This window comes from Prionailurus viverrinus, chromosome D4 (genome assembly GCF_022837055.1).
Source record: "Prionailurus viverrinus isolate Anna chromosome D4, UM_Priviv_1.0, whole genome shotgun sequence".
Taxonomy (NCBI): Eukaryota; Metazoa; Chordata; class Mammalia; order Carnivora; family Felidae; genus Prionailurus; species Prionailurus viverrinus.
In genome coordinates this window covers 20672697-20744785 of record NC_062573.1, presented here as the reverse complement: position 1 = coordinate 20744785, position 72089 = coordinate 20672697, and the positions used below count along the sequence as shown (strand labels likewise).

At 36.6% G+C, this 72089-nt stretch overlaps 1 protein-coding gene across 3 annotated transcripts; it reads left to right on the top strand.

Annotated features, from left to right (window-relative positions):
* Positions 1-13073: 13073 nt before the first annotated feature.
* TMEM38B (transmembrane protein 38B) lies at positions 13074-67045 on the top strand. Of its 3 annotated transcripts, none has more exons than XM_047831017.1 (7): positions 13074-13096; positions 25412-25559; positions 27568-27724; positions 40452-40636; positions 41447-41534; positions 45222-45339; positions 65994-67045. In XM_047831017.1, exons 2-7 carry the CDS (start codon positions 25550-25552, stop codon positions 66204-66206), a joined length of 771 nt encoding a protein of 256 aa, XP_047686973.1. In that variant the 5' UTR covers positions 13074-13096; positions 25412-25549; the 3' UTR covers positions 66207-67045. The 3 variants fall into 3 exon arrangements, with proteins under 3 accessions (XP_047686973.1, XP_047686970.1, XP_047686972.1); XM_047831016.1 differs by lacking the exon at positions 13074-13096 and adding an exon at positions 14803-14940; XM_047831014.1 differs by lacking the exons at positions 13074-13096; positions 25412-25559 and adding an exon at positions 14705-14940.
* Positions 67046-72089: the final 5044 nt, after the last annotated feature.

The window sequence follows — 72089 nt, the reverse complement described above, 5'->3', positions numbered from 1 at the left end:
ATCCTCTCACTCCATGATACACTAGAGGGCAGTGTCTAAGAGATGCTGCTATTGAGGCAAGCATACTAAAAACAAAACTAAGAACAGGAAAGGAGTCCAAACTCCTTTGGGTATTTTGCCTAGGATCAGTTTCTATGGTAGCATAATGGAAATTGGTAAATGCACATGCAACATAAGAATCAAAATCCACTGTCACACCTGGGATCAGAGTCAGAGAAAGTTAACAACTAGAAAAGCTCAGAGGAATAGGATCAGCAAGATAGCAGAAATAGGAAGTTCCAGCCATCATTTCTTGCATGGAAACACTGATTTAACAACCATCCCTTGGTGAGAATATTGTCATTAGAGCTCTGAAATCCAGGTGAGAGGTTATAGCACCCCAGTGGAGCACAGAAATGAGAAAAGGTGCAATGAAAAGGTAAGAACAGTTTCACTTTATATACGTAACCCCATCCCCAAGCACAGTGCAATGCTGAAAAAGGTCTCTTTGACTTGTGAGTCCTCCATGGGGGAAAGAGAGCAAAGTGAGCAATCAACTTCCTCTGCCTTTCAGGGTGCTACTTGTGAGTTCTCCTGTCAGGCTTCACCCAGAACACTGAGAGAATCAGCAAAGCTAGATCCCTGGGGAGCAGTTAAGAACAAAGAAAAGAGGTGGGGGCTTTGACCAACAAGGACACAGATCTCAACAGCTGGCCTGCAAACTGCAGTAGCAGACTACCCTTGACCCCCTGGGATCAGGCCCACCTGCCAGTACACCTTGGTAGCAGGCACACACTTCTTGTGGACTCTGTCACCTGGCACACCTGGGAACCCCACCAATGAGCCCATACATAATCTCTGGCTGAGCTGACTGGTGGAAGGCTTTCCTTGACAAAGCCAGTGTGTAAAGACTGGAAAAGGTAACTGCTTTTTCAACTGTACAGGCACCAATGCAAGACTACAAAGATCATGAAGATAGCAAAACAAATACTACAGAGAAACAAAATAAAGTGCCAGTAACTGACTCCAAAGAAATGAAGATCTATGGATTGCTTGACAAAGAATTCAAAATAATCATCTTAAAGAATCCTAGTGAGCACAAGAGAACACAGATAGACAATAAATAAAATCTAGAAAACAATACAGGAACAAAATGAGAAGTTCAACAAAGAGATAGAAATCATTAAAAAAAAACAAACAGAAATTCTAGAGCTGAAGAAGAATACAAAGACTGAACTGAAAATTTCAATAGAGAGCTTCATTAGCAGACTCAAGCAGAAGAAAGAATCAGCACACTTCAAGACATGTCATTTGAAATTTTCCAAAAAAAGATTGCAAAAGAATGAAGAAATCCTGTGGCATATCTTTAGAACATGAATATATGCATTGTGGAAGTTTCAGAAGGAAAATAGAGGGAAAAGGGCAGAAAGATTATTTAAAGAAATATGGCCAAAAACTTCCCATTCATCAGTGGATAAATGGATAACAAAATGGATAAATGGTATATGTGTTCAATGGAATATTATTCAGCCTTAAAAAAGAAAAATCTTGCCATTTGCAGCAGCATGGATGAACCTTGAGGACATTATGCTAATTGAAACAAACCAGGTACAGAAGACAGATACCACATGATATTGCTAACATAAGGAATCTATAATTAGTTAAAATCATAGAAGCAGAGAGTAGAATAGTGTTGCCAGGGGCTGGAGGGAGGGGGAAATAGGGAGGTGTTAGTTAAGGAAGACAAAATTCCACTTAGACAAGATGAATAAGTCCTAGAGACCTACTGAACAGCTTCGAGCCAATAGTTAACAATATAGTATTACATACTTAAAAATTTGCTAAGAGAGTAGATCTTATCTTACTACACATAAACACAAAATAATAATAAATAAAGAGAATGGGAGGAAGCTTTTGGAGATGATGGATATGTCTATGGCATAGCTTATAGTAATCATTTCATGGGTGTATGCTTATCACCAAACTCATCAAGTTGAATATGTTAAACATGTATAGCTTTTTGCATGTCAATCATGCCTGAGTAAGGTGTTTTGTGTTTTTTGTGCTTTTTTTTAAATATGAAAGATCAAATCGTTATTAGATCTAGTGGTTTGGTGTACTGGGGCTCCTTTTAAAGATACAGAGTCCTATCCCTGCTTTCATTATTCATAAAGATTCAATTCTCTGGACTGGTATGTGATACTAGCTTCCTCTCATTGTTCTTTCCTGCAACTCTGCACCAGTTCTCCAGTCCAAATAGTGGCTAGTCTTTGGACTTTGTGGGGAGGTGGTAGTGGAAGGATGTCATATGTTTGAGGTATTGCAGATTTGGCAGCAAGTTTTCAGTTTCACTCTTTGGCTATTTTCCCAGTTTCCAGGCCCCATCCAGTAAATGCTGCAATTTCCCTGAGAGTAGTGGGAATCCTTGATCTCTCTGCCCTACTGCAAGATACAAAAGATTATCTGCTTTCAGAGCTTAGTCTTTGGTAGATGAATATGTCATGGAGCAGGGGTCACATGTGGTACCAATAGACATAGCAGTGGGCCTTTGAGAATATGATGCTCGTGTGTGTGTGTGTGTGTGTGTGTGTGTGTGTGTGGAGTGCTTGGCCCATGCTTCTGTGGATGGATATATAAACAGGAGCAAGAGAAATAGATTGCTATATAAAATAGTCTATTGAATAGTGGCTGATTTGCCTGCAGGACAACTGCTTTTCTACTTTAAACAAATTGTTTCATCAGTTCATGGACTTGTACTTGGGCCTCTATGAGACAGCTGTTACAAATTCCGGACTTGTCGACCAGACTCCTGGTCAAGTTCCAAGTCTGTTCTTTTAGTTGGAAGCAGAACACACTGTGAATTAAGATCTGGGAGAATATCTCCTATTCAGTGGCCTAATTTGCTGCAATGTGATTGGCTAACAGCCTCCTGAGTGAAATCCCCTGCTTCATAGCCAGAGATAGCAGGTAAACACTGTGATGTCCAAAATGGAGTTATGACTCAAGTGCATTAACTAAACAGCTATTTCCCAGACTTTCTTAACCTCTTGAGTTTGGGTTAGGAGTTGATCTTCCAAGAGCTCTCATAGTACCTTGTGTTTCCTGCTGTTATAGTAGTCATCATGCTATACAGTCTGTTCATTTGTCTGTGCACCATCTACAGCAAGGCTCCCAAGAGCCTGGAAGTATTCTTCATCTACACACAAAGTTGAATAGATACACGAACCAGCCTATTGGAATTTTCTCACAAATATCTCACAAGAGTCTAACGTAGGCAGAGATGGTGGTGGTCATTTTATAGGATTATTGAACCATTCGCTATTCTTCTGAATGGCAGTCTTTAGGGGAGTTGATGTATTCTCATCCCCACTCTCACTGGTTCTCATGATCTAGCAGCCTGGTGGAGAATAGATGTTTAATGAATTTGAGCCTGACTTCAGGTACCCTTTCCACTCAGCTCTTAAGTTCTAAGTGCCCACTAAAATTGTTATATATGGAGCCCAAAGTATATGTTTGTTCAAGCAACACCATAAGAATCTTACCCCTACTTAGCTGAAAATACTTCCCTTTCAGGAAGGAAAAGAGAGCTCTTGTAGCATCCAGAGGCATACTTCAGGGCCCCACAGTGGACTTGGTATCTGACCCTTCCCCCTACTTTTTAAGTATCTCTGCTCCTGAATATATATTTAAAAAGTAGATGTTATAAAGAGTGAACCATTCAAGGCCCAAGATTTTTGGCACCTGAAGATTAACTCCAAGATAATTATTAACTTCATCTTCTCTGGAGGGAATTCTTTAGGAAACAGACTTCAGGAGAGTATGAATTAAGAAAATTGCATGCAATTAGCTATTTTTTTGTCAGGGTTCCAGAAGAAACCTCTGACTCAGCTGGTAACATAATAGTGCCTTTGACTGAATTCGGATAGACTTATACCTTGGCTCATCATGCTACTCCTACAGAGATTGGACTTCTTCTGGAGAATAGAAAACACAGTCAGGGCCAGCCTGTGGCCCCAAGGTGCCTTGTAAGTTTGTTAGAAAATATCATTCTTCCTCTTTAATTGAAAAAAATTTTTGAGGTGTAAAATACACATTGAAAGTGCACAAATCTTAAAAGTGTAACTCTATTTTCAGTAAAGTGAACATACCGATATAATAAAAAATTAGAACTCCAGAACGCTCCTTCTCCTGCCTCCAGGAGAAACTACTCATCCTGACTTTTAACTCCACAGATTAGTTTTGCCTGTTTTTGATCTCCATTAATTTTATTATTTTTTAATTAAACAATTTTTTTTAATTTATTTATATTTTGAGAGACAGTTAGAGAGAGCATGTGCAGAGGAGGGGCAGAGAGAGAATCCAAAGCAAGCTCTGCACTGTCAGTGCAGAGCCCCATGTGGGGCTTGAACTCACGAACCATGAGGTCATGACCTGAGCTGAAACCAAGAGTCAGATGCTTAACAGACTGAACCTCTCAGGTGCCCCTGAACTCCATTTAAATGGAACCATGCAGAATATACAATTTTTTAAACCTTTGGCTTCTTTCTGTCAACATTATGTTTGATATTCATGATCCACTGATGTTAATGCAAGTAGTAGTATTCCATTCATTTTCCTTGCTGTACAGAATGTTTGTGTGTGTGTGTGTGTGTGTGTATGTGTGTGTGTATGTATATATATATATATATAATATATATATATATATGTGGCAAGTGTGTATCTGAATTTATTCATCCATATTTTCTTTAAAAAATATTTTTAATGTTTATTTATTTTTCAGAGACAGAGAGAAACAGAGCACAAGTCAGGGAGGGGCAGAGAGAGAGGAGACACAGAATCCCATGCAGGATCCAGGCTCTGAGCTGTCAGCACAGAGCCCAACATGGGGCTCGAACTCAAGAAACATGAGATCCCTGATGGTGATTAACCAACTGAGGCACCCAGGTGCCCCATCCATATTACTTTTGATACACATTTGTGTTGTTTTCAGTTTTATGCTATTTTAAATAATGCTGCTATGAATATTTGTGAATGGAATTTGTAGGTCTGAGGATGTCAGTTTTCCAAGGTGGTTGTGTCATGTTAGATTCTTACCAACAGTGTTTGTGAGTCCAAGTGGCTTTATATTCTCACCAGTGCTTGGTGTTGTCTGTCTTTTAAATTTTGGCAATTTTAATAAGCAGTTTTAATTTGATTTTCCATGATGACTGTTGAAGTTGAGCACCTCTTCATATATTTATTATTTGGTTAGCCTCCTTTGTAAATTATCTGTTCAAGTTTTTCCTTGGTTTTGTCCTGAACTTAGAAAAAAAACTAGTTGACTTCTATTAATTTATATGAATTCTTTATATTTTGAGGGTAAGATTTTTCTGTTGGAGATAAATATATATAGTAAGCATCTTCTGTCACTTTGTGTTTGCCTTTTTATTCTCTTAATGGTATATTTTGATAATTGGAAGTTCTTAATTTTAATATAATCCAGTTTATCAAATTTTTCTTTCGTAGTTCGAGCTTTTATTGAGGAGGTGTGTTTAGGAAAGGAAATCCTTTTTGGTCCAACTCTTCACCCATGTGGGAGAAATCCTTGTGTGGCTCCTGCCAAGTGTTAGCATCAGTAGGGTTACAATGGTTGGTCATCTATACTTTGTCCCTGAGGTGTTTCTTGCTTCATTGGCTTAATGTTTTTCACCTGACATTTCTGTTCTGGTAATGTTTGACTTTGTTCCTGCTTATGTCAGCTGACTAATCCTCACCTGGCCCTCAGGTTGGATTTCTTAGTCTCAGCTATGATCTGACTGACCACACTTGCCAATTATCCACTCTATTACCTAGTCTCAATGTCCCTAAATCTAATTTTATCCCCAGCCTCTCTCCCGGTTATGGATATGCAGCAACTGTTGGCCTAGTTGTTCTACCTCTGTGTGGTAGGGAATGTTCCCAGCCCTTCTTTAGAATATGCCCTGGTTAACCCCGACTTTTTTCTTTTTTCTTTTTTTACTTTGGCACCTCAAAGTTAGGTGAGTTTATAGGATTGGAAGTCCTGTTAAAGAGTTTTCTGACTTGAACTGGTAGACTCCAATGTAGATGGCTTCTAGCTGAGAAAATGTGATAAGAGAACCCAAGAAAACCTCAAAAACATGACTTTAGTCAAAGCAATAGCATTGCCTTCATATATTCAGAAATGCATTATTGTTATTACTATTTGGGCACACGTTATTATTACTAGGTACAATGCTAAAGAGAAGGAAATAAGCATAAAAAACAAAGCACAAAACCAAAAGGAAGCAAATAAAGGAGGAATGCCTATTTTTTTTTGTCGTTGTTGGAATGCTAGAGAGAACTTCACTGAAATTTCTAAGTCTGTTACCTAAGGATTCTTTTTTATTGCACACAGATGATTTTGTTCATTATTTAGGTTAATATACTAGATCACAAATTTGAGAGTGTTTTTATGTGGTAGGTATTTTTCAAATAAATTAGGTCCCAACTGAATTATATACATGATAAGAAAAAGTTATTAAAGTCCTCATAATGCTGGTTAAGTAAATTCTGAATAATAACTGACATTTATTGAGGGCTTTCTATGCACTAGGCACTGTTCTTTGCATGTATTAATATATTTAATTCTCACAAAACCCCATGAGGTCCACAGTATTATTTTGACCATATTAGAAATGAGAAAACCAATGCACAGAGAAACTTGCCTAAGGTCATTGAGCTAACAAGGGTCAGAGCCAGGATTTGACTCAGGATATCTGGTTTCAGCACCTGCAATCTTAACTACTACGCCTCTGCCTTTGCCTCTGCCTCTAAACTTAGTAGAATCTATATAACTTCAGTAGTAAAGAAAGCAGTAGGAAAGAATGTCTAAGTTCCTTCCAAGAGATCTGAATATCATAAAAGAAGACTAATAGCTAAGATTTATCAAGTAGGTACCCATGTGTTGGGTACTACACTAAGCAAATTATATGCATGTTTTCATAGTTTTGAAAACAACACTGTGAAGTAAGTACTGCTAAGCCTAAATTATAGATGAAGGCACAGGATTAGAGAGATTTAGCATGCTTTCTATAAGGTTACACAATAAGTAGTCAGATTTGGGAGACTGTGTGTTTTATGTTACCACTATGCTATACTGTCTCCCAAGATGAAAAAGTTTCCCAGGTGAACTCCTTGGTATAAAACCAAAAATGCAATTTGATATGCTGCTACTATCTGGCTAAGCTTGATAGAGAAGTAGCTAAAGAGGTGGAGGGAAAGACTTTGCTATTATGATTTGATAGGGCCCATTTGAAAGAGGAGATACATATTGAGTGAATGAACATTATAAATAATCTGATAATCCAACTGAGTGTAGTAGAGACAGGAAGAGATTTATATTGGATTTTCCATGCTGGATTTCTAGTTTCATGAACTGCTTGCAGGGCAAAAAAAAAAATACATTTCCATGTTTAAATCACTTTGGGACATTATTCCCTTCTTAGATCATCATAATGCCTATATTAAGTTGTGCTGTTATTAAAAATATTCTCTTACCTTTTCTTTTTTTTTTTTCAGACTAAGGAAACTTGTTACTAATTTTTCCATGCAAAACTGCATAGAGTATGGATAATATATACTAATATATCTTCACATTTTACAGATTTTACATCTAACATGACTTACACAGATTTACAGATATTTAAAGAACATTCAGTGATTAAAGCAGTACCTGGAATACATATTCTGTCCACAGAAACATATAAAATTTCACTAATTGACATGGACTTTAAAAATAGACCTGGGAGATATGTAATGTAGATACATGCTGTATGAAAGCTAGACATCTTTGGGCTCAAGCAATGGAATATGGATTTATTGTCAATTGACATATAAGGGCAGCATTACATTGGATTGATTTGCCTCAGTGATTGTTACTGGACAGAGACCACCTGCAACTGCCTTTACCCTCTCCATTTGTACTTATGGACCCTCCTCATCATTTATTCCCTGTTTGGACACATTCATTCCCTGTTTGAACACATTTCAGAATCTCTAGGTAGGATTCCTTTGGTTTGCTCAAATGTCAGGTGCACATTATGTTCTCATTGCTAATGTTTTGGTTTAATCAACCCATCTACACAGATCACTTACAGTTTGTGATTTCCTAGCTTTAGCTACATGAATTTTCTTTCAAACCTCACTCATTGACCTCATTTTCTAATCTCTCTCTTTTGCCTGTCTTCTGGTATAACAAGATGTTAATTGGGACTTTTCATCTTGGAATTCCAACTAACGCCCCTAAGACAAAAGATGTTACTTTCATATTCTAAAAAGAGGAGGTAGACAATGTAGCCAGGACTTAATTAATGATAATAACTGGTCCAGAGACTTTCACTCCCAACACGCCAAGATGTCAACAATTTGAAAGGAAATTCATAGAAGGGAATTCAGAGGATTAGAGTGCTTGCTTTACTACTCTTCTATGAGAAAAGAGATGCATTGCTCTCCTGCAAGCCAATTCAGTCTCTATTTAAACAGATAAAGGATTACTTTTTCTCACAAAACAGTAAGTCTGAGATAGCTGATATCTTCAGTTATCTGCTATTTTCTTGACCTTTCTCCCATGGTCACAAGATGGCTGCTCTAGCTCAAGGCAGAAAGAAAGAAGGCCCACCTAAAGGGCATAGGTCACACTTGTATAAGAAGCCACATTGTTTTCATTGATCTGTTTGTTCTTTTACCAGTACTACACTGTCTTGATTACTGTGGTTGTATAGTTAGGTCTTAAGGACAAGCAGTGTCAATCTGCTAACTCTGTTCTTCTTCACTTTGTTTTTAGAAGCACTCCAACAGACTCCCTCTTCAGTTTCATTTGCCAAAATTCTAATACATGGCCACCCGTTGCCTAGAGGCTGTAAAAGCAATATTTAATGGTTTAACTCAATGTGCAGCGTTGGATATACCTGTTGGGTTAGTCATCTGATGGTGTCTGCTGTAACCGTAGATGTTGGGAAACCTTGCCATACAGAGGTCCATGGCATCATTGTGGAGTACCCAAACATACCCCATGAATGAGTCAGCACTGGGAGCCTACCTTAAAAAAATAGCAATAGCCAAAACAAAACCCAAAAGTATAATGAACACTTGTTAACTAGAAGGCCTTTGTTTCTTTTCTATAATTTCCCTACCTTCTGCCTTGACCTTGAAGGGCACAGGAAATGGAAGGGGCAGAAGATGAGGAAAGGTAAAAGACGATACCATACCCTTTTCCGCCAGTGCAAGTTTCTGGGCTAGGCAGACCTGAGCTGATAGAATGGGAAAAGCTCTGAATTAGATGCAAGATTGACAATTCAACTGCAGCAGGCTTTAATTTTTCATTTAATTTTATTTTTTAGTATCTTTAATGATAAGGAAGCAATGGGATCTGCTGAGATAAAGTTAAAGGATGGGAAGGGAAGATCTGACATAGGATCATAGTTGGGGGAGGTCTTGTATGAAGGAAGGTAAATCCACTTCCTGATTGTGTTCCACCGAGTTCAGCCCCTTCAACAAACTGGTTTTGCTAGAAACGACAAACTCCTTTAATCCTGGCTGTTGACCCTGTGCCCTGACTCCTAGTAAGTCTTCCTGACTCTTATCTGGTGGCCTTTTCATCACTGTAGAGATGTTGGGTCTGTTAGCAAAAGGCAACTTTAAGAGACGTATCTCCTGTGGGACAGGAGAAAGCCTAGGAGGAATACTTAGGAGAGACTGCAACAAATCCTGGTCTGTCACTGACTGTCTTTGTGATCTCTCTGTAGCCCTGAGTTTCCTACTCTGTAATAAATGGGCTAAAGAAAATGATTGTAGTAGACACCTCTTGTGATGGTTGCCTAGCTCCCTTTGTTCTCAGGACATTGCCTCTGATACCTAGGGATGCTGTGGGTCCATGTGACCCAGTGTTTCTCCAGAGCTGATTAAGCAGGAGGAGACCTCTGTACCAGCCTGGACAGGCTCTCTCTCCTGCAGTATTGATAGGGGGACACAGAGATGGAACAATGTTGACATTGACTATCACTAGTAACTGAGAGGAACCCACCCCCACCTGCTGCTGCTGGCCCCAGAAATGCCAGCTTCTTGCTCTTCTTGGGGTTTAATGGCTCAACTCTTCCTTGGCTTACATGAGATTCCTGGTAGTTTTTCAGTAAATCCCCCACTTTGTTTAAGCTACCCAAAACTGTTTTCTATGACTTACAGTCTAAGGTAATTTTTTTTAAAGTTTATTTATTTATTTTGAAAGAGAGAGGGGCGGGGAGGGGCAGAGAGAGAGGGAGAGAGAATCCCAAGCAGGTTCTGGGCCATCAGTGCAGAGCCCGATGCGGGGTTCAGATTCATGAACCATGAGAGCATGACCTGAGCCAAAATCAAGAGTCAGACGCTTAACCAACTAAGCCACCCAGGTGTCCCTCTAAGGTATTTTTTTTTAATTTTTTAATGTTTATTTTATTTTTGAGAGAGAGAGAGAGAAACAGAGCATGAGCAGGGGAGGGGCAGAGAGAGACAGAGACACAGAATCCAAAGCAAGCTCCAGGCTCTGAGGTGTCAGCACAGAGCCTGATGCAGGGCTTGAAATCATGTACCATGAGATCATGACCTGAGCTGAAGTCGGCACTTAACCTACTGAGCCACCCAAGCGGCCCCCAATGTATTTTTTTTAAGGGTCCATTCAATTTCTACAATGTTATTATTCCTTGATTTAATGGTACCTGTTAATCCTTCTTTTTTTTTTTTTTTTTTTTTTTTTTGAGAGAGAGAGAGAGAGAGAAGGGAGGGGAGGGGCAGAGGGAGATGGAGAGAGAGAATCTTAAGCAGGCCTCTCTGCCAGCAGGAAGCCTCACCAGGCTCAATCACATGCCTTGAGGTCACGCTCTGAGCCAAAATCAAGAGTTGGACGGTTAGCCTATTGAGCCACCCAGGAGCCCTGGTACCTGTTCATCTTTTTCTTTTTATTTATTTATTTTGAGAGAAATAGAGTGTGCATGGGAGGAGCAGAGAAAGAGAGAGAGAGAGAGAGAGAGAGAGAGAGAGAGAGGGAGAGAAAATCCCAAGCAGGATACCCGCTGTCAGCATAGAGCCCAACTCAGGGCTTCGATTCCACGAACCGTGAGATCATGATCTGAGCCAAAGTCAAGAGTCAAACACTTAACTGACTGAGCCACCTAGGTGCCCTGGTAGCTGTTAATCTTGAACAGAGATGAGTTGTAACCTTGGGCATTGGTAACCACAGATACCTGATAGCTGTGCACTGGTGAGTAACTCCCTTTTTGGCATTCCTTACACTGATGGATACTAGAGATATTCCTTTTAACAACATCAGACTTTTAATTAGGTAAATTTGCATTTGTTACACATGAAGAACATTTTTAGTTTGACAGTTTATATTAAAAGGATAAGTGATATTTACAGAAGAGAATTCAGTGCAAGAAATAGGTGAAGCAAATCATATTTTACAAGTCACCATATCAAAGGTACTATTATTAGAGACACACTGAGTCTAAAAATTGAGTGTATACTTGAATTGGTTTAGCACTTAAATCTCATGCACCAGCATCTTGCTGAACTGACTGAATTGAATCAAGGGTATTTTGAGGGCAATTGATGCTTTGTCGTTAATTCTCCAAGGTAATACTGGATATTAAAAAAGTTGAATTCAAATTAAACATATTTTGTAGTAAATGTCATACATTAATACACTATAATTTGATATGGCATAGTTATCCAATACCTATCAAATAACTTTAAATTTTTTTAATGTTTATTTATTTTTGAGAGAGAGACAGAGCATGAGCAGGCAAGGAGCAGAGAGAGGGAGACAAAGAATCTGAAGCAGGCTCCAGGCTCTGAGCTGTCAGCACAGAGCCTGATGCAGGGCTTGAACTCATGACTTGAGCAGAAGCTGAACACTTAAGCGACTGGGCCACCCAGGTGCCCCAATTATCAAATAACTTTAGAATGACAATATGTAACTGGAGTACCAAAGTTTAGAATTGTAATTAGCCCCTGAAACCTCCTAAGTATGGACTCTATGGTTCTTTAAAAAGTTATTGTTAGGGATTTCCCAAAGTGAAAGGCATGCCACTCAGTGGATAGAAAGCAGTACTGCAGAGAAGGAATAGCTAGGATTACATTTTGGAATTTTGCCAATTTGACCTGAGGGGGGGATGAGTGAGCAAGCCGAGACTAAGGAGGTTTATGTGAGTTGTTCTAGAATTAAACTTGATGATTAATATTAGTGGCATGACCATCATGTTTGTACAAATAGAGACACAGACTGCAAAAAATATATTTGTTTATAACAGTCATTCTGAATGAGGGGCATTTTGACCCCAGCCTTACACTGGGACACTTGGCAATGTCTGGAAACATTTTTGGTTATCATACACAATTTTGTGTGTGTGTGTGTGTGTGTGTGTGTGTGTGTGTGTGTGTGTATTACTGACATCTAGTAGGTAGAGGCCAGGATTGCTGTTCAACATCCTATAAGGCATAAATAAGACAGTCCCCACAACAAAGAATTGTTCAGCCCCAAATGTCAATAGTATTGCTGCTGAGAAACATGCTTTTTAAAAATTAGTTTCACATGTTTTTTAACTCAAACGTTTCAAATGGGTTTAGTCAAAACTCTTCCAGATGTTCACACAATTAGACTAGCCTTACTTTCTAATAGATAAGCAATACCTTACAACACAGATTCATTTTATCTGCAATGATTATATAACTTTGTAAACTGCTTCCAAAAATCAGTAAAAGTTTTAATTTTCACATATAATTTCCCCCAATGTTGCCTTTCCCTGTTACCAACTCAAAGCCTTTTCTCCTTTCATTGCCCATTTCCTTCTATTCTGTATTATTTCATTAGACTAAGTAACTGAAGCACTGACCACAAGCAAATACAGTGAGAATATTTAAAATTTGGATAGAACTTATCTTTTGATAAGATTATAATTTCATTTCCCTTAGATTAATTTTTTTTTCTTTACAGTCTAGGCAGATGGAGACCCAGCTTATTCTTACAGTTTTGAAATGAAACAAGTTTCAGATTACTAGTAGAGTGTGAGATGATTTCTTTCTTTCTGCTGGAATTAGTCTGTTTAGGGTAAGTAAAATGTTTGATTTATCTTCTTTAAAAAAAAAATCTCTGATGCTTTTTTTTTTAAACATTTATTTATTGTTGAGAGGGTGCGAGCAGGGGAGGGGCAGAGAGACAGGGAGACACAGAATGTGAAGCAGGCTCCAGGCACTGAGCTGTCAGCACAGAGCCCGATGCTGGGCTTGAACCCACAGACTGAGATCATGACCTGAGCCGAAGTTGGACGCCTAACCAACTGAGCCACCCAGGTGCCCGAAATCTCTGATGCTTTTTATGTTGTTCTATTGGTATTAATAATTGATTTAATTATACCTCAGAATGATAGTGGCATACACTATGGAGATGTTATAAAGATTACTTCATATGTACTATTTTTTTAAGCCCACGGACAAAACACGTATTTTGTGAAATTTAAGACTGTTGAAATGTAAAAACTTTTGGGAAATAATATCCAGGTTCTTCCCCTAAATTCTTAACACTATAATTCCAAATATAAAGGAATATATAAAAAGTATGGGAAGAATCAGCTGAAACATGAAAGTATAAATAATCACAGGTATTGCTTGTTTTTCTTTAGTTTTGCTAGAGATCTAAAAAACCTTTCTCTATGGAAAGTACTTACTTAGAAAACTACATATAAAAAGTATTTTAGCAAGTCTGTTCTTTCTTGATAAGTAATGAAATGTAGAGATTTACTATAGTTTTCCCACCTTCTGAACACTTAATGTTTAGGAAGGGGCTTCTAACATCCAGCAAAATGCCTGGTACATAGCAGATACCCAAAAAACATTTGTTAAATGAATGAAAATGAGCAGATAAATATTCAGATTTTTAAAAAATCAATTTAAGGCTCCCTTGGTAGTGCACACTCCCATGAGGCTCTCATCTATCTAGCAGCTCATTATGTATTTCTAATTTTCTGGTGCCAGCATGATCTATTGGACACGTCAAATAAAAAATGTGCCAAACTAGGGGCGCCTGGGTGGCACAGTCGGGTAAGCGTCCGACTTCAGCCAGGTCACGATCTCGCGGTCCGTGAGTTCGAGCCCCGCGTCGGGCTCTGGGCTGATGGCTCAGAGCCTGGAGCCTGTTTCTGATTCTGTGTCTCCCTCTCTCTCTGCCCCTCCCCCGCTCATGCACTGTCTCTCTCTGTCCCAAAAATAAATAAATGTAAAAAAAAAAAAAAAAAAGAGAACTTTGTATTAAAAAGGGTGAATAATGTATGTAACTTAAACCCTTAAAAAATTGAACTTAAAAAAATGTCTTGAGGACCCAAGAGTCAAAACTTTACATGAGTTACATTTACCAAAATTATAAAATTTTTAAATAGTTCTTTAGGTTTTCGCTTTAAAAGAATAAATGTGCTAAATGTTAACATGAGTCATGTATTTTTTAATTCATTATGTATGTTACATTCATCTGCCTATTCTGCTGGATCTGGCACACCCCCCAGCACGACGGAGCCAGACCCTTCCCTACTCGGAGAACCAAGCCCTGCCCGGCAGGAGCAGAAGGGAAGCTGCTCGCCCCGCCCACCCGCTCGCTCGCTCGCTAGCTCCCTGGACACGCGGCTCCGCCCCAAAGCGCGTCGGCGCCGGGTCCCAGGGCGCACGCGCAGGCTCCTCCTGGTCGCGCGGGAGGGCGCGCGTCTGCGGCGGCCCCCTTCCCCCCACCCCTCGCCGCGCCCGGCAGGAACCCGTCGCCGGGTTTGCTTCGGCTGCCGGGGTCCGTCGTCGTCATGGACTCTCCGTGGGATGAGCTGACCCTTGCCTTTTCTCGCACGTCTATGTTTCCCTTTTTTGACATCGCTCACTACCTGGTGTCTGTGATGGCGCTGAAGCGTCAGCCGGGTGAGTGCGGGGAGTCTCAGACCGGCCCCCTCAGGGTACCTCTCGCGAAGAGGACGGCTGAACGGCCGAGCTGCCGCTGTCCCAGAGTCCTATAGCCGAGCTGGAGGGGAGGCGAGAGCCGATCCGCCTGACCCCTCGAGCGCAGATGGGGAAACTGAGGCCGGGAAGGGTGGTGACCCCGGTACTCGTCAAAGGAGGCGCGACGTAGGGTCCGCAAGGCCGCGCCGGGGGCGGGTGACAGGGCAGCCGCTGCCGCATTTGGGAGCCCGGGCACTACTTGCGTCCGCCCAGGATGTGCGCGGTCTCTCGGCGGTGCCGCCATCTCCTTGGAAAGTACGGTGTTTAAAAGTCACCTGGGGACGGAGCTCCCTGAAACAGCGTGTGGCACTTGGTCGCTTGGGATAATGAGTAGTTAATGGACTGTTCCGCAGTCATGAACGTTGTATCGACACTTAAAGAGCCTCGGGCAGGCACACCAGTATTCCCCTTAACGCCGCGCTCTGTCATCTTGCTGGACAAAGTGATTGCTGGAAGAGAGTGGATTCCCATTTTCCATCGTGTGAGTGACCTCTTACCAGAGTCATTTCGCATAGTTTCACTCTCTGTAGCCTGGGGGTATTGTCTTAATACAGGATTTTGAGTCTTTTTTGAAGTCTATACGATCAAGGAGCAGTATTTCCTTTCTTGTATTTTACATTCAGGAGATGTTTGCTCCTATATTGCTTTACTCTTGCAGCCATTCTACCGGCCTTTTCGTTTTATGGATCTCTTCTTTCTTTGTGGTCAGGCATTTATCTTCTTTTTCTCCTTTCTGCCTGCTCATGCTGCCTGGTCCTGTAGAGTTCATGAGTGAGGGCTTGAGGTGATGCTGTACCTTCTACCGACTACTGTTGTCTGTGTGTGGTTTTTAAAACTGTTTGGTCTCAGAAATATTCCTCATTTGCCTTGATGTCTGTAGCTCAGTCAGAATCATTGTTCGTTAGAGGTTTTGACCTGGATAAGGTGAATATTGCATTAAATCAGGACAGATAGCCTGCATAAGAAACGGTTTCCTTGATTTGAAAAGAATTATATTATTATGTCACATCCACGAGTTGAAATTTTCTCGTGTAGGCTAAATCACCTTCTCAAAGTGTGGTCCAGGAACCCTGGGGTTCCTCACACTTCCAGATCAAAATCGTTTTCATAACAACACGCAGATGTTCTTTGTCTTTGTTATGCTATTTTTCTCACAAGTGTACAGTGGGGTTTTCCAGAGGCTACATGACCAGCGATACTCTAGCAGATTGAATCCAGAAGCAGATATGAGAGTCCAGCTGTTTTCTATTTGAGGCCAGACATTAAAAGGGATTTGCTAACATATAAAACAGTGTGACTTTTCTCACTAAATGTTTTTTGCTTTGGAAAACAGTTATTTTTCATAAAGAGTACATAATTTATGTTAACATGTACATTTATTATTTTTAAAATGAGTACATAAGTACTGTAGAATTTTCTCAGTTAACAATCCTGTAACTCACATAAATAAAAGCTCTTTGAGGTCTTGAAGAATTTTTTTCAAGTCTTACTTAAAAATTTTTTTATTTATTTGTGAAAGAGAGAGAGTGTGTTGTGTGTGTCTGCATGTGCGCGGGTGGGGGAGGGGGTTGGGGGGAGGGGCAGAGAGAGACACACATAGAATCTGAAGCAGGCTCCAGGCTCTGAGCTGTCAGCACAGAGCCTGACATGGGGCTCAAACTCACGAACCGTAAGATCATGACTTGAGCCGAAGTTGGATGCTTAACTGACTGAGCTACCCAGACACCCCATTAAAAATTTTTTTTAGTGTGTATTTATTTTTGAGAGAGACAGTGCAAGCAGGGGAGGAGCAGAGACAGGGAGACACAGAATCCGAAATAGGCTCCAGGCTCTGAAGTGTCAGCACAGAGCCCAATGCAGGGCTTGAACCCACAAACCATGAGGTCATGACCTGAGCCAAAGTCAGCCGCTTCACTGACTGAGCCAACCAGGCGCCCCTCAAGTCTGACTTTTTAAAGGTTTAAATTACGTATCTTATGCTTTTAAATATAAAATTCTATGATTTTGGATAAGCACAGATATGTACCTACCACCATTGTCAAGATACAGTTTGATCACCCACCCCAGATTCCTTCTTGCTTGTTTGTGGTCAGCTCTCCCTCAGCCATTCACCTGCTCCAAAGTTTATTTTTATTTTTGAGAGAGAGACAGAGCGAATAGGGGAGGGGCAGAGAGAGGGAGAGGGAGGATCCCAAACAGGCCCCGCACTGTCAGCACAGCCCGACACAGGGCTCTAACTCACAAACTGGTGAGACCATGACCTGAGCTGAAATCAAGAGTTGGACCACCCAGGCACCCCCAAAATATTTTATATTCCAGTACCAGTACTTGTAAACAGGTAAAAATGATAGAATTCATACAAAGGAGTGCTTCTATTTAAGCATTTACCAGAAGTGTGTTAGACTGCCTGTATCTTCCGCATTATTCACTATTACCATTTTTTAAAATATGTTGTCATTCTGATGATCAGGAAAATAGTTTTCATTTGCATCTCTCATGGTTACTGAGTTTGTGCTTCTCAAGTTTATTGACAATTTGTATTTCCACTTATTGAGCTGATCATTTTTTTTTTCTGATTTGAATTGTAATACATTTTTTTAAATGATGAATTGGGGTGCCTGGCTGGTTGACTTAGAAGAGTGTGCGACTTGATCTCAGGGTTGTGAGTTCAAGCCCCATTTGGGTGTAGAGATTACTAAAAATAAATAAAAATAAAAACTTAAAAGAATGAATCATCCTTACATTCTTGGAATAAACTGTACTTGTTTGAGGTATTATTTTAATTCATTAGGGATTTTGATTTGCCAATACTTCATATAAATTTTTACTTAATTGGAAACTTTTTTTATCCCTTATTGCCTGATTCTCTAGAACTCAGACCTGTGGTGCAATAAAACTGCAATTCACCTATGTAGTACCAGGATTCTTCTTATCTTTATTTTCTTGAGCATGTTACTCCTTCAGACTCTTGACTTTTTGGGATGTACTCTACCACTGCTAATACCTCACTCCTCACTTTCCTACCATTTACATCTTTTATGTCTCTACCTAGATCTTTTAAAATGCTAGTGGAGACAAGAGGGTAAAGGGGATTAACTTTTTCTTTCTGTGGTGTGGATAAGGATAGCATCCCATTTTTGTTTGGTTCAGGTTGTAGGCCTTCAAACCCAAGGAAGGTTGATGGTTTTCCTCTCCTTTTCCATGTGACTTGTGCTTCAAGCAAAGACATCAGGGTATTTAGTAAATTGGATTTTTAAAATTTCTTAATATACCTCCGTTTGTCAAATAATTAAATTTTAGTTCTTCCTAAACCCTGGTATCTGATTATGTATAGTTTTAAGTTTTGCTAGTAGGATAGATTTCGTTTGTTTTCCATTTTCCTGGGTATTTTATTAGAAGTTTGAAAACGGTGCTGTGAGGGCTCTTAGTCAGAAACCACTTAGCACAAATTTTATTTCTCTTATCTTACATTAAAAAAAATTTTTTTTAGCGTTTATGTATTTTTGAGAGAGACAGAGTGTGAGTCAGGGAGAGACAGAGAGAATGGGAGATCCAGAATCCAAAGCAGGCTTCAGGCTCTGAGCTGTCATCACAGACCCGGAGGCAGGGCTCAAACTCACAAGCCTTGAGATCATGACCTGAGCCGAAGTTGGACACTCAACCGACTGAGCCACCCAGGTGCCCTTCTTCTCTTACATTTTTAATCTGCCTTCTCGGTCTCTTTTCTTATTTAAATCTTCATTAAAATAAACACATTTCTTCAATCGTACATTCATACCCAGTTACTCTTTTCTGTAAGACTTCGTGAAAATTTAATCTACAATTATTTGTACTTGATTTTTACACACAAAATCTTTTATTTTACTCTTAATTCTCCTACTGCTGTTTTGCTCATCTCTCTCAAATCACAGGGAGTTCAGTTAAGTAAATATTCACGGAAACTCCACTGCATATCAGGCAGTATTTTAGATGTTGAGGATACCAAGATGAAAGATGCTCTTGTAGGGGCGCCTGGGTGGCGCAGTCGGTTAAGCGTCCGACTTCAGCCAGGTCACGATCTCGCGGTCCGTGAGTTCGAGCCCCGCGTCGGGCTCTGGGTTGATGGCTCAGAGCCTGGAGCCTGTTTCCGATTCTGTGACTCCCTCTCTCTCTGCCCCTCCCCCGTTCATGCTCTGTCTCTCTCTGTCCCAAAAATAAATAAACGTTGAAAAAAAAAAATTTAAAAAAAAAAAAAAATAAAAAAAAAAAAAAAAAAAAAAAAAAAAGATGCTCTTGTAGCCCTAAAGGAACTCAGCTGTGCTGTTGTCGTCGTCATCTTTTTTTTTTTTTTGATAGTGTCACATAAGGTTGCACTACCTTCCTATACGATCATAATATTCATTTCAGATACATGCAAAAGCATTTTAGTATCTTGATTGTAATCCTCAAACATCCTTTTAAGGTAGGTATTATTGAACTCATTTTACAGATGAGGAATACACTTACAGGAATAAAATAACTTTATTTAAGTCACATAGGTTAATAAATTATGGAGCTAGTTCTTCAGCTAATTCTAAAGTTCTCAAATATTCTGTGCTCTCTTTTTGCAGGTCCATTTAATGTTTCTGGTTTCTCAATATTTAGCGATTTCTTAATAAGCTTTCATTTGACATGGTTATTTTCTCCCATGATTTCTGTCATTTCCTTATCACCAATGAGGTTTTCCTTTGCTTTCAGGAATTAAATCCAGGAATAAAGCTTATTAGTGTTCCTTCTTCTAATTTGTGGGAGGTGAAAGTATTCATGTATCAAGAATTTGTCAGTTCTAAGGATTCTGTAAAGGTGGCAACATTGTTTTGCTATCTTTATGAATCCACACATAAAAACATACAGAAAAGTACAAAAATCATAAATGTACAGCTCAATGAATTTCCAAAATGAACACATCTATTTAATCAGCATCCAGATAAAAATAGAACATTCATGATACTCCAGAAGCCCTTTTTGTTATGTTATGCTTTACAAAGCCAAAATATGTTCTGCCCAGTGTGGGATGGAAAAAGCATGTTTCAGAAATGACAGTTTATTTTTTTTTCAACGTTTATTTATTTTTGGGACAGAGAGAGACAGAGCGTGAACGGGGGAGGGGCAGAGAGAGAGGGAGACACAGAATTGGAAACAGGCTCCAGGCTCTGAGCCATCAGCCCAGAGCCCGACGCGGGGCTCGAACTCACGGACCGCGAGATCGTGACCTGGCTGAAGTCGGACGCCTAACCGACTGCGCCACCCAGGCGCCCCCAGAAATGACAGTTTATAATTTACTTCTATTAGTTTAAAGAGTCTTACTTAAATATTTTTAATAATTTTTAAGTGAAAGAATATTTGATTGACCTGACATAAATTATAGGCCAGAGTGTGGTGTGGTAGAAAGAGCTCATAAAATCAGGAGACCAGTGTTAAAACTCTGTCAGTAGCTTGGGATAAGAACTTAAAACCCAGTATTTTATCTGTGCAGTGATGAGTAGGCTGGACTAGAACACCAGCTGAGCGGTGTTCCCTTCTTAGGAGTCTCAGTTTTAGCTCTAAAGAGATCTTTGTTCAAGCTTCTATGTTCTAATAATTTTAATCCTTTGTTTCCCCAGCAGCAGTAAACTACTTTTTCTAGTTGATACCTCTGTGATACTATAGTATTTACTTTTTACATTTTCAACAATCTAGTTAACAATTTTATAATTATGTCTTTATAGTAAATTCTCTGTTAAAATAACTGTGTATTTTCTCTTTCCTGACTGGACTCTGACTGGTACAGAATCCTAGCAATGGAGTTTAACTTCCTACCTTCTGTTTTGCATATGTTATATTAAGATATTTAAACTATTGGCTATTTCCTGCCCATAGATCCAGTCTGTATAATGTCATCAGTATAGTGGGCCAGTGTGATGTTATGTGGATTCTCAACATGATAAAAATTTCTGGACTTTGTTGGAGAGCAGGAGAGTTGACATAGACCTAAGGCAAGACTGTGATAATATACTGTTTACCTAGCCAGATAAAAGCAAAATGTTTCTGGGATTCTTTGCAAATTAATATGGAGAAAAAGGACTTGCTTACCAGGTTATAGGGATTATGTTGATTTGTTCCAGTAAAAATACTGCATCTTGAATACCAGTTGCAACTGGAGTCACTACCTGTCTACATTTATGATAATCCACAGTCATTCTCCAAGATCCATCTGCTTATGTATAGACCAAATAGACAAGTTAAATGGGATGTGATAGCTGTCACCACGTTTTCATCTTTGATGTTTTTGATTATGGCAACCATGTTTGTGGTATTGCCTTTTTTTTAAGTTTATTTATTTATTTTGAGAGAGAGAGAGCAGAAGCAGGGGAGGGGCAGAGAAAGAGAGAGAGAGAGTGAGAGAGAATCCCACTGACTCTGTGGAGCCCGATGTGGGGCTTGAACTCATAAACCATGAGATCATGACCTGAGCAGAAACCAAGAGTCGGGACTCTTAACTGACTGAGCCACCCAGGCGCCCCTCTGTAGTACTGCTTTTTAAAAATATGGGCTGCCTGGGTGGCTCAGTTGGTTAAGCGTCTGACTTCCACTCAGGTCATGATCTTGCAGTCCATGAGTTCGAGCCCCGAGTTGGGCTCTGTGCTGACAGCTCAGAGACTGGAGCCTGCTTCGGATTCTATGTCTCCTCCTCTCTGCCCCTCCCATGCTCATGCTCTGTCTCTCTCAGTCTCTCAATAATAAATGTTAAAAAAAATTTTTTTTAAATACCTTGATGAAGGGAAGAAACTCTAGGGGCTTCTACTTGAATGTTTCTACCATAATGATCCTTACTCCTGGATCAGAGGATTAATATGGGGATTGTGTCAGTTGCCAGCTATGTCATAGTTATACATTAAAGAACTACAAGGTGAGTCTATGGATTTACTTGGCCCACTATGATTCAAACTTGATCCAAAACTGAAAGTAGAACATGACTTTATTTTCTAGCTTTTTTTAAAAAAAATTTTTTAATGTTTATTTATTTTTGATAGACAGAGCACAAGAGGGGAGGGGCAGAGAGAGAGGGAGACACAGAATCAGAAGTAGGCTCCAGGCTCCAAGCTGTCAGCACGGAGCCCTACGCAGGGCTCAAACTCCCAGACCGCGAGATCATGACCTGAGCTGAATTTGGACACTCAACCGACTGAGCTACCCAGGCGCCTTTATTTTCCAGCTTTCATTTCATGATGAAAAGTATTTTGATTTTAAAGCCCGTAAGTGATTATGAGTGCTTCAAAACTGATATACTTTGAATTAGAGTCAGGTCTCAATGTGACAAATTTTGCTAAGTTTTGGGGAAAATAATTCTATTGATAGCATATCACAAACATCTTAAGGTAGGACAGAAAATGTTTTTGTCCTTTCAGTGTCAACATGTTAAAAATAAAATAACATATCCTAGTTAACACAGCTTGTTTCTTAGATAAAAGAATATATCTTTGTTTTAAAACTGAGAAGAAACTGGGGCACCTGGGTGGCTCGGTCATTTGGTGTCCAGCTTCGGCTCAGGTCATAATCTCCCTGTTTGTGGGTTTGAGCCCTGCATCGGGCTCTGTGCTGACAGCTCAGAGCCTGGAACCTGCTTCAGATTCTGTGTCTCCTCTTCTCTCTGCCCCTCTCATGCTTGTGCTCTCTCTCTGTCTCTCAATAATAAACATTAAAAAATTTTTTTAACTGAGAAGAAATTAAAGATATCCTATTATTTTTCTCCTACTGAAAATTACTTATATGTTCTAAAGACACACAAGCTGTTTCTGGTTAACTTCTGTATTTACAATAAGTTTAAGTTTACAATAAACTAATTCTGGTACTGAAATAACATATACAAATGAACATAACACCTAAAGAAATTTGTCACAAGAGGGGTGCCTGGGCGGCTCAGTCGGTTAAGCATCCGACTTTGGCTCAGGTCAAGATCTCATGGCTGGTGGATTTGAGCCTCACATTGGGCTCTGTGCTGACAGCTCAGAGCCTGGAGCCTGCTTCAGATTCTGTGTCTCTCTCTCTCTGTTCCTTCCCTGTTCATGCTCTGTCTTTCCTTCTCAAAAATAAAAACATTTAAAAAATTAAAAAAAAAAAGAAATTTGTTATAAGATTGTCTCATACTTAAAATGTGTGTCCATAATGTGTGTACACAAGAGAACTTTATAGAAACGGCTATTTGAGAGGTGCCTGGGTGGCTCAGTTGGTTGAATGTCCGACTTTGGCTCAGGTCATGATCTCGCTGTCTGTGAGTTCAAGTCCCTTGTTGGGCTCTGCTGACAGCTCAGAGCCTGGAGCCTGTTTCGGATTCAGTATCTCCCTCTCTCTCTGTCCCTCCCCCATTCATGCTCGCTTGCTCTCTCTCTCTTCTCTCTCTGTCAAAAATAAATAAACATTTAAAAAAATTAAAGAAAGGACTATTTGAATTAGAGAAATTTTTCTAATTGACATAATTTTGAAAATTAGGCGAAAAAGACTGATCTGAGGGAGACCCTTCAATTCTGTTCTTCTCCTTTCTGTTTTGCTCTAATGAAATCTTAGTTTTCCTGATTTAAGTCTCTTAGGGATATAAGTACTTTTTTAAGGGCTGTGGTATGTCATTTTCTTTTCAGCCTTTCAATAAGAACTCAAAAAATTATACCTTGGGCTCAGAGAATAAAAGCAGCCCAAAGGCTGCATTTTGCTTACTTTCTCTGCTGGTAGTGATCAGTCCATTCAGCAGATAAATCAGCAAGTGTCTGCCAATGTACTAGGTAGTAAATATGTGTTTTGATCTATATTTTCTTATTTTAAATCCTTATAAGTTATGAATTATTCTCATTTAATGAAAGTTGAAACTTAAGCCAAGAGGGTTTAGTGTTCCTACCAAGAGGTCATGAAACTGGTCAAAACTGGTGTTTCAGCTGCTTCTTTGACTTATGACAATACAAAGGGAAATTAATGGTAGTAAAATCATAATACTTGAACTCTTGAAATGTTTCACATACATTTTTCTGTCATACAGTCAACATTTATAGGGTACCTACTCTGCACTAAAGTCTCTTAGAATTTTAACAGGTAAGAACTTTATAATGGAGCTAACATAAACAATCTAGAATGTGATATGTCTTAAGAGGAAAGAATTAAATGTGACAGTTGAGAAAACAGGAAAGTTATTTTGGCAGACTTAATCAGAAATGAACATTACATGAATGAATCATTTGTGTGAAAGCATTTAGTACATTTGATTCGGATTGTTGCAATGGTCAAAGGAAAACCTGAATATATTTGAATTTGGCTAAGCCAGTGAGTGGTATCAGATGGATGTAGGTAATGCTAAATCTTCATTAGAATAATATAAGGAAAACAGAGGACAGATAGCAGTGAGTATTCCTTATTGTATGTTTATCAGAAGTAATTAATTACCTTGGAATGTGATCTTCATAGTGACTGTGCTATGATGGGCTTGTTTACCTTTGTTACAGCTTTCTTGCAGTTAGAACTCCCATTTCCAGAATGTGTTGCTAGAGCTCACAGGGTATGCCTGTGAGAGAAATAGGGAGACACACACACACACACACACACACACACACACACACACAGTAGGGTTGGGAGAGAGTTAAGAATAAGGGGGAAAGTGGTGTGTATATGTAAATTAGCATAGGAAAAAAAAAGTCTGGAAGTTGTCACCTCTCAAGATAGTAGTATGATGGAATGGGAAAAGTAGAAAGGAAAGGGTAATTTGGCTTTTATTTTTACTTATGTGGTAATAGCGATAAGCTAATACGTATTGCTTACTATGTGCCAGACCCCCGTTCTAAGTGATTTAAAAGTACTCACTTGTAGTTGATCCTTAGTGGATCCTTACAGCAACCCTGTGATGTAGATTACTTTATTTCTTTTCCTCTTTCGTGTGTGTGTGTGTGTGTGTGTGTGTGTGTGTGTGTATTTTTTTTCAAGATGTAGGAAAACAACTTGTTGAGTTCACACAAGGGTTAAGTGCTGGTACCAGGATTTATACCTGAGCAATTACACTCTAGAGTACATACTCTTAAGCAGTCTATATTGCTTTTTAATGTGAAGATGATGCAGTATGGAAGCTAGTGACCACTGACCAAACGATAAGATTATACCCATTTATTAGGCTGACTGACCAATGTTGTAATCACTTACCACTGTGTGGGGCACTAGTGCCGATACACATATCCAGGAAGATTATATATACATATTAGAGACATAGTAGTATTACATCTGACATAGGGTTTGGCTGTAAAGATAGCATGATCATGCATTAAAATAATTCTTGAAAATTCTTAGGTTTAGAGGAAATTGCTACACTGAAGATTGATGTCCTGCCTTTTAGTACATTTCTCATAACTGATTTTTCTTCCAGATTGGAACAGGTCACCATTTCTTGAGTTATCACCAGTTGCATATCATAAAACCTTGGCATCACTTCACTTGACAGGATGTGTACAGCACAGAAAATGCCCATCTGCCAACTCATTTGCACTCCTGGGCACATTTTGTTATGTGGAATGGTGGGTTGCACTAATTGACTTTTATTTCCTCCTTTTATTTTTCCTGAGCACATATGGGTGATTTCCATGTTAATTCAAGTATGATGATATTACCCTACTGAACTCAACATATACATTTGTGTAGTTTTGTTTTTGTTGTTTGTTTTTGCATAAATGGGCCTTTTCCTAAGAGATAACAACAGTGAGTATTTTGGTTATATGTTCTTGCAGACCTTATTTTATGTATTAGTTGCATGTATATGTACTAATAGAAATATATGGTTTTCTGTTTCCCCCCGTAAATTATTTTTTATTGTATGTATTGTTTATATACATATGATTTTCTTTTTGTCATATAAGTGCATGTAAAGCACTTTACCCAGATTCACCAACCACTTACATTTTGCCCCATTTATTTAATTTTTGCCAGCTTTATTGAGGTACAGTTGACAAAATTGTATATATTTAAAGTGTACAGTTTTATGGTTTGATATGCATATGAATTGTTAAATGATTTTCACAGTCAAGTTAATTAGTACATCCATCATCTCACAATATTTAAATAACTTAAAAAACTTTTTTTTTTTTTTAGTTGTGACTTAAGGTCTACTGTCTTAGCAAGTTTCAAGTGTACAATGCAGTATTAACTATAGTTGCTGTGGTATACATTAGATCCCTAGAACTTATTCATCTTACAACTAGAAGTTTGTACTTTAGCATCTCTCTCTCTGAATGTTTTTATTTATATGTATTATTTTCTCAAAACCACTTGAATGTAAATTGGAAGCACTTGCCCAGTTACTTCAAATTACTTAAGTGTGTTAATATTAAAAACCACAGTTTAGTTATGAAAGTCAGAAAGTTTAACAGTGCTGGATCACCTGGGTGGCTCAGTCGGTTAAGCATCGACTGCAGCTCAGGTCATGATCTCACTGTTTATTGGTTTGAGCCCCATGTTGGACTCTGTGCTGACAGCTCAAAGTCTGGAGTCTGCTACAGATACTATGTCTCCCTCTCTCTCTCTGCCCCTCCTCTCTCTCTCTCTCCCTCTTTCTCTCTCTCTCTCTCAAAAATAAATGAACATTAAAAAAAAACTTTCAGAAAGTTTAACAGTGCTATGACACTATTATTTATATAAGCCACAGCCCATATTTAGATTTCATTAGTTATCCCAAAGTTCATTTATAAATATTCTTTCCCATTCCAGGATGTGATCTAGAATACACATGCATTTAGTTGTTGTCTCTTTAATGTTATTTAATCTGGAGCATTTCATCAGCCTTATATTTGGTATTTCTTGACTTCAACATTGTTAAAATATAGGCCAGTTTTTTGTGTTTTTTTTTATTTTTTCCAGAAGAGCCCTCAATTTGGGTGTGTCTGATTGCATTAGTTCAGGTTATGTATTTTTGTAGAAATACTGTAGAAGCAAAGATGTGTTCTTAGTGCATCATCTTGGGAGTCACCTTATACTGTTTGTTTACAGTGATGTCTGCAAGGTTTCTCCACTCTAAAGTTATTATTTCCTTCTGTAATTAATAAGTTATTTGTTAGGAGACATTTTAAGATGATGTGTATACCTGTTCCTCATCAGCCTTTCACCTCTAGGTTTATTTTATTCTGTTTCTAGCCAGTCATGTTAAAAGCTTAGATTATTTATTTCAGCTTTTATTTGCTAAAGTGCTTAAGATGATAAATTTTTCTTAATATATTGCTTTGATATAGAACTGGAAGTACCTACAGTAGGGCTGGGAATGAAAGGAAAGAGTAGATAGGGAGATTGTTTATAATAATGTGATTAGGAAACTGGTAGTAGGAGCTGGACAGAGTATTTTAAAGGTGCTTCAGATTACCTCTGTCATAACAAAATGCTTAGAGTTTATGATGATCGTGATTGTCATACCCATGAGTAATAGTAAGTTTTTGAAAGTTATGAAATTAAGAAGTTTATTTCTTTAGTGACACTGGTACCTCAGGATTTGTTTAATATACAACTATCTCAGACCGCATTTTTACTTTACCATTTCAGGAGCTGTGGCAGTGGCATGGAAGAATCCTCTTTCAAGCTGGTTCACTGCTATGCTCCATTGCTTTGGTGGAGGAATTTTATCCTGTGTATTGCTTGCGGAGCCTCCGTTGAGGTTTCTTGCAAACAACACTAATATATTACTGGCATCTTCGATCTGGTAAGCTGCCATTATGGTGAACTATGAGACATTGTAAACTTTGTTCTGTAAATTATTAGTAAGTGAAAGTTTTTTCTTTAAAAAATATTTTATGTTCTTGAAAAGTTAATGCATGTACAAAGGAAGGAACCCAAATAAAGCCAGTGGTTTTAAGTACAAACTTTGTCTCTTTCTCACCCTTCTCTTTTATCCTCTCCCAGAGGCAAGTATTGTTACCATTGTCTTATGTATCTTTAGGGGAAGCTTTTCAGATATGAAAGGGCAACAAATATTTGGCCCCAAACAGTTTATCTAACTAACTCAAACACATAGATGTACAATAGGATAAAATCAAGAATGTGACCAACTACGCAAGAAGTTCCAAGTGATTATGATTCATATATAATCATTGTTCTTGTCTTATTCCTATTGAATTTTTCAGAGTCTTAAGAGATTCAACACTAACTTTGTTTTTAATTTAGTTCTGAAGAAAAAAATGTTAGCAGGATTTGCTTTGGATTCTTGCAAATCCAAATTCAGTTATCCTTAAGAAGATTGATTCATCAAGCTAAAAAGAAGTATAATACAAATCAGAGTGCTTTGATATATCTGAAACGAAAACTATACTTTTAACTAAAAGCCATATCAAATATATAATATTAGGAACACTTAAAAGTTCACTGTTATTTTGATAAATTTCAAATGAATATGTAATCAGTGATAAAAGGGAACATTATAAATAGTAGTGAGGTGCCTGGGTGACTCAGTCTTTAAGCATCTGCTTTTGACTCAGGTCATGATGGACAGTTCGTGGGTTCAAGCCTTGCATCGGGCTCTGTGCTGACCGCTCAGAGCCTGGAGCCTACTTCAGATTGTGTCTCCCTCTCTCTCTGCCTCTCCCCTTCATGTGCGCTCTCTCTCTGTCTCTCAAAAATAAACATTAAAAAAATTAAAAAATAAAATAAAACAGTAGTAGCAATGGGAAGAAGTAATAATGGGAACCTGTGGCAGTGGAAACAAGTAGGAGTAGAATGATAAATGTGATAGCTAATATTTACTGATGTTCACTATATATCAACTAAATTCTTTATATTCATATTTAATCATAAGGGTCCTATAAGGTAGCCATTATTTTTTGCATTTGACAAGTGAGAAAACTAGGGCATAGAGAAACTTTGCTAACATTTGCATACTTAGTAAGTGATTGAGCTAGGATCAAAACCAGGAAATTTGATTTTAGAGGCTTGACATTTAACAACCACTGGTTCTCATAGATTTGGGTTTTTTTTTGTTGTTGTTTTTTTAAGTAAACTCTACCACCAATATGGGGCTCGAACTCATGACCCTGACATCAGGAGTTGCATGCTTTACCAACTGAGCCAGCCAGGTGCCCCTATCTCAGAGATTTTGTTTAACCATCTCTTAAAGTATAGTCTTTCACCTCTATGGGTTTTTTTTTCTTTTTTTTTTAAATTGAAGTATGGTGAACATACAGTGTTATATTAATTTTAGGGGCACAATATAATGTTTCAACAAGTCTATACATTACTCATTGCTCATTAAGTTAAGTGTACTCTTAATCCCATTCACCTATTTCACCCATCTCCCTACCCACCTGCCATTTGGCAATCAGCAGTTTGTTCTCTGTATTAAAGAGTGTTTTGTTCTCCTTTTTTTTTTTTTTTTGAGAGAGAGAGAGAGAGTGCAAGTGAGCAAGGGACAGAGAGAGAGCCCCACAAGGGGTGGGCGGGGGGAGGGAGAGAGAGGGAAAGAAAGAAGTGGGGCTCACCCAAAGTAGGGCTTGTACTCACCTGAAGCAGGGCTCAAGCTCACCTGATGTGGGACTCAAACTCACAAATTGTGAGATCATGACCTGAACCGAAGTCAGATGCTTAACGGACTGAGCCACCCAGGTACCCTGTTTATCTCTCTTTTTTTCCCCCCTTTGTTTTGTTTCTTAAATTCTACATGTAAGTGAAACCGTGATGTATTTGTCTTTCTTTGGCTGACTTATTTATTTAGCTTTATACCATCTAGGTCCATGTTTAACATCACTAATTATCAGGGAAATGCAAATCAAAACTATAATGAGATATCACTTCATGCTGTCAGAATGTCTAAAATGAAAAACACAAGAAACAAGTGCTGGCAAGGATGTGAAGAAAAAGGAACCCTCATGCACTTTTGGTAGGAATGCAAATTGGTGCAGCCACTGTGGAAAACAGTATGGAGGTTCTTCAAAAAATTAAAAATAGAATTACCATATGATCTAGCAATTCCACTATCAGGTATATTTACCCAAAGAAAACAAAAAGATACATCCATTTTTTATGTTTATTGCAGCATTTTATATAATAGCCAAGATGTGGAAGCAACTGAAGTGTCCATCCATAGATGGGTGGATAAAGAAGATATGCCATATATATATAGTGGAATATTAGCTGTAAAAAAGAATGAGATATGGTCATTTACAACAACATGGATGGACCTAGAGGATATTGCTATATGTTTTAAAAGGCTTTCTCAAGGACTTTTATTTCTATAACAATATTTTAAAAAGATATTGGCATAGCATTTATTACAATTTTTTAATGTGTGAAGATGTTAAAGCTATATAAAAAGTAGGATATCCAGAATCTGACTCTTACTGTCACTTCCACTTCTGCTCCTGTGTACTAACCACCATTCTTTTCTTGCATGGACAAAATGATTATTTAAAAATAAGTTAGAACATATTACTCTTATGCTTAGTAGTTTCTTATCCGCTTAAGAACAAAATCTGGGGGACCTGGGTGGCTCAGTTTGTTGAGCGTTCCACTTTTGATTTTGGCTCAGGTCAGGATCCCAGGGTCATGGGATGGAGCCCTGTGTTAAGCACCACACTAAGCATGGAGTCTGCTTAAAATTCTCTCTCTTTCTCTCTTTCTCTCCCTTTCTCTCCCTTTCCCTCTCCCTCTGCCCCTTTTCCCTGCTTGCACACACTCCCTTTCTCTCTACCAAAGAAAAAAAAAAGAACAAAATCTAAAACTACCATGGCCCATAAAACTCTATAATCTTCTCTTTCATTCTTTCTGATGTAATCTTTCCACAGTTCTCCTGTTCAGTCTGTTCTAGCCACATTGGTTATGCCATTTCTTGAACACAAGGTGTTTTTCTACCTCAGTGCCTTTGTGCTTGCAGTCTTCTCTTTGTAATGCTATTTCCCTGGAAGGCTCATATTTTCTTTTTCAGAGAGGCTTCCCTGACTGAAATAACACCTCCTCTCTCTTGAGTATCACATCCTCCTTCCTTCCTTCCTTCCTTCCTTCCTTCCTTCCTTCCTTCCTTCCTAAATTATTTATTTATTTTGAGGGGGAGAGAGAATCCCAAGCACACTATGCACTCACAGTGCAAAGCCCAATGTAAGGCTCGAATCAACGAACTATGAGGTTATGACCTGAGCAGAAGTCAGATGCTTAACTAACTAAACCACATCATCTTTCTTTATTTTTCTCCTTAGACTAATTATTATCTGACATATTATCTGTTTATTTCTTTTTATGTTGGTCTGTCTCATTCCACTAAATAATAGCTTCTCAGAGCAGAGACTTTGTTTTATAAACTATATGATAATTACTTTTCTTGGTTCACTAAATATATTGCTAAAGAAATGGACTGCTGTGTATTGGTATATTATAAGGCATTTCTGTAATTGAGTAGCAAGGAAGTACAGGTCTTGATTTTTTGATCCCTTAAATGAAATAAACTTACTTGTCTGGGGTGCCTGGGTGGCTCAGTTGGTTGAGCGTCCAACTTCAGCTCAGGTCGTGATCTCAAAGTTTGTGAGTTCAAGCCCCACATCGGATTCTGTGTTGACAGCCCAGAGCCTGCAGCCTGCTTTTGAGTCTGTCTATGTCTGTTTCTGCTCCTCCCCTGCTCGTGCTGTCTCAAAAATAAATAAACCTTGACATTTGTGGGGAGTCTGATTACAGTTGTAGGAGAGTATTGATCCTGGTGATGCTGGGCTCGCCACTCCTGGATTTACACCTTCTGATAGCTCTTGCAGGGAGTAACCGCTAACCTGGCAACAGATTTTGAAGTCACGAGTCTTGAAATCCTTCTGTCTCCATGGGCCATCTGGCTTCGGTCTTTATGCTGTGAAGCCCCCCCCCCCCCCCCCGCCCTTTAGATGCTTTTCCTTTAATATTCTATCATTAAAAATATATGTATGTCCCATGGGCACCTGGGTGGCTCACTTGGTTAAGTATCTGAGTTTGGCTCAGGTCATGCTCTCATGGTTTATGAGTTCAAGTCCCTCGTCCCAGCTCTGTGCTGACAGCTCGGAGCCTGGAGCCTGCTTTAGATTCTGTGTCTCCCTGTCTCTGCCCCTCCCCTGCTCTCTCTCCATCTCTCTCAAAAATAAATAAAACATTTAAAAAATTTAAAAAATATAAAAATAAAAAAATATAAACCTTTAAAAAATTACTTGCCTATAAATGTATGCTTTCTTGGATTAAATGAAAAGGTGTGTTAGAAATGGAAAGAAATGCATTTTTATATAGTGAATTAATAGAATAATATTTAATTATTTGTTAACCTTGAATCTTTTATTATCCCAATTTTATATTGGAAGAAATTGAGGCTTAGAGAATTGGTGAATGGCAGGGTCTGACTTCAACACCACAAAAAACAAATATTTGGCCTAATGAATTATTATAAAGTATAACCTTGAAACCACTAGCCAAGTCAAGAAATAAGGCTTTGCTATTCGTCCATTCTAGAAGTCTCTTATGTGTGTCCCATGTTCTAATCACAATGATATTCCCACCTTATATAACCATTACAATAGAACACCATTGTCCTGACTTTTATGGTAATCACTTCCTTGTATATTTTTATAATTTTGTCATCCAAATCTTCATCCATAGACACTATAATTTAGTCTTGCCTATTAAAATATTTGAGGTCTCTTAAGTCACTTTTGTTTTATAGATTCCCTCTCCATTCCTTTTTTTTTCCTTATAATTTATTTCTTGAAGAACCATGCCATTTGGCATGCAGAGTTTTCTAAAGTCTGGAATGTGCTGATTGCATACTGATGGTACAGATCATTATATTCCTGTATTCTCTGTGTTTCCTGAAAATTGGTAGATTGATCCAGAATACAAATCTGATTTAGGTTAGATCTCTTTGGCAAGATCATAAGAGGCCCAAAATACTTGATTTGCTTTCTCTTTTGTTGACATTAGACCTCTTACACTTAATGACTATTTTAAGTAATTGGGAAATGCAGAATGGTAATAGTCTAATTCTATCCTCTTGTGTATTAGATGGAATAGTATTATAAATAGATATTTCCCACTAATCTATTATTTAGTTACTCAGTTGTAGTATTCATGATAAATCCTTGATTCTTTATCTGTCAGTTTTCATGATAATTGGTCCCCTGTCATCCTCCAAAGGTAACTGGTTTTTTTTGCTTTTTGTTTTTTGGGTAATTATGAACTCATGGATTTAAGCGTATTTCATAGGTTTCAATAAATTGTAGTTGTCATTATTGAGGCTTAGATTATTTCATCTTTGGCTGGTGGGAGCTTCTTCACATTGGCTCATCAGACTGATTAGCTCCTTGCTACTTAATATTAGGTTGATTGATCTTCTTTTCTTTTGGAATCACTTATTTCTCTAAGGAGCTCTAGTGTCTCTTAGTGAGAAATGGCATTTCAAGACCACAATTTGAGGTAGAAATAGTCATTGTTATTGGATTGATTACTGTTTCTAAGCTTTCTCAGTGGACAGAGCTAAGAAAAATAAGGATAAAATTACTCGAGTTCATATTGATATTTCTATTTTAAATTCAAGAGCCTTTATTAAACTTTTCTCTGTTACATATATATCTCCTTTCTTCCACACTAAGAATTTTGTTTCTTGAGGGCACAAGACATAATAGAATTAGAATACTCCAATGTTACTCATTGATTTTACTCTGTATTATACACATAATACACAATAACTTTGGCGTAACGGTACTAATACTACCAGTGATGTGATTACTGAAAATATATATATTTTTGCATATATACTTCTCTATTCCCATTTTAAAAATAGATGTACTATTCTATATTGTCATAGTTACAATTATTGCATGCTATTACTCTTCCCTTTATTCAGTCTTAGTTTTACAGCTAATTGTATGTTTAATGCTTTTTACCAGTCCTTATGTCTGTGTCTCTCTAGTAATTTTGGTTGTTTGAAGTTGATTCTCTAGGAGATTCATCACTGAATTTCGTATGCTGGTGTCTGTCTCTTTTGTACTTGAAAGTAGGTATTACTGGATATAAAATAATTGGATCATACTATGTATCTTTGAGGATTTTAAAGTGTTACTCTATTTTCTTGTGTCATAAAGCATTGATATGATAAAGTCTGATGATCATTTAATTTTCTTTCCCTTAAAAGTCATATACTCTTTTTTTCTAGATGCCCAAAAGATTTTTTTCCATTAAAGCCTAATAATTTAAATAAAATAAGTCTTGGTGTGGATCATTCTGAGTCAGTATTTTTAGGTGTGTGGTATGTTCTTTATAGTAAGTACACATTTTTTTTATTGGCCAACTTGTTTTAGTATTTGTACTCTTCTTCAGGAACTCCGATGATTGGTATATGACTCTTTGTCTTTCTAAATCAGTGGACTTTTTAAATCTTTTTTTTAAATTTAAAATGTTTTTCCCTTTCCCTTTCTATTTCTTTGAAGATAGTGTTATATTTATTTCTCTTTGTTTTCATTCTGGTTTGGTTTTCATTAATGAGGTGATTTCTTTTCCTTAAAAAAATTTTTTTTTTTAATGTTTATTTATTTTTGAGAGGGAGAGAGACAGAGTGTGAGCAGGGGAGGGGCAGAGAGAGAGACACACACAGAATCTGAAGCAAGCTCCAGGCTCTGAGCTGTTAGCACAGAGCCCAACACGGGGTTCAAACTCGCAAACTATGAGATCATGACCCTGAGCCAAAGTTGGACGCCTGACTGAACCACCCAGGCGCCCCTTCTTTTCCTTAAAAAATTTTTTTTTCCCGAAGGATTATATCTTCAGTTCTCACTTTTTCTAAATCTGATGTTTTTCTTTTATGTGTTGTATCAGTTTTCTTCATGTCTTTAGCTTGTTTTGAAATAGTGGGTTACAGTTTTGATCTGTTTGGTGGACACATTTTCCTGAGTGCTTTCATTGTCTATAGGGATTTATTCTGCTTTTCTTTCTTATAATAAACTTGTGTGTGATTTGACCTTGATACTTTTCCATTGGGCATTTTATGTTGAATTAGGTTTCTTAAACTTTTAGGATAAGGTGGAATTCAGGAAACATTTTCTGACTTCATAGATCTCCTGCTTCTGTTGTTTTTATAGTGTTCAAAAGATGAGGACCTGCTTTCTGAGATTTTCTGTCTTTTCCCCTTCCCCAGTTTGGTCTGAACCTTCTCTTTCTTCTTTTGCTCTGTATTGCTCAGTTTTGATTCCACACCAGTGTTTTCTTCACATGGGGCTTATTCTGGGGGAAAGCTTGGGTGGATCAGTTTTGCAAGTTCACGGGGACTAAATTGCTTCATCCCCTTCAGACCTTCTTACTATGGATCCTTTGTGTCACCTGGTATTGGAGAATGCCAGAATATCTCCCAGTTTCAGCTGTTGTTGTTTCCAAATGGGCCTGTTGTGCTTTCTAGTGAATACTCATGAACTGTTTTAGAGTTGTTTTGTTCTTGGGTCCATTAGTTGCCACCTACTGCATTCTTCTTTCTGCCAAACAATATAGGTCTTGTGGGTGTTGGTGAATTGTCTCTGCCCGTTTGCATTTTGGGATTTGAAGGGATACCTTGTCACATAGTTTTATTTTAAGTGTTGAAGATGGGATTTTGGTTTTGCCTTCTAGTTGTCCCGTTTTTATGTTGGGTTTTGAAGAGTTCTAAATCTGTGCAGACACTGGTGCCACCATCTTCCCCAAACCCTTGCTGTTAGTTTTAATGTCCCTTGTATGCAACCCCCCAACACCTGCCTGATCCCGTTTCCTTTCTTCCTTTCTCAGAGGTAACCATTAGCCTTAATTTTGTGCTTATGATTCCTTTACTTTTTTGTGTACTTTTAGCATATGTGTATATCCCTAAACTATAGTTTTTGAAAGTATTATATATGGAATTATACGTTTGTATTCTTTTTAATATATTTATTTTTGACAGAGAGAGAGAGCATACAAACAGGTGAGGTATAGAGAGAGAGGAGTACAGAGGATCCAAAGCAGGCTCTGTGCTGACAGCAGAGAGCTCTGCATGGGACTTGAACTCACGAACCGTGAGATCATGACCTGAGGTGAAGACGGGTGCTTAACCGACTGAGCCACCCAGGTGCCCCCATATGTGTGTATTTTTTAGTGACTTGCTGTTTTTGGTCAGCCTCTGTTCCTGAGATCCGATCTTATTGTATATGGTTGTAATTTATTAATTTTCACTGTATAGCATACTAGAATTAACTGTTATAGTTTATTCATCTATTCCTCTGTTGACAGAGACTTGTTTCCAGTCTTTTCCCCCCCATTACAGTGTTGTCAAGAACATTCTTGTATGTACTTACTGGCACATGAGCAAGGTTTTCTCTTGGTATTTGCTTAAGAGTAGATTTATTGAGTTACAGGGAAAGTGATTCTTAAACTCTGCTAGATAATGGCAAATCATTTCTCATGGTAGTTAATTATTTTACATTTCTGTTGTATTGCACCCAACCTAAGAACTGGACTTTACCAATAATGTACGTATATTTCTTTTCCCCTATCCTATTTCTCTGCACTTTTCCTACATATAACCTCTATGTTTGTGTTTATCTTACTTTTCTAAAAAGTGTATCATACATATGATTATCTACACAGTAAGTTTTTAGTTTTACTTGTTTTTGGCCCTATTTTAAAATGGGGTATTGCACTGTATATAGTTCTCTGGGACTTGTTTTTTTGTTTTCACTCAACATTATGCTACTAAGATTTACATGTATTTACTCATGTGGTCGTTCATTCCTTCTCATGCTGTATAATTTATTATATGAATATTTATATTTTATTCTGCTAATGAGCATTGTTATTGGCTGTAAAACAATAACAGCTGCTGATGTAGTATTCACTATGTCCTAGACACTTTTCTTATTGCTTTGTATATATTACCCTGTTAAACCTTACAAGAACCTTGTGAGATAGGTACAATTTTATTCTCATTTTTCAGATGATGTAACTGAGGCAAGATGGGTTAAGTCACTTGCCCAAGGTGTCACAGATATCTAGTAGTTGGGGCCAGGATTCAAATCTAGGCTGTCTTTAGTTGGCTCTTATTGTTTTGGATTCTGGAAATACAGGCAATATCTCTGTCTTTTCAGACTCTTAAATATAAAAAATGATACTTGTTTAAAGACAGTATTTTTTACTGTTTTCTTTTTTAAGGTTTTAATAGTGAGAAAAAAATGTTATAATGTTTGCTTTATTTGATTTTAATTTGAGAGATGAAATGATGTTTGGAATGTACTTCAAACTCTAGCAAGCTAAGCTACGGGATTCTGTGAATGCCCTTATTGGAAAGGCCATCTTTATTTAGCACAATAGCTCACAGTGCTCACATGTGGATATTAGCACCATCTACTGGCAACGGGAAACAATAACTTGTTATGTCATAGTACAGTATTGTTTGGAAGAGATGTATATACCTTTATAGGATTTTTCTTTTTGAAAACTGTTTCTGGGGATATTAATATTTTGTAATTTTTCTGTGTATTGGGTTTTGTGCCCCAGTTTGATTTCCTTCAACTTCCAAGTATCAACTATTAAATATTGCACATTTGCATAACTGAGACTGCATTATTTTGAGGAAAAATAAAAGAAAAGGTATGGCTTTATAGGTCTGTAATTCTTTGTCTTTTTCAAAGCATACACAAAATACATAAACTTATTAATTTGTTGGAATAATAAGAGCAAGAGCAAAGCTGTCATATTGGACTAATATGAACTTTATTTAGTTTGTCATTCTGTTTTGGCTTAGTTAAGTAAAACTGTCTTTTGTAGTCAGAGGAGTGGAATTAGTAGTAGAATGAAAACAGAATTCTCTTACTAACTGTGGGAAGCTTCTCTCTGCTAAGCTCTTGGTATTAACCTAAATTCTACTTTTCATCTTTCAATTGTTTATGGCTTGGCATCTTATTATATCCTATTTAGACTAACTTCTATTATTTTAAACTTCTATTGTTTACTATTTTTCTCTCTCTTTCAACTTATGTGACTTAAAAATGTTTGAGAAATCAGTTGCCTTCTCATTCTATTTCTTGTCTGATACGTTCCATTTATTCCTCTTTTCCAATATGTTTTCTTTAGATACTTTACAAGTAAAGTATAGAGGAAGAATGGCTGTTTAGGGAGCCATTGGTCTGATACGTTTACTTGTGAATCTACTGAGAACAGCAATCAGTTGTTTTTTTACCCTGTGGCTATTTAACACTGTAAATGAGAACTGTTTTTTGTTTAAGATGTTAGATTATTGTAGGTATACTTTAGAAATATATGAATAAATAGGATAAAGACTTGTTTATTTGAAAACAGCAGTAATTACAGATTTTAGACCATGTACCATAATGTCACATAGTTGAATATAAAAGTCCAAGGTTGCTAGTAGTTGAGGTTTTTAACTTATTGTAAAGATAGTCTTGGTGTAGAGAATGAAAATGGGGTCATTTGTATTCTCTTTTAGCTTTTATTGTTTCTTTGAGTTGTTTACTTTGGAACATTCATTCCTGCTAAAGTGAAATCTAATTTCCTTTTCTTAATATGATCTGCGGTGGATACCAAAGTATTTTTATTATATTTTAAAATGTTTTTAAAAATTACTTAAGTGTAATTTTTCCCTCCAATACATAACTGACTAACTTATTTTATATTTAAAAAAGTTTTTTTCAATGTTTATTTGTTTTTGAGAGACAGAGACAAAGCATGGGGGGGGGGAGGGGCAGAGAGAGAGAGGGAGACACAGAATCTGAAGCAGGCTCCAGGCTCTGAGCTGTTAGCACAGAGCCCGATGCGGGGCTTGAACCCACAAACTGTGAGATCATGACCCGGGCCGAAGTCAGACACTTGAGTGACTGAGCTAACGAGGCGCCCCCCCCCCCCTTATTCTATATTTAATGAGAGAAGTGTATAGAGGCTCTCAAAATACATGAACATGTAAAATTTTTAAATTGAGTTGTTTGAAAATGATTTTTATTACCCTCAGATAATTTATTCCTTTCTCTCAAATTCTTTAATTATCAACTAATTCTTTGACTTGATATATTTTGTATTTTGTCTCCAGATTAACGGCTAATAAATGGTTTAATTTAGAGCTGTTTTTCATCGTGCTGAGTTTTAGGTGAGGGGGTAACAAAATGATTACTGCCATCTAAGGACTATTGTAACTTATTATGTTATAGAGAAAAATGTATAAAGAGATACGTTAAGGCATAAGAACTGATTTGTTTTAGTTGTACAGAGCCAGCAGAATTTAGTCTGAACTGAGAATATTAAAATGAAACTCCCAAAGTCAATGTACATGGTGGTATTTGACTGGGACCTTGGAGAATAGGAAGGAATTGGTAAGTGGAGATGAAGAGAGGGTGCTTCAGCCTGAACAAACCATTGCATCCTGCATTGGATCTCTGAGGTAGTATTTATAAAATTTCACATTCCATGAATACTTTTGGGAATTCTGACTTTATGAATCATGAATTGTGGTAAGGCTAACAACTTCTTTTGAAAGAGATAATACTTCATTCACGTGGTGTCTTCTGTATCACTCTGCTAGAAAGAAGATTATGTTCTGCTTTAAGCACACAATTGTCTGCCAGAGAGTATTGTAGGAATGGGAGGAAAAAACTAGTGTGTTTCCCAGTTGACGCTATTGGTAAACTGTTTGAATGGATGCTTAGAATAAATGAGGCTTCAAAAAGTAATTTACCTGAGGAGTTATTCTTAAACTATTATCACAATTTAATTGAAGAACAGTTTCATATACCTTCACCTGTATGAAAAAAATATTTTTCCTCAACACAAATCTGTCTCCTTGAGAGCTATGACTTTTCTTTGCATAGGTCTTAGTTTATGTAGAACACAAAAGGACACAGGTGAAGATGTTAATAGGGTTGAAATGCAGGGCTCTTCTGTAATTCCTTTTCCCAGAAAATGACACTCTAGCTAGAAAAGTCCCTATCCTAAAAGCGATTGTACATTTCCTTCATTTTGTTAGTGGATTTAGCACTTACCTTCTAGAAGAGTATAGGCACAAATGAGGCACTCCGTAAATACTTTTTGCATATATACAGTATTCAGAAGTCTAAATAAGATGAAATTCCCCTTTGATCATATATTTTGGGCAGATTATTACATATGCCTCCTATGATTAGAAAAATTGACTCTACTCAATCTGTGGTCTTCTTAGGTCAAATTCCTTGTTTATGTGGATAATTCAGTTTGTTGCATTTGCCACATTGTTATTGCATATATTCTGGGTTGTTCTTCTGATTTAATTGTTTAAAATCCAAGCTTACTCAACTAAATTGAGTATATATTTAAATATTTGTTAAATAATTTGTACTTACATTTATGTATCAAAACATTTATATATTAACATTTATTTAAAATTTATAAAATGTGTCTTAAAATATTTTTATTATAAATATTTATATTTTATTTATATATTAAATCATTTAAATTTTTCATTTCAGGTATATTACATTTTTTTGCCCATGTGACCTAGTTTCCCAGGGCTATTCTTTCCTACCTGTTCAACTCTTGGCTGCAGGAATGAAGGAAGTGACCAGAACTTGGAAAATAGTAGGTGGAGTCACACATGCAAATAACTATTACAAAAATGGCTGGATAGTCATGATAGCTGTTGGATGGGCCCGAGGTAATATTAACAATATGTGTTTTTAAATAATCTGTTATTGATATACTACTGCTACTGAACAATTCTGTATTTACATTAATGAGGACAACATACTTTAGTAACTGTAGTTTTGGAAGTAGGGAGTCTTTTTTTATGTTGGCTAGTAAAGTAAATTCATAACTGGCATTTTCACTAGTACTAGTCATCAACCATCATTTTGAGCCTATCTTACTATATAAAATTTTTACTATTGGTTTGATTAGTAGTCCAGAACCAGAGGGATTCATAGTTAATTAAGGTATAGTATAGTGCCAGTATAAATAAATTTACTTCAGAGATTATGTAAAGAAATTATATAAGAAATTTCTTTTTTGTGTTTTTTTCCATCCTGAATAACTAAAAATAGTAAATAGGCTTGGTTATGGGTTCCTCTTCACTTTACATCACTTACCTTCATTGTTGAGTTCTTTTGTATGTAGAAATTGAATAAATTTCTCTAATCTCTTGTTATATTGTACTGCACCTAAAACTGATATCAGGGAAGGAAATAATAAAGCAGAAAATTTTATTTTTCAGGCAAAGAACATCTTTGTGCTTGAGGCCCCATTTTTTAACCTTAATTATGGTGCAGTAGACAGTTGCCACACTGATGAACAGGAAGAATTGCAATTGTCTCAGTACCATAAATGTACAAGGAAACTTTCTCCCTCCTCAAAATTATATTTTGAGGATCTTCTTGGAACTTTACATCAGGAGATAGAATTAAAGCTTTGTTTCAAATGTTTTCTCCATAAAATTTGACTAAATATTCTTGTTTTATTTTATTTTTAGGTGCAGGTGGTAGCATTATCACGAATTTTGAGCAGTTGGTAAAAGGAGGTTGGAAACCAGAAGCTAATGAATGGCTGAAGATGTCCTAGTGAGTTGGTATAAACTAGACCGAGACCAGCTTTTTATCTTTAGATCTTACCAGATTTCTTAATGTGGAGGCAATGGAGCTGAAAAAAATTAACAGTCATAATAATGGAAGACAGTCAGGAAACTTGTTCTTTCAAGAAGTCTGCTCTCTCAGATGTAGTTTTTAAAATAAATACTGATTCTTTTCTCTGGGGATTCTTCCCCTTAGAAAATAAAACTAAACAAAAACTTTTGGATTGTTACAGGGTTGTGGGAATGGTGTGTATTTATGAAGAGAGAACTACATAGGAACCCACTTCTGTGGATGGAAATGAATCCATTGCAGGCTCTTGTCATTTTCATTAATGACTACAATATCACTCAGATTTCAAATTACACGTTCTGGTAGTAAAATGTCAAGCTTATGGGAACAAATCAATCCATTATCAATCCAGATCAATCCAGATCAATCCCCTGTTGCTTTAAAAATGAGAGTTGAGCTTAATTACACATAAGGAAAGATTAGAGGAAATAAACTATAATTGTTATAAATGGAGCAAACAAGGCCTTGATTGATAAGTTATAAGTAAGACATTAGTGATATTCAAGGGAAATTTTTCTCCTTTTGAGTATATGTCTCAAAATGTCTTCCATAAAACATTTCTTGGTGTTTTATAACCAAAATCAAATAGTTTCTCCTTTGTTCAGAACTTTGGAATGACTCCCCAGATGGCCTGTAAAACCCTCCAAGATCTGCCTTTCCCTCATACCGTATTTGCTTTGACTTCATTTCTTACTATTCTCTCCTTCTCCTTTGCTTATATCCTTGAATAGGCCAGGTAACCTGCACGTATTCTTCAACAAATCTATGAGTAGACAATAAATGTTAGATAAATGAATGAATGATCAGTTGGTCAAGTGAGATTGATCATTAGTTCGTTATGCTATTTTGTGTATGTGTGTGTATATATCTATTATCTATTACCAAATACTTTTGCATAGTAGAGAAAGCCTATATGATGTTAGAAAATACATATATTGTCATAAACAGAACATTGGTAGAATTATGAACGTTAAAGGTGCTGGTGAGTGCTCAAGGAAATGAGCATGATATTGGAAAGTGGAGGAGATGTGATACAGTTATATAGTGGCAGAAAAATTACTTGAATTGTGTGCTACAGTTGTGTGGAAAGTGTAATTTGTAAGCAGTGAACTTGTCTATTTGGCTGAGGAGATTTTGAAGCTGTGTTAAAGGTCTGACTGGTTTCTTCTTGATGCTTATAGTAAAGTGAGAGATGAAAGAGTTGAACTGCTGAACAAAGAAACCAAGACTGTAATAATTTGGAAAATTCTCAGCCTATCCAGATTGCAAAAGATGATAAAATTAAGAGATTGACTTTTAGGACAGTCTGTGGTGGAGAGAAGGTAAAGGGTCTGTCTGGAAAACTTTTGCTAGTGTTAAAGAAATTAGGTGTGTGACTCATGGATCCATTCAGCCAACACAACACAAGCCAGGAATAGACATGAGATTATCCAGGAAAGGTATGTGGAGGACCATCTTAACTAATGGCATGGATCCCTGTGTCACATGCTGGAGACCCACAAGGTTTTTGAAAACATTGTATAGTAGAAACACTGCCAGCTTGCACTGAGAAGGACAGAGATAAGATGAAATAGAAGAAGGCTGTCAGCTCCGAAAATTCTATAGGCAGGAAACAGGCTTGATAAAACTGTTCAGCTGCAAACATGTGTTACCCTTCAAGGGAAAGGAAGAATGGATTTCAGCTGGGAGCCATGGGCCTATTTTAGTATATGTGCTGCAGAAGCAAGCACTGAGAGCCGTGAGCCTAGAGCCCTGAAGTCAGACCCGTAGGCTGGAGTCCAGGTGCAAAATCCAGAGCCATAAGTGCAGAAGTTCGAGTTGCGGACTCAGATGGTGGAGCCTGATGTCACAGAGGATTATTCCCAGGCTTTGAAACCTTGAAACCTAATTGAATTAGCTCTGCTGGGTTTTGAAATTGCATAGGACCAGGGACTTCTTTCTTCCTTTCCTTTCATTTTCTCCCTTTTGGAGTTGGAATGTCTCTAATCATTACCCTATACCTATCCCACTATTGTATTTTGGATGCAGATAAGCTCATTTTCTAGTTTCATAGGAAACTAATACAAGAATACTTTTTAAATGCATCCTGATCTTCCAAACCAGTCTCATTGACATTTTCCTAAATCTCAGCCCTTCTCTAATCCCCTGCCCAATTTTATTGTCTACAAAATCATTGCTTTTCAAATTCAGTGCTTCTGAATTTATGCTCTAAGGGAATGCAATCCAAAATGGAATGTGAGTGTGCTCAGAGGATACCCATGATGAGGCACTGTGGTACAGAATCTAAACTATTAGAAACAAAGATTAGTAAAATGACACTAAGATAAAAGTAATTCCTTTTACCTCATCCTTTAAAAATGTCCATTTGATAAATAAATAAATAGTTTGGTGTACATTTTTAATACATTATATATATATTTAATTTATAAATTAATTGATAAACATGTATTAGGGAGTGTCATAAAACTCCCTTTTTTTAACCAGTAGGGATATGCAGTTAGTAAGTTTTAGAGACCAGGTGGCCTGGTGGTTTCAGTCAGTTAAGTGTCCAACTTTGGCTCAGGTCATGATCTTGTGGTCCATGAGTTCGAGCCCCATGTTGGGCTCTGTGCTGACAGCTGGGAGCCTGGAGCCTGCTTCAGATTCTGTGTCTTCCTCTCTCTCTGCCCCTTTCTCACTTGCTCGCTCGCTCTCTCTCAAAAATAAATAAATATTAAAACAAAATTTTAAAAAAAGTTTGAGAGACCATTGTTCCAGAACATTAATGCTGCCCAGTCAATTGTTAAGCAAGGTCTAAAGCCCTGTTGCCCAAACCTAACCCTATTTTGAACTCAGTCCTTAGCTTGTAATAAATAAATAGGTAATTTTTCATAAAATGGCTTATAGTGACTTTTAAATTTGCCATATTTTGCAGTATGGCATTCTAAGAGTTTATCATTTGTATTTCTCTAGTTGTAAACATAAGCTAAATAATGATCTGTTACTGAGATATACTTTAAATGTGTGGCAAATATATAATATGAAAGTAATGCTTTGTGCTGGAGTTACCCAAGTGATTGTGCTGGATGTGGCTTATACTGTTGTATGAGAGCTGGTTGTGTGTGTCTGTCTCTTCTCCATTCTGCACAGCAGCCTGAAATTGACTGCGATGGGAGTATCTACACCATGGAAATGGGAAGATACTGTGTAAATCAGGGCTTGCTTTTTTCCTTCTCCCACCTGACTGAAGGGGCTTTTTAGCACTATAAGGACTAATCTGCTTTTTTCTAAGTCATACTGTGGAACATGGGACTTTCATATCTTCGTAAAAAAGTAGTATATGGTCAAATGTGTTTCAGAAGTACTGTAAATAGAAATGAACTCTTTTTATCAGAGTCACAATATGTGTGAACATTCTAAGATCTCTGATACTTTATCAGAGTGAAATTATACTTTATATAATGTAGCACTTGTAAAACTTGAGAAGTATATTCATAGAACTCTTTTTCATCTATTACTAACTCATGGGTATATTAAATTAATATTTTTCAGAGTACTCTTTGAGAAATCTAGAGATGGATCATGTATGTTTATTACTTACTGACTTAAAATGCATTTTATTTTCAGCCCTGCCAAGGTAACCCTACTGGGGTCAGTTATCTTCACATTCCAGCACACCAAACATCTGGCAGTATCAAGGCATAATCTTATGTTCCTTTATACCATGTTTCTTGTGGCCACAAAGGTAAGAATTCAAAGTAGCTATAGATCCATATTACAAATGCTTTATAACCAGAATTCTGCATATTAGGCAAGTAACAGGAACATTTACTTTTTACTGTTGTTACAGTCTAAAAAGGTAAATTTTGGGTTGTTTATTCAGCGCATCCATGACTTTTTGAAACATAGCTCCTGGATGATTCCACATTTGATTTATGCTGAGGCTATCATGAAAGATTTGCAGATAGTCTAATAAATGTTGGAGGCCAGAATAGTGGAAATAGCTATAGCTGATCAGAGTGCAGACAGCAATGTCTCATTTGTAAAATGGGATACTTAGATGTTCTCTGAGGTTCCTTAAAGCTTTAACATTTCAAAATTTTATAGTGGGGCATATTTGTGTGTAGTCTCTTGTATTATTATTGCCTTGTTGGAAGCTTTATTCTGTCTTGAAGATAGGAGGTAGTGTGGTGTAAGATCACAGGTTTTGGAGACAGGCAATCTTAAGTTCAAATCCTAGCTTTGCTATCTAATTCCTGAATAGGCAAGTCACTTAATGTCTCTGAATCCTGATTTCCTCATCTTCATTATACGATTGTTGAGAGGATTGGAGATGGTGCATGTCTTTCTATTACTGGGACGTATCTTATGAATTTTATTGGCAGCTGTATCATGAGTCTAATTCTGATTATTGTTACTCTTACCATTATTAAATATTGTTCCCTATTCAAAAGTAGACAGTTGGTTTAAAAATAAGAGTATTATTTAAATGTAGAGGAATTTTATAGCTAACTCTCAGCCTAGCTATTTTTGGGTAAAAACTTACCTATTGGATTCTTAAAAGGAAGACAGTATATATTAAATAAATTTATATCTTAGAAAGAACCAAGTCACTATAGGGATAGTTTATTTTTGTTTCAGTAGTCCTACTATGGAGGTGATCTGTGGCTGTAATTCAAGTACTTCAAATATCTGAGGCAAAAATCTCTTCATATGTGTCCTCTTCCAGTCCTCAACATTTTGAGCTGTATGTATTTTTTTGTGACAGCTTATTGAGATATATGTTACATACTGTAAAATTCCTCCATTTAAGTGTACATTTCAGTGTTTTTTTATATATTCACAGAATTGTGCAGCTGTCACCACAATCAGTATTAAAACATTTTCATCACTCCAAAAAAGAAACATCATGCACATTACCAGTTATTTCACATTTTCCCTCAGTCCTTCCAAATGTAGGCAACCACTGATCTACTCTCTGTCTCTATAAATTTGCCTATTTGACATTTCATGTGATTGCTATCATACAATGTATCCTTGTGACTTATTTCTTTCACTTACCATGTTTTTGAGGTTCATCCATGTTGTAGTATGCATTAGTATGTTATTCCTTTTTATTGCCAAATAATAGTCCATTGTATGGATATACCACATTCTGTTTATCCATTGGTTGATGAATATTTGGGTTTTATTTTTTTGGCTAATAGGAATAATGAGCTGTGAGCATTCATGTAGTTTTTTGTGTGGATATGTGTTTCATTTCTTTTGGGTGTAATATAGAAATGGACTAGATAATATAGTAATGCTGTGTTTAACCTTTGAGGAGCTAACAGACAGTTTTCCATGATGGCTTCATCATTTTACATTCCCACCAGCAAAGTACGAAAATTCTAATTTCACATACCATCATCAATGCTTGTCTTTTTTATTAGAGCCATTCTAGTGGTTGTGATGACTGATGACTAATGGTATTGAACATCTTTTCATGTGTTTGTTTGTATATCTTTGGAAAAATGTCTATTCAGATCATTTGCCCATTTTTTAATGTGTCATTTGTCTTTTTAATGTTGAGTTGTAAGAATTCCTCATATATTTTGGACCCTAGACCCTTACTAGATTTCTGATTTATAGATATTTTCTCCCATTCTGTGGGTTGTCCTTTCACTTTCTTGTTTTTGGAAGTGCAAATTTCTAAAATTTGATGAAGTCAAATTTACGTATTTTCTCTTTTGTTGTATATGTCTTGATGTCATATCTAAGACACTGTTGCCAAATCCAAGGTCAAAAAGATTATCTCTATGTTTTCTTCTACAAGTTATATAGTTTTAGCTCTAATTTAGCTCTGTGATGTATTTTGAAATAATTCTTGGGTATGGTATGAGAAAGGATTCAATTAAACTTCATTCTTTTACATTCTGTGGCTGCGTAGCTTTACATTCTTGAAGATTCTGTGGGTATCTATTCATCCTAGTATTATGTATTGAAAAGACTGTTCTTTCCCTCATTGAATTGTCTTGGTACCCTTGCTGAAAATGAATTGTAAATGTGAGGGTATTTTTCTGGATTCTCACTTTTGTTCCCTTCATCTATTTACTTATCCTTCTGCTAGTACCACATTATCTTAATTATTTTAGCATTGTAGTTAGTTTTGATATTGAGAAGTGTGAATCCTCTGAGTTTGTTCTTTCTAAGGATTGTTTTGACCATACTAGGTCATTTGCATTTCCATATAAATTTTAGGTTTAACTTCATGATTTCTGCAAAGAAGGCCAGATCATATTTTCATAGAGATTGCCTTGAATCTGCAAATAAGTTTGGGAGTATTGTTGTCTTAACACTTTTAAGGCTTTCAAACAATCAACACAGATGTCTTTACATTTATTAGGTCTTTTAAAATATTTTTTTCATGATGCTTTCAGTGTATGAGTCATACATATCCTTTTGTTAAATTTATTCATAAGTGTTTTATTCTATTTGATGCTATAGTAAGTGGAATTGTACATTGCAAACATGTAGAAATAAAATTGATTTTTGATCTTTCATTCTATAACCTTGCTAATAAACTTGTTTGTTAGCTCTAGTAGGTTTTATGGGGGTTTTTTTTGGTGTGGATTCCTTAGGGTTTTGTATATTCAAGATCATGTCATCTGCAAATAGAGGATAGTTTTACTTCTTTTTTTTTTTTTTTTCAGTCTGCATATCTTCTATCTAATTTTCTTGTGCAGTTGCCCTGGATAGAACCTCTAGTACAATGTTTAATTGAAATAGAATGAACATCCTTTTCTTTTCCCTGATTTTAAGAAGAAGCCAGTTAGTCTTTCACTATCTTAAGTCTTTCTCTATCATATTAAGTATGATATTAACTATGGTTCCTTTATTGGTGCCTGCTATTAGATTGAGGAAGTTAGTTCCCTTCTATTCCTAGTTTGTTGAGTGTTTTTATCATGAAGGAGTATGGGGAGCTGTATAATTTCTGAAATTTTCTAACTTTAATCTTTAGAGAAAATGAACTTGTATTGTGGATTTATTAGAATAAGTACTACTGGTGTCTGTTGAATTTTTTAAATTACAAACATCAGTTTTTGTTGAAGTCCTAATTTGTGGAGTAAAAAGGAATTTTTCTTACAATTATTGCTGGATATATAGTTCTTTATTATAATATTTAAACACTGTATTGCAGTATGATAATAACGTACAGTATTAAACTTGTCTCATAATATTTCCCAGCATTTTCCTATTATCCACCAACTTACTATTTTTAAAAATTTGTTTATGTTTATTTATTTTTGAGAGAAAGGCAGAGCAGGAGCAGGAGAGGGGCAGAGGAAGAGGGAGACACAGAATCCGAAGGAGGCTCCGGGCTCTAAGCTATCAACATAGAGCCTGATGCAGGGTTTGAACTCATGGACTGTGACATCACGACGTGAGCCAAAGTCAGATGCTTAATCCACTGAGCCACCCGGGTGCCCTTGTTATCCACCTACTTGTAAATGGAATGTGCATTTTTAACGCATACTTTTGCCTAAGTTCCGTTTAGATTTATACTGATTTTTTAAAATGTTTATTTATTTTTGAGAGAGAAAGAGAGCGCACTACTGAGCTGGGGAGGGGCAGAGAGAGAGAGGGACAGAGGATCCGAGGTGGGCTCCCCGCTGATAGCAGTGAGCCTAATGCGGGGCTCAAACTCATGAACTGTGAGATTAGGACCTGCTGAGCCACCTAGACATCCCTTACACTGATTTTTGAATGGCTTGTCATTTGTTTCTGAGTAGCTACTATAGTTTTTCTTTTCTTAGATATAAAAAAATGAATTGACAGAATATTCAGGGAAAATTTGGCAGTAATTATTTTTTCTTTACTTCACTCTTTTCCTGTAGTATTTATATAGTCAGGAGATTTGCATTGGCTGTTTTGGATAATCAGTGCTTTGGCCTATACAAAGATACTAATAAATATGATTTCTCTTTTCAAAGAGAATAGCTCCCCAAAAGTAAAATAAGCACACAGAAAACTATGATGTAAGTATAAAAATAGTGAGTTCTGTAAGAGAAACAGAAAGTAAATGCCCCCAGCATTGCTCACCCTGTGCTATCTCTGATGGTATCGCAATCCACCAAAAGCCACTCTGTGCTAAGTCACAGTAGTCTCCCTCTTGACATGTGCAGGCTAGCCCTAAGCCAAGGACTTGTGGTACCATATAGATATCTGGAGTCTCCTCCTGGACCCCCAGAACATGCCCAGTTTCCTCCTCTTTGATACCTTACCCTGGTCAAGTCTATTTAGATTCACCAATACCAGTCTCTGCTACCTCAGTTTCAGTTCTAGCTCCCTGCTTGAGAAGTTGTCCTGAGACAGAAGTGAGGGTAAATGTGTGAGTCAGTTTATCAGTTTGTCTCTTCTCATGATCAGTCTTACACTCTCTGTCGGCCAGTGCCCGAAAGTGTTTGCCTCATGTATTTTGTCAGGTTTATGGCTTTTATGCCTGGAAGGCTAGTCTAGAATCAGTTCTTATGTCATAGTCAAGGAGAAAGTTCCTCTCTTCTTTTTTGATCAGTCTTGTCAGAGGTTTTTGTATGTTATCCTTTTCTGAGGACCAACTTTTTGGTTTTGTTGTTCCTCACAACACATTGTTTTACATTGCTGTGTCTCATATCACATGTTTTCGTGTATATTATTGTCATCCAATTTACATTCCTCTTAACTTACACTACAGTTTCTTATTTGACAAGCGTGTTTTAAAATTTCAAACGTTAAAAAAATCTTTAAAAATTTTTTCTTTAACAGCATTTTAGACAGTGTGTGTGGTATTCTATGGTGTTTGTTGAGACTTCATTTCTCTACTAGTATTGATGAGATTTTATAATTATTTGTATGTATGAAAAGTAAATATATTCTTTATTTTGGAGGTGTAAGGAGTCTACATATATCTACACATATGCTTATGATGTTTCTTAAATTTTTTTTTTTTAATGTTTATTTATTTTTGAGACAGAGAGAGACAGAGCATGAATGGGGGAGGGTCAGAGAGAGAGGGAGACACAGAATCTGAAACAGGCTCCAGGCTCTGAGCTGTCAGCACAGAGCCCGACGCGGGGCTGGAACTCACGGACCGTGAGATCATGACCTGAGCCGAAGTCGGACGCTTAACCGGCTGAGCCGCCCAGGTGCCCCTATGATGTTTCAAATATAGTATATAGTTACTAATTTTTCCATGTCTGGTCTATTAATTTTTTTCCTTTTTGAGAGCATTATGTTAAATTTCTTCCTCTTTCTCTTGTCTCTTTCCCCCACTCTTTTAAAAAAATGTTTATGTATTTTTGAGAGAGAAAGCATGAGAGTGCACGTGAACAGTGGAGGGACAGAGAGAGAGAATCCAAAGCAGGCTCCAGGCTGTCAGCAGAGAGCCTGATGCGGGGCTTGATCTCAGAGTGTGAGATCGTGACATGAGCAGAAATCACAAGTCAGTCGGTTGCTTAATCTACTGAGCCACCCAGGCACCCCATCTTTCCCTCCCTCTTACCTTTGTTTTCTTTCTTCCTGTTTCCAGAACGCAAGCAAGCTGAACATTCAGTGATGCTCAGTTCTTGTATGATTCCAGTTTCATTCAAGAAGGACTCTGTTCTCCTTTTCCAGCTCTCACAAGTCCTTTGTGATTGTTAAAATCCAAGTCTCAGAGGAAAGAAATATGTGCCAACTAAGACTGTTAGGAAAGGGCAAAGCACATGGACTTTGGAGTAAGAATTTGAAGTCTAGGCTTCACAGTTTTAAGCACATCATTTATCTTTCTTTAACTAGAGTTACACATATCTTAAGGGATATATGGCTTTTGTTTGGCACTAGCGTACAAAGTCACATTATAAATGTGAAGCATAATGTACCAGTAGTTGATTTCAGTGTTAATTATTATAAACATTTTAAAGTTAAACAGGAATATATTATGGAATAGAATTCAAAATACACTTTTTTTAAAAGATAAAATATGACATTTTGTATTTGGCATGTCTTCATTTGAGGTTCTGCTAAGTTCACTTTCTTCCATCAGAGATGATTTGAGAAAAGTTTGAGAAGCATGGATTATCTTTTGGCTCCTCAGGATAAGGAGTTATCATGAAATAGTGTTATTGTGAAATGAAGCACAGGGAGACTTGAGTGGTTAAGAGGGATTAAAACTGAAAGGAGTTTGTTGGATTTTGAAATGGAGAGGTATTTGGTGACCTTGGTAAAAGCAGTTTCAGTGGACTGGAAGAGAATAGAAAAATGATTGTAATAGACTGAGGTGAATAAGAGAAATTGAAGACAAAGCATATAAACTATTTTAAAGGGATTTAGAGGGAGTATAAATAGAAACAGCCCAGGAGAGCAGTTTGGCAGTATCTGACAAAGTTGAAGAATCATATATCTTGTGAGTTGTTAATTCCATTTCTAGGTATAACCTCTATCAGTCTCCCAATATGTGGTACAGAGACCAACTTCATCAGTATCTCTTTTAAAAAATGTTTTAGTGAAGTAGCATTTTTTTTTTTTTAAGATCCCTCCAATACCCAGGCCACCAACTTACTCTTTCATGTAAATACTCTGATTTCTCATCTTTATTATATGTGGTCTTTTATTCAGGGCCTCAGATCTGAAAAAATTGGGCTAAAGGATCTTATACAGAAAGTTAATCTGACAGTACATTTTCCAGAGATAACAAAGAATAACTTCAAAGGGCTGTGAAGTTTGCAAAACACTTAAGAACAAGCTCTTTAAAAATTTTTTAAAAGTTTTTCATATAATAAAATATACTCATTCTAACATTATGTTTTGATGAGTTTTGACAAACTTATGTACCTGCATAATTATCACAATCAAGATATGGAACATTTCCATTACTTCAAAAAGGTCCTTGTGCACTACTCCAGTAAATCCCAACTACTGATTATAGCTACAGGGTACCACTTACCTACTTTCAATCACTATAGATTAATCTTTTTTCAAGTTTCATATAAATGGAATGATATAGTATGTATATTTTGTGCCTAGCTTCTTTTGTTCAGCATAATGTTTTTGAGATTTACCTATGCTGTTGCATATTCCTTTTTATTGCTAAGTAGCATTATACACCCCAGTTGGTTTATCCAGTTATCTGTTGATGGATTTTGGATTGTTTCTAGTTTTTGATTATTTGAGTAAGGTTTTTATGAATAAAGTTGCTATGAAACATGTACTTCATGTGAACATGTATTTTCATTTTTCTTGGATAAATAACTGGGAGTGGAATTGCTGGGTTATATGGAAAGCATATGTTTAACTTAAAAAAAAAACTGGCACACTGTTTTCCAAAATGTTTGTACCCATCATCATTACTACCCAGCAGTGTATGAGGGTTCCACTTGTCCTACATCCTTGCTAATATATGTTATTGTCAGTCTTTAGCCATTTTATATGCATATGGTTGTATCTCATTGTAGGGTTTTTCGTTGTTTTTTTTTTTTTTTTTTTGTATTTCTCTGATAGCTAGAGATTTGAGCATCTTTTCATGTGCTTACTGGTCATTTTTTTTTTCCCGTGATTTTATTTTATTTTATTTTTTAATTTACATCTAAATTAGTTAGCATATAGTGCAACAATGATTTCAGGAGTATATTCCTTAGTGCCCCTTACCCACTTAGCCCATCTCCCCTCCCATGACCCCTCCCATAACCCTCAGTTTGTTCTCCATATTTATGAGTCTCTTCTGTTTTGTCCCCCTCCTTGTTTTTATATTATTTTTGTTTCCCTTCCCTTATATTCATCTGTTTTGTCTCTTAAAGTCCTCATATGAGTAGAGTCATCTGATTTTTATCTTTCTCTAATTTCACTTATCATAATACCCTCCAGTTCCATTCATGTAGTTGCAAATGGCAAGATCTTATTCTTTTTGATTGCTGAGTAATACTCCATTGTATATATATACCACATCTTTATCCGTTCATCCATTGATGGACATTTGGGCTTTTTCCATACTCTGGCTATTGTTGATGCTTACTGGTCATTTCTATTATCAGTGTTCAAATCTTTGCCCATTTGTGAAAATTGTTTTTCTTATTATTGACTTGTAACAGTTCTCAGTATGTTCAGATACCAATTCTTTATGAGATATCTGAATTGCAAATATTTTTCTCCTAGTTTGTGGCTTTCTTTTTTTTCCTTAATATTGTCTTTAGAAGAGTTGAAGTTTTTAGTTTCAATGAAATTCAGTTATCACGTTGTCCTTTTATGGTGTTGCTTTTAGCATCCTATGTAAGCAGTTCTTCCATACACCAGGGTTGTGAAGATTTTTTTACCTGTATTTTCTTCTTATAGTTTTTGCCTTTATATTTAGGTATCTGATCCATTTCAAATTAAGTTTATGATTGATACGAGGTAAGGTCAGTTTTATTTTTTCCACATGAAGATGAATTTGTTCTAATACTATTTGCTGACAAGACTGTCCTTTCCCTTGTTGAATTATATTGGCATCTTTATTGACTATCAGTTGCTATTATATTTGTGGGTCTATTTCTGGACTATATTCTGTTCCATTGATTGTTTGTTCTGGCTCTGTGAAGAATGCTCATGATATTTTCATAGGGATTGGATTAAATGTGTTGATTGCTTTGGGTAATATAGACTTCTTTTTTTAATGTTTATTTATTTTTGAGAGAGTGAGAGAGAGAGAGAGTGTGAGCTGGGGATGAGGCAGAGAGAGGGAGACACAGAATCCAAAGTAGGTTCCAGGCTCTGAGCTGTCACCACAGAGCCTAATGTGGAGCTTGAACTCACAGCTGCGAGATCATGACCTGAGTCAAAGTCGGACGCTTAACTGACTGAGCCACCCAGGCGCCCCTGGGTAATATAGACATTTTTAATAATGTTTGTTCTTCTAATCCATGAGCATGGAATGCTTTTCCATTTCTCTGTGTCCTCTTCAGTATCTTTCTCAAGTTTTCTTGGTTTTCAGAGTATAGATCTTTTACCAATTTAGCTAAATTTATTCCTAGATATCTTCTTGTTTTTGGTACAATTGCAAATGGGATTGATTCCTTGATTTCTTTTTCTGCTGCTTCATTATTCGTTTATAGAAATGCAACAGATTTCTGCATGTTGATTTTATATTCAGCTTTGCTGAATTCATATATTGGTTCTAGCATTTAAAATTTTTTTTAATGTTTTAGTTTACTTTGAGAGAGAGAGCAAACGAGAGTGTGATCAGGAGAGGGGCAGAGAGAGAGATAATCCCAAGCAGACTCTGTGTGTCAGCGCAGAGTCCAGTGTGGGGCTCAAACCCACAATCTGTGAGATCATGGCCTGAGCTGAAATCAACAGTCATATGCCCAACTAACTACCCAGTTCCCCAGTTCTAATAATTTTTTGGTGGAGTCTTTTGGGTTTTCTACATAGAGTATTATGTCACCTGCAAATAATGAAAGTTTGGCTTCTTCCTTGCTGATTTGTATGCTCTTTCTTTCTTTTTCTTGTCTGATTACTGGGGCTAAGACTTCCAGTACTATGGTTAATAGAAATGGTGGGAGTGGATATCTTTGTCTTGTTCCTGAGCATAGGGGAAAGGCTCTCTATTTTTCCCCCTTGAGGATGATATTAGCTATGGGTCTTTTGTATATGGCTTTTATGATGTTGAGGTTTGTTCCTTCTGTACCTACGTTGTTGAGAGTTTTTATCAAGAATGGATGCTGTATTTTATCAAATGCTCTTTTGCATCTATTGACAAGATCATTTGGTTCTTATCCTTTCTTTTATATTAATGTGGTGTATCATGTTGATTGATTTGTGAATATTGAACCAGCCCTGCAGCCCAGGAATAAATCCCACTTGGTTAGTGTGAATAATTCTTTTCAGGTACTGTTGAATTCGATTTGCTAGTATCTTGTGGAGATGTTTGTATCTAGGTTCATCCAGGATATATATTGGCCTGTAATTCTCCTTTTTAGTGGGGTTTTTGTCTGATTTTGGAATCAAGGTAATGCTGACTTTGTAGAATGAGTTTGGAAGTTTTCCTTCCATTTCTATTTTTTGGAACAGTTTGAGAAAAATAAGGATTAACTCTTCTTTAAATGTCTGGTAGAATTCCCCTGCGAAGTCATCTGGCCCAGGACTAGTGTTTCTTGGGAAATTTTTAGTTATTGATTCAATTTCTTTTCTGCTTATGGGTCTGTTCAAATTTTTTATTTCTTCCTGTTTAAATTTGGGTAGTTTGTGAGTTCCTAGGAATTTGTCCACTTCTTCCAGATTGCCCAATTGGCTGGCACATAAATTTTCATAGTATTCTCTTATAATTTATATTTCTGTGGTGTTGGTTGTGATCTATCCTCTTTCATTCATGATTTTATCTATTTGGGTCCTTTCTCTTTTCTAAGTCTTGCTAGGGGTTTATCAATGGTGTTTATTCTTTCAAAGAACCAGCTCTTAGTTTCGTTGATCTGTTCTACTGTTTTTTGTTTGTTTTTACATCATTTATTTCTGCTGTAATCTTTACTGTTTCCTTTTCTTCTGATAGTTTTAGGCTTTATTTGTTGTTCCTTTTCTAACTCCTTTAGGTATAAGATTAGGTTGTGTATTTGGGACCTTTCTTGCTTCTTGAGAGAGGCCTGAATTGCAATATACTTTCCTCTTAGGACTGCCTTTGCTGTATCCCAAAGGGTTTGGACTGTCATGTGTTCATTTTCATTGGCTTCCATGTATTTTTTTGTTTCTACTTTAATTTCCTGGTTAATCCATTCATTCTTTAGTAGGATGTTCTTTAACCTCGATGTATTTGTAGGCTTTCCAAATTTTTTCTTGTGGTTGATTTCAAGTTCCATAGCGATCTTTATGGTATGGTGTGATCACGATCTTTATGTACTTGTTGAAGGCTGATTTGTGACCCATTATGTGATCTACTTTGGAGAATGTTCCATGTGCACTAGAAAAGAATGTGTATTCTGCTGCTTTAGGATGAAATGTTCTGATTATATCTGTTAAGTCCATCTGGTCCGGTGTGTCATTCAAAGCCATTGTTTCCTTGTTGATTTTCTGCTTAGATGATCTGTCCATTGTTGTAAGTGGGGTGTTAAAGTCCCTTACTGTTATGGTATTATTATCAATGAGTTTCTTTGTTTGTGATGAATTGATTTATGTATTTTGGTGCCTCCAGGTTGGGGCCATAAATAATCACAATTGATAGATCTTCTTGATGGACAGACCCCTTAATTATGATCGAATGCCCTTCTTCATCTCTTGTTACAGTCTTTGTTTTAAAGTGTAGTGTGTCTGATATAAGTATGGCTACTCCAGCTTTCTTTTGACATCCATTAGCGTAATAGATTGTTCTCCATCCCCTGACTTTCAATCTGCAGGTTTCTTTAGGTGTAAAATGAGTCTCTTGTAGGCAGCATATAATTGGAACTTGTTCTTGTTGTTGTTTTTTTATCCATTCTGGTACCCTATGTCTTTTAGTCCATTTACATTCAGAGTAATTATTAAGAGATACAAATTTAGTGCCATTGTGTTGCCTGTAGAATTGATGTTTCTGGTGATATTCTCTGGTCCTTTCTAATCTTTGTCCCTTTTGGTCTTTTTGTTTTGTTTTGTTTTTTTCCACTCAAAGAGTCCCCCTTAAAATTTCTTGCTGGACTGGTTTAGTGGTCACGAACTCCTTTAGTTTTTGTTTATCTGGAAACTCTTTATGTCTCCTCCTATCCTGAATGACAGCCTTGCTGGATAAAGAATTCTTGGCTGCATGTTTTTCATATTCAGCATGTTGAAAATATCCTGCTACTCCTTTCTGGCCTGCCAAGTTTCTGTGGACAGATCTGCTGTGAACCTGATCTGCCTTCCCTCGTAGGTTAAGGACTTTTTTTCTCCCTTGCTGCTTTCAGGATTCTTTCTTTGTCTGAGTATTTTGTGAATTTGACTATGATATGCCTTGGTGATGGGCAGCTTTTGTTGAATTTAATGGGAGTTCTCTGTGCTGCTTGGATTTTGATACCTGTGTCCTTCCCCAGGTTAGGGCAGTTTTCAGCTATAATTTGCTCACAACCTTCTGCCCCTTTTTCTGTCTCTTCATCTTCTGGGATGCCTATGATATGAATGTTATTCCTCTTTAATAAGTTGCTGAGTTCTTTAAGTCTTGTATTGTGATCTTTGGCCTTTGTATCTTCTTTTCAGCTTCATTATTTTCCATAACTTTATCTTCTGTGTCACTGATTTGCTGCTCTGCTTCGTCCATTTTCGCTGTCATTGGATCCGTTTGAGATCGCATCTTGGTTATAGCATTTTTAATTTTGGCCTGACTAGATTTTGGTTCCTTTATCCCTGCAGAAAGGGATTCTCTGTTGTCTCCTATACTTTTTTCGAACCCAGCTAGCATTCTTGTATTCGTGGTTTTAAATTCTAGTTTAGACATCTTACTTATGTCTTTGTTGATTAAATCACTGGCTGTGATCTCTTGCCTATTTTTTCTTTTGGGTGAGTTTCTCCATCTTGTAATTTGTCCAGAAAACAAAAGAAATACACACAAAGAAACAAACAAAAAAGCTAGATCCTGAGTGTGTTTTGATCTGCTTGTTAAAAGGATGTAGATCCAAAAATAAAATAATATAAAAATAGTAAAAAGTAAAACAAACAAAAAAAAGGAATTGAAAAAATTAGAAAACAAATGAAAAAAAAAAAGAAAGTAAAACAGAAGTTGGATCTAATTTCCCCTAGAGTTGACACTTTTCAATACCATGGTAGTAGACTTGGTGCAAAAGAGTTATTTGTGCTGGTCTTCTGGGGGGAGGAGCCTGCCCCACTGATTCTCAGGCTCACTCCTTTTAGTGGAAAAGAGCCTCAGGGGTTCAGGGGTGCAGGTCTTGATGTAAGTGTCTCCGGCCTCCTCTGGGTGGCACTGTTTTACTCCCTGAAGGCCTTCAGCTATGAAGGACGGAATGAATGTGGCCAGCTTCCCCTCCCACTCTTGAATCTGGAACTAAATGTTGACACGCTTCAGGGAAGCCTCACAGAAGAGCAATTAATCACCCCTCTTGTGTCCAAGATTTTTTTAAATTTCAGGTGCATGACTGAGTTTCAAAACTCCAAATTTTAGGGATTCCCTGGGCCGGACCTGTGCTGCTCCTCTGGGGAAGGCTCTCGCCAGGCTTTTGTCTGCCTGGTGAAAAAAGCAGTGGCATGACTGTGCTGCTGTTCAGAGTTCATGTCAAAACAGCAGAAAGCAGGCACCCCAGCTTGCAGCCCTCAGCCTGACTAAGCCCCTTCTCTTATGCCTGGAAACAGCACAACTTTTTGGTGCAACCACTCTTTCTTGTGACACAAGCGATCCTCAGACCATGCTGTCACTCCTGGGATTCTACCTGCTTCACCACTTGAGCACCCTTAAGCCAGGCACTGCTCCCACCATATGTTCTCTGCTGCTTATAATACTTCGTGATAGCCTCCTTAGGCTATTTCCCTCCCCGGCTGGACCCAGAGCAATATCTCACCCTGTAAACTCTCTGTACTTCCTACCTTCCAAACAGTGTTCCCCTTTCTACATGTAGTCTTGCAGTTTTTTTCATTCAGACCTCCAGTTGATTTCTTTGGTGTTTAGAATGATTAAATATCTAGCGGAGTTCAAGGGATGAGACAGGGTTAGGGTCTCCCTACTTTTCTGCCATCTTAACTCCACCCCCTCCTCTCTTTCTAAGTCAGCCCTACTAGATGTTTATAAGTTCCATTGATTTGTTTGAAAGACCCAGCCTTTGGGGCGCCTGGCTCAGTCGGTTGAGCGTCCAACTTGGGCTCAAGTCCTGATCTCACAGTTCGTGAATTTGAACCCCACATTGGCTCTGTGCTGACAGCTCAGAGCCTTCTTCAGATTCTGTCTCTCTCTCTCTGCCCCTCCCCTGCTCATGCTCTCTCTCTCAAAAATAATAAACATTAAAAAAAAAAGATGCAGCTTTTTGTGTCATTGTTTTCTGTTTTGTATTTCACTGATTTCAGGTCTATATTGTGTCCTTCCTTGTACTTACTTTGGGCTTACTTTTTTCTTTTTCTGTAAAGAAAAGGTTGACAAGTTTGACTGTAACATTTTTCTAAAAGTTGCCTGGATGGAAGCACCATGGACAAAATAAAAGTACAGTTGTCAAACTGTGATAAAAGTACTTGCAACATATATTATTGATGGTTTGTATTTGTAATACATAACAACCTCTTAAAATTAAAGGTTACAGGGTCAAAAACCTGATGGAAAAATTAAAAGGAAGCTGTCAACAGGCAATTCACATGGAAAATATATGAAGATGTCTTTCAAACATATGAAAAAATCGAAGCATTCATAATTTGAGAAATGTTAATTAAAATAATCCTCAGATGCCATTTCTCATGTATGTTCTGTTTACAAGGCTATGGAGAATCAGGCATTCTTTGAATTTTTCATTTTTAGTGTTTTCTGAATATTCCTGCATGTTTGTTTTTCTCCTCAAAATTTTCCCAGCTATTTTTGTGTATGGATATGAACTTTAATAGCAATTTGTCTAATTCCGTAAAAAAAACCTTGTTAGTATTTTTTTTAATTGAGATTGTATTAAATTTGTAAATCAACTTAGGGAAGCAGTTATATTATACAGAGAAACAGAGAGAGGAGTGAAGACAGAGCCAGGAGATTCTTTAATATTTAGAGAAGGAAGATTCAGAACGGGAAACTGTAAAGAAGTTGTGAATGAAGCAAGGGGAAAACTGAGATACAGATTTAGGAAGGATGGATTGGGGAGTTGTGCTGAATGCTCTTGAGAGGTATATTCAGATGGTATATTATTGAAAACATGAATGTGGGACAATATTATTAGGCCCTTTGAGGGATACACATGAGCATATAAACTTTAAATAAGACCCAGACTTTGTCCTTAAGATGTTATGAAGAAACATATGAGACATGTACACTATGCTTTTAAACTTTATGAAGATAGGCACTAAGTTTGTTTTATTTATTGCTGTATCCCTATCAGTGTGTCTAGTGTATGTGGTAGATTTTAAATTTATATTTGTTGACTGATAAATGATCAAGATAAATACAGAGGTCTGTCTGTATTTAATTCCCTCATACTTAATTATCTAAGATTGTACTACCAGAAATAATTAATTTACCCAGTTTACTGAAAATGACATTTATAAAATGAAAATCTTGAGGCACCTAGGCGGCTCAGTCAATTAAGTGTCTGACTCTTGATCTCAGCTCAGGTCTTGATCTTCAGGGTCATGGGTTCAAGTCCCACATTGGGCTCTGCACTGGGTGTGAAGCTTACTTAAAGAATTGGAAATCCTAAGATTTTAATTTATTTGGTAGCCTCAGGTTAATGCTGACGAATGAATGAATGGTATCACCGACGAAGAAAGTATAGAATAACAGAAAACATGGTTGAATATGCCACTTGCCATTGGGAGTTCATTCAGGGGCAAGGAGACTTTCACTGGAAGGTGTCCAAAAGGTTTTGGAGTTGACACATGAGTTGCACTACAAAGGGTTGTTTGATCTAGGCAGGTAGAGACAGAAAGGAGTATATTCTAGGTGGAGAGAGATTAATAATGTAGATATTATTTTGCCAGTGTAGATATATTGTATGATAGATATTTTTTGCCTATGTAGATACATTGTATAATAGTTTTTCAGTTGCTCCTGAGAGGTAGAAGTTATGTTTATTGGTTGTACTCTCCATTCTAGACACTGTGAAGGATCTAAAGAACATTAAGTGCTGTTTGTGCCCTTAAAGACCTCAGATTGTATGTCACATTTGGGCATCTTTGAAATGATATGACATGAGATATTACATAAAGAATATGGTGGAGCTTTAAACAGTTTCTTTACTTGAATTAGTTTATATCTTAGGATATGTTGTAAATATCAGATTGTTGTTAAGGTTTCTACTTTCTTTTCTTTATTTCCCTTTTTAAGCAAGAGACCAGGAAGTCAAATGCTATTTAAATTATGTAATACACTTTTTCTGTTAATAGTTTACCAAATAAGGAGACAATTTTGTATTTTATTTGTAAAAGAATAAAGATTCGTTCCATTTGTCACCATTATATTGGCGTCACCTTGCTGAATCAAGACCTGATAAGAGGCTGAATTCACAGAAGTTTGTCCTTGAACCTCGTAAGTCTATCTCAGCAGTAATTTCTGATGCCAGCAATACTTCTCAGCTGAGTGATGAGTCTACTGGGAGTAGAGATTCTATTAAAGCACTCGACTTTGAAAAATACTATATAGTTCATGTTCTCAGGAAATATTTTAGATCCTGACAGTCTTTTCTTTAAGATTTTGTAAAAAGACATTGCTGTTTTCCTGACAGTGGACCATTGTTTTTATCTGAATTCTTTTATCTTTTATTGGCAGTTCACGAAGTCAAGTTATGACCAAGATAATTTTGCATTATAACTATTTATGCTGAAGAATAATTTAATATAAGGAAGTTCTTCTTATATCTTGTACAATAATGGCATAAACTTGTAGATTAACATTATATTTAGACTCTCCTTTCTGTATGTTTTCTCTCCAGGTGATCACATTCATATTCATGCCTTTACCTTTTACTTGTATGGTAATGACTTCCAAATCTATATCTCTTACCTAAAAATTTGTGGCCACACCTCCATCACTGCATTTACTCTTTACTGTTCTGTAATTACTGATTTACTCTGTCTCTGACTAGCTTATCTTTGACTAATCTGTAAGGACTTTAAGGGCAGGGACTATATTCTGACATTTTTCTGGCAACCAGGTTTAATGCACAAGCAGATTATTATAATCCTGTTGATAGTTAGTTTTAGGTTTTGTTAATGCTGTTCTCTTTGGGGTTTGCCCTTCTAGAATGTGACCCTTTTGGAGTCTTAATTTAAGCCTGAGATGTATCCCTAGGCAGTTCCACTTTGGCTGGCTTTGTACTCTAACCTTCAGCTGGCTGCTGAAGTGTCTGCTCAGCTTTTGGCCTTCCAACTGTTGCTCTGCACTAGGTTTTTGAAATCTCTTCCTGTGTGTGCACAGTTTAGGGTAAACTTCTCCAGAGTAAGTTATGCATGGATCTTTGGGCTTAATGTTTTTCTGGTTCTCTCCTTTTTGAGCTTTCTTTCTCTCAAGTCCTAGGTGCTTTGGCCTTCTCAGACTGCAGGCTCTGTCTCCTTAGCCCATTTGGGACTTCTGTTTGCTATTCTCCTATGCTGTAAATTGACACATTTCATTAAAAGAAAAATGCCAGATTGAATGTGGAGCTCACCTTGTTCAGTTAACTTTCTCTTAGGGATAGCCCCATTAGGTTCTGCTTGATTTGTTGTTCTCCAGTGCCTTTGTATGGTTGTTTTGTGTATTTCTGTTTTTAATACTGATTTTGGTGAGAGACTGAGTCTGATATAAAGCATTTATTTAGTCATGACTAGCTTGAAGCCTGTGTGCATGCATTATTTAAAAAGTTTGTTATTTTTTTTGTTTCTTTTTATTGAGGTCAAAGTCACATAACAAAATTAGTTATTTCTTAGTATACAATTCTGTGACATTTTGTACATTCACAGTGTTGTGTGTGCATGCATTTTTAATTTATCTAAATGATAGCACACTATAGCTCTTGTTCTAGCTTTCACCTAACAGTTTTTTTAAGAATTTCCCATATTACTTTTCTATTTATTACTTCTAACAATTGCACAGTATGGGTTTCACTTATCCATTCTCCTTGATGGAACCTATTCTGTCTCCTCACTACCTAGACCGTATTGCAGTTAATAAGAATTTTTTTCTTGATTCCATTTTCTTCAAATAAGTGGATTAAGTAGGGGCCTCTTGTGGAGATTTGATTCCATAAATTTCTAATTTGATTCATTATCTTAGATTTGCTGGAAGAATTGTCTCTTGGAAATTCTTGGGCTTTTTGGGATCATTCTAGTCCTTAAAACTCTGTCCCCAGATCCTTTTGTACCAGTCTAATTTTTTGAACAAATCTGAACATCTCTGAACACTGCATTTTGCCAAATAAAGAATTGGTAGCACTTTATATTCTACCTCCTAATGTCTTAGTGCTTTGTGTATAAATATATGTATATGCATATACATATACATATAGAAAGCATTGGATGATTAGAGACTTTCTACAGTCTTTCCTAAGGGTAGTATTCTGCATTTACTAAAAAATCTGTAACTTTAGATAATGATAGAATACAGTGTATTTAGTGATTGAACTCAAAATCTGGGTGTTCCAAACTGCTTTACTGCTTATTAGTTCTGTGACTTCAAGCAAGTTACTGAACCTGTCAGCCATGGTTCACATCTCTGTGCTGAGAGTAATAATGGAGTAATTGTTGGATTACACTTAAAGAGGATAAGATGGGGATACCTGGGTGGCTCAGTTGGTTAAGCATGACTTGGGCTCAGGTCATGATCTCGTGGTTTGTGAGTTCAAGCCCCACTTCGGGTTTGCTGGTGTCAGCTCAGAGCCCACTTCAGATCCTCCGTCATCTTCTCTCTGCCCCTCCCCTGCTTGTGCATATGCTGTCTCTCTCTCTCTCAAAAATAAACATTAAAAAAAATAAAGAAGATGAGATAATATAGAACACTTATTAAAGTTCTGGCACATGTTAAGGGCATAGTAATGACAGCTGTTATTGATTGTTTGGTGTTGACTGTAGATGATATTTTTTCTTCCTATTTCCTTTGAATACTAGATATATTTTTATGGTTGTACTGCTCATTTCCACCCCAAAATATGGTACCTTGTGTTATTGTTAACGAGTTATGTTCTTTTCCTTTGCTTAAGTATAAACTTACAGAGAACAGAGATTTTCTAGAACCTAGCTTAGGTTTTCTTCTCCTAAAGATTAAACAATAACATTTTAGCTCAGAAATAAACCCATGCACATGCGGTCAATTTATTTACTACAAAGGAACCAAGAATATTTGATGGGGGAAGGATGGTCTCTTCAATAAATGGTGTTGGGAAAACTGGAGAGCCACATGGAAAAGAATGAAACTGAAATACTGTCTTATACCATACATAAAAATTAACTCAAAATGGATTAAAGACCTGAAACCATAAAACTCCGGGAAGATGAAAACATACTGGTAAGCTCCTTGACATCAGTCTTGGTGATATTTTTTTGGATCTGACACCAAAAGCAAAGACAAAAAAGGCAAAAATAAATAAGTGGAACTACATTAAATTGAAAAAGTGTACAGCAAAGAAAACTGTCAGCAAAATGAAAAGGCAACCTACTGAATAGGAGAAAATATTTGCAAATCATGTATCTGATAAGTGGTTAATATCCAAAATACAAAAAGAACTCATACAACTCAATAGCAAAAAGCCAAACAATCCAATTTAAAAATGGACAGTTCTGAATAGACAGACATTTTTCCAGAGAAGACATACAGATGGCCAGCAGGTACATGAAAAGATGCTCAGCATCACTCATCCTCAGGCAATGCAAATCAAAACCACAAGGAGATATCAGAATGTCAGAATGGCTGTTATCCAAAAGACAAGAAATAACAAGTGTTTATGAGGATCTGGAGGACGGGGAACCCTTGTGCACTGTGGGTGGGAATGGAAGTTGGTGCAGCCACTGTGCAAAACACTTTGGAGGTTCCTCAAAAAATTAAAAATAGAACTACCTTATGAGCTAGTAATTCCACTCTGGATACTTATCTGAAGAAATTGAAATAATTCAAAAAGATATATGCATCCCCATGTTCACTGCAACATTATTTACAATAGCCTGGATAACAGAAACAATGTGTCAGTTGGTGGATGAATAAAGAAGATGTAAAACACACATACATACTGGAATATTGCTTAGCTGTAAAAAGAATGAAATCTTGCCATTTTAACAACATAGTCGCATCCTGAGGGCATTATGCTGAGTGAAAGAAGTTAGAAACAAATAGTACATGATTTTACTTACATGTAAAATCTAAAAAAACAAATGAACAAACAAAACAAAACTCAAATATAAGGAATAGATTGGTGGTTGCCAGGGGCTGGGGGTGGGGGGAGTGAGGGATGAAGGAACTCAAAAACTACAACCTTCTAGTTAACAAAATAAGTCATGGGGATGCAATGTGAAGCATGGTGACTATAGTTAATCATAGTGTATTGCATATTCAAAAGCTGTTAAGAGAATAAATCGTAAAAGTTTTCATCACACAAAAGCTTTGTAACCATGTATGGTGACCTGTTGTGGTGATCGTTTTGCAATATATACAAATATTGAAACATGTTTTACACCTGAAACTAATATGTCCATTATACCTCAATAAAAAAATGTTTTAAACAGTAAATAAGAATGTGTTTTTAATCTTTCTCTCTTTTAAAATTTACTTTCTCCTCTCAGTTTTGAGAAACAGAAGACATTTGTGTTTAAATTCAAAATTGAACTTTCTTTTTCCAGATAACCATGATGATTACAGAGACTGCTACTGTGCCTTTTGCTCTCTTTGAGGACGCATTGAGCCGGATGCTGTTTGGTTGGCAGCAGCAGTTTACACCATGTGAAAAGAAAAGTGAAACAAAATCATCTTTTAATGGTACTGGTTCATCGACCTCAAAACCTATAGCTGTTGCTTCAGATACTGTTAAAAAGAAACATACCAAGAAGACTTAGTAAATTTACTGTATGAGCTCTAAAGGCAGAATTTTTTTTCTTACCTACCTGACAGATGGTGATAAATATTTGTATGTAAATGATGTGAAATAAAGTTTATATAAGGAATGGAGGTGACAAAAAGAAAGAACTTCTTTCTATTTTAGGGAGATTGTCTTTTTCTGGATTGTAATTTCTGAGTGTTATGAGTGTATCATGTGAAATTGTTTTTCTAAGTTATATATAAAAGATTCTATTGTGATTATTTAAAATTTTTTATATTGATAAAGGGGGCTTGATTTTTTTTCCTAATGTTAGAAAAAGTAAACTTGCTATGATTGCAAACTAATAAAAATTAAAGCCTTTGTTTTATTTAGGTATTTTCAAACACATTTTTTATTTGAATCTGAGCTCTAGTTCCGCAAAATTAAACTTTTACTTTATGTGATCAGTATAATTCCTAGATATGGGAAACAATTCTTATTTAATTTTGAGCACTGGGAAAAGTAAACCTTCTCTAAATCACTTTATATTATGAATGAAAATAAATGACTAGTTTATATTTCAGGTATAAATACTGTATTTTTTAATGTACATTAAATGGAAAATATTTGAAATTTTATTTAATTTTTTAAAATAGTTCTATTTTTCATTGAGAACAGAGTATTGGTATGAGTCTCAATCTGAAGTCTATTTCATGCCCTTGTTTATAATGTTCCTTTTTTTCAAAAGAAAATTAGGGGTGAAATTTTTAATAAATTACTAAACCCAAGTTTTGTTTTGTAAGTTTCATTTTAGAAAGTTATTTTTTCTCTTTAAAACATTCATTTTAATTGTAGAATAAATCATTCTTGTCAGCATTTTGCATATTCTTCTTTCTGATCTTAGTTGATCTATGTTGATGGTAGTAGCTTAATGATTCAGCAAAAAGTATTATTTCAGTTTAAAATTTTTCCCTATGTCTCCTTTCTAGTGGATACTTTTCAGTTTTCTAGGTCTCTTACTAGTTTGCATATGTTTATGTTGTATTTTAATCTACATGTACATACATATATTATTAACTTTATTTTAAATTAAATCTAATTACCCTTATGTGGAAATGTTCAGCTCTAATGAGAATTGTCCTTGGGCATTTGATATTAACCAGCTAACAAAGAAGAACCATAAACTAAAACCTTGTATAATAGTCCATTTGAATAAAGAATGATGTTAAATCAGTCCTTTTTGCCCCCCCCCCAACAAAAAAGAGAGAGAGGAGAAAAGGTACTAACTAACTAAAGTTAAACTTTCTTGTTTTATTTTATAGTTTAAAAGTCTAGTTAGAATTTTAAAACACTGTAACTAACATGATTTTTTTCTACCAAGACCATGAACCTCCTACCTGCAAAGAGTTAGTATGTATATAAGGCATTTGGGGATGGCATAGAAGTATTCAAATCACACTGAAGTTAGACATTAAAATTTTTTTTTGATAAATATAAGCACGAACAGGGTACTATGCTTTAACTTATTAAATAAATAAATATTTGGGGGGAGGACCTTTGATAGCCTTGGGATGCTAAGAAGTTTATTTTTAATACTGTGTCAGAAAGCATTAAAGTATTTGAGTTTTGTAGTATATTTGATACTCTTGTAGTTAAAAACTTTTCAGAATTAACGTGTTACTAATTACTGACTTAGCTTTGAAGTCTGGGTTTAACTGTAGTTGAAATGATAGGAATATTGTTTTATACTTGTATTAAAGACAATTTATTAAAGTAAGTTATTTAGCACCAATGGAGTATTATATTATTTTTATGGTTTTTGTTTTATATTTTTCTTGAGTTAGTAGTTCAGAACTCTGGCATTTTGACTGATTTCAGTATATATTGAATGATTACTGTCCAAATGGGATATTGTTGCAAGCTTTATTAATCTAGTCATGCATCCTGTAACCTTCATTTCAAGTTTCTTAGGAAAAAGCTGTACTGGAGAACATGGCTTAGGCTTGAAACCTCCCACTCTGAATCTACTCATGCTGCCTAGAGACGTGACTAGATTTGCAAAGCAGATTGTTTAAACTTCTTTCCTAACGTGTAGCATGAAAGAGGCCTGTGGGCCTGTTTCACACAGCCAGTCATAGGGAGTTACCTAGTAGGTCTTCTTAAGTAAGAGGAGACAAGATGCTGGCAAGAATATGGGCTGACTTAGCTCCGTGGTTTCATCCTTTAGTAAAATGTGGCCAAATTAATATCCAATTCTGGTTTATCACATCAGTCACTCTTTGCTGAGGGAGTAAGGGCTGGAGAGGGACCAGGTGTATGGAGTAGATGGATTTCAGTAGAAATTCCAGCTTCCCTCTAGGCAGAGACCAAAAGGTGGAGATGAGAGAAGAGGGGAGAGAGTCCCTCTTTACTGTGTTTATCTATTCCTTTGAGACCAGACACTATTCCATTAAAATCTCCCTCAAAGCACAAGTGGATTGCAGTTGAGTGATATATTGGAAATGGAATAATGTGTTCACTAATGCTCTCTTCCTCTCTACTGCTTTCTTGGAGTTTACATTCCACTGGTGGAGAGACATGAACAAACGAATGTGTTCTTGTGGTACTACAGGTTATGAATAAATACTAAGCAGGATAGAAAGTGAGGGACTTGGGGGTGTTTGTTGAAATAGTATTGCTAGAGAAGACTTCTCTGTTAAAATTGCGTTGTAGCAAGAGACCTGAAGAACACATCAGGGAGCAGGCCAGGAAGACATCCAGGTAAGTACCAGGGTCTTTCAGTTTCTGTATATACTTGCGTTAGATTATGTACTTTTTTTCCTGAAGATTATCAAATTTATTTTTCTTAATAAGTACAATTTCACTCTTGTTTTTAACATATATATTTCTTTAATTTGTTTTTGTTTTTACATTTTTTTCCTCGAGGTAAAATTTGCACACAATGAAATACACAAATTGTAAGTGTACATTTAAATAGTTTTGACAAATGCATACAACTAGATATCCTATACTATCAAGATACAGAACATTACCAGCACCTTGGGAAGTTCCTTTCCAGTTAGTCTGCACTGCACCCCCCCCCCCCACCCCAAACTGAATAGAATAAATAGAATCAGGTAATATATTCTCTTTTACATAAGACTTCTTTCATACTCAGCATGTTTTTGAAATTCATTCATCTTATGTTGCATTTATCAGTAGTTCATTCCTTCTTAATTGCTTAGTAGCAGGCATTCTACTGTATGAATATGCCACATTTTGGTTATCCTTTTGTTATCCTTTTGAATAAGCTGCTATGACCATTTTTGTATGATTCTTGCATTAAGCATGTTTTTATTTCTTTTGGGCAAATACATGGGAATAGAATTATGTTTAGTTTTTTTTTTTTTTTTTAACATTTATTCCATTTTTGAGAGACAGAGATGGTATGAGTGGGGGAAGGCCAGAGAGAAAGGGAGACACAGAATCCGAAGCAGACTCCAGGATCTGGGTGCTGACAGCTCAGAGCCCAACACAGGGCTTGAATTCACAGTGAGATCATGATCTGAGCCGACTGGGCCACCCAGGTACCCCGAATTACGTTTAGTTTTATAAAAAAAAAAAACTGCTAGACCTTTTTTCCAAAGTGGTTGTACCATTTTACACGCCATAACAGTGGATGAGAGTTCCAGTGCTCTACATCCTTACCAAGGATTAGAGTAGTTAAATATTTTAATTTTGTCCACTTTTGATGGGTAGTTTGTGGTTTTTATGTTTTTAATTTGTATTTCCCTGGTGATTAATGATACAGAGCACTTTTTTGTGTGTGCTTATTGGCCATTTGTTTATTTCCTGTGAAGCATCTCTTCAGATCTTCTGTCCATATTTTATTGGGTTTACCTTTATATTATTAAGTTATAGGGGTTCTTATATATTGTGGATATTGATCCTTTGTCAGATATGAATTTTGCACATATTTTCTTTTTGGTCTGTGGCTTACCTACTCATTGTTATAATGATGTCTTTTAATGAGCAGTGGTTTTTAATATTGAAATCTAATTTCCAAGTATTTATTTTATAGTTACTGTTTTCTGTGTCTTAAATTTTTGCCTACCTCTAAGTTATGAAGGTATTTGCCTGAAGAACTCCAAATAAAGTAGTAGTGCCTAGCTTTTATTGTGAGAAACACTTAGAGGAGAAACACTTTATGTTGTCATGTAAAGTAATAATTTTGTCATTCAGCAAGGCAGTTGGGCCTAATTTTTGGTTCTGCTTGTTGAAAATTATTGGACACCTTCTGTGTGTGGTCACTTTTTCTGTGCTTCTACTAGTTGATATATTACAGGAGATCAGTATTTTTCTCTTTGTGTCTGTTTAGGGACTTGCTGCAGGCAGGCTTGACCTTGTTTCATCACAATCCTGATATATAGAAGAGATGGTGAATAAGAATGTGATAATAGAAAATATTTTAAGAATGAAATAAATCTCTAAGCTCAGTGTAGGTATGGGATTGGAATATATAATCTAAGTGTATATTTGTGATGACTTTCACATGGCAGTGATCTGGTATGCAAACTTTACATTAATTTACATGGCAGACTGTCTGGTGACCCATGACAGTAGTTCTGTGGCATGTTTAAAGATAAAAAGTATTACTTTCTTCTGTGTGTAATAAAGATATTTAAGGTTTAATTGGGATCAAGAAAAAGTCAATTCATATGGCAGGATTATTAGCAGCAGCAGTAGTTCGGTTGCGGAGACAGGATTGGAAGGACTTCTGCCTGACAAATATAGTAACTTCGTATGTATTTTTACCCCTGTAGAATTATAGTATTGGTAAAGAGGATAAAGTTGATAACGGGCATTTGTATTTCTATAAACATTTTGTGTGATCATACAAAGTTTGACTTAGAAATCATTCTAATCAATAAAAAGACTGTAAACTGAGACTTTCCTTGATACAAAATGAAAGGCTTCTGTTACAGTGGCTTTTAAATAACGTTTTTATATTTGGCATCTTAGCTGTGAGAGGAGGTACAGTGTATCTTAATTAAGTTTGCAAAGGACATTAGGTATTATGAAAGCCCATAATGACAGGAAAAATTCAAAGGACTGATAGTTCTGTTTGGTAAATGATTTGGCTTAAAAAAATACAAGTATGTAACAGGCGAGAATTATATCAGAACCAAATCTAAGGAAATATATATGCATTTTGTAAGAAACTTTGAATGACAACAATTAATAAAACATTAACTTGGTATAGCCTTTGTTTTGAGTAGTCTGACACTTTGAGGGGTACCTTACTGAGGAAGAGCAAGAAATTCATTTTAGAGGACAAACGGCAGTCTTTGCCATGATTGCTTACCTCAAAAGATGGTCTTGAAAATAGTGTATGTGAAACTGTTTTTAAAACATTATTTCACAAGAGAAGAGTCTAGTTAATTTATAGGTGAAACTGGAGCTCTGCACCTTTTCGAGAGCAAATAATGTGCCTCAGTCATTTCAATGTGTAATATTTGAATCCCACAAGTCAGAGTGAAGTTCAGAAGTCTATTCTCATTACGCTGTTCCTATGTTTTATTATTATTATGATGCTGTGGTGATGTAATGGTATTATTATGAAGAAGCTGAATCACTCTGCATGGCATTCTGACTCATGCGTTTCAATCCATCATGTTTATCACTGTTCTACTATGTCAGTTACCACATTCACATTCTTTGTCTGATCTTTCAATATTCTCAGTTGGATACATGTCCTCCCGGCTTCTGTTATTCTTCCCTATGACTGCAGATTATGTATTACGACAAGTTTTGTGGTAATTAAATCCACTTGAATACACTATTTGAAAAAAGTCCCTTCTCTCTCTCTCGCTCCAATCTTTTCCTCTATGTGGTAGTGTGTTCAACGGGCTTCAGGTTTGGTCCGGACTCCTTATCTTGA

Excerpts from the sequence above, each read along its gene's own strand:
- TMEM38B (XM_047831014.1), top strand. The coding sequence starts at position 14,829 with ATGGACTCTCCGTGGGATGAGCTGACCCTTGCCTTTTCTCGCACGTCT. Across the intron at positions 27,725-40,451 it reads TTACTGGCATCTTCGATCTG|GTATATTACATTTTTTTGCC; the intron begins GTAAGCTGCCAT and ends TTTTCATTTCAG. Across the intron at positions 45,340-65,993 it reads TGTTTCTTGTGGCCACAAAG|ATAACCATGATGATTACAGA; the intron begins GTAAGAATTCAA and ends TTCTTTTTCCAG.